This window comes from Myodes glareolus, chromosome 7, assembly GCF_982192425.1.
Source record: "Myodes glareolus chromosome 7, mMyoGla1.1, whole genome shotgun sequence".
NCBI lineage: Eukaryota > Metazoa > Chordata > Mammalia > Rodentia > Cricetidae > Myodes > Myodes glareolus.
This window is the reverse complement of record NC_142032.1, coordinates 87,861,316-87,925,794: the sequence shown is the minus strand read 5'-3', so window position 1 is coordinate 87,925,794 and position 64,479 is coordinate 87,861,316. Positions and strand designations below refer to the sequence as shown.

The 64,479-nt window shown below is 44.1% G+C and overlaps 1 protein-coding gene across 2 annotated transcripts; it reads left to right on the top strand.

Annotated features, from left to right (window-relative positions):
• Positions 1 to 7,661: 7,661 nt before the first annotated feature.
• Nucb2 (nucleobindin 2) lies at positions 7,662 to 43,100 on the top strand. 2 transcript variants are annotated; one of them, XM_087908538.1, is made up of 14 exons: positions 7,662 to 7,798; positions 13,137 to 13,308; positions 27,148 to 27,291; positions 27,937 to 28,044; positions 30,052 to 30,178; positions 30,404 to 30,507; positions 31,638 to 31,823; positions 32,009 to 32,099; positions 32,835 to 32,893; positions 32,986 to 33,078; positions 36,856 to 36,945; positions 40,837 to 41,007; positions 42,464 to 42,545; positions 42,965 to 43,100. In XM_087908538.1, exons 3-14 carry the CDS (start codon positions 27,148 to 27,150, stop codon positions 42,970 to 42,972), a joined length of 1,263 nt encoding a protein of 420 aa, XP_087764664.1. In that variant the 5' UTR covers positions 7,662 to 7,798; positions 13,137 to 13,308; the 3' UTR covers positions 42,973 to 43,100. The 2 variants fall into 2 exon arrangements, with proteins under 2 accessions (XP_087764664.1, XP_087764665.1); XM_087908539.1 differs by lacking the exon at positions 42,965 to 43,100 and having other exon boundaries at positions 42,464 to 42,553.
• Positions 43,101 to 64,479: the final 21,379 nt, after the last annotated feature.

The window sequence follows — 64,479 nt, the reverse complement described above, 5'->3', positions numbered from 1 at the left end:
AGGACCTTTGGAAGAACAGGCAATGCTCCTAACCGCTGAGCCATCTCTCCAGCCCACTTAGCTTGCTTTTTTATAGAACTAGGATCACCAGCCCAGGGGTGGGCCCCTATTGATCACTAATTAAGAAAATGCTACAGCCTAATCTTACGGAAACATTTCTCTCAATTAAGGTTCCCTCCTCTCAGACAACTCTGGCTCGTATCACACTGACACGAAACTAGCTAGCCCACGACCAGAGGAAGACTTCTAGGGGTTAATTTTGTCCTCCTGCTATGACTTCGGGAATGGAGTTCAGATTGGCAGGCTTGAGAGGCAAGTGTCCACAGAGCAGTCTCAATGGATTGTTATGGCTTTGAAGCTATCTTGGGCTATATAGCGAGTTACAGGCCAGCCTGAGATACCAAAGTGAAGCCCTGCCTCAAATAAATTTTACAGTTTTGAAAATAAGCAGAAAAACAAGTTGGAGGGGGGTTTGAGGTTACAGAAGGATGTTTCCTCTCCAGCATTACATTATAAAAGGTTTAAGCTTATAAAAATATTCAAAGAATTTTGCACGAAAGTCACTGAATTCTATACTTAATATGTTACCGCTTTTTTTTTTTTTTAAATAAATCACATTTCTTTACCTAGTAGCCCTAGTACCATAGTCACAGGCTTACAGGAAAGGAGAAGAATAGCGGAAGAAAGGAATGGCGCCCTTAGGCAGACGGACAAAGTCAGTTTGAGCAAAGGGACTGCCTTGTGGATTACACATGTGCAAAAAGAGAGAAGGATTAAAGAGTCAGGAAGCCCTGCAGCAGATTGATTCTGAGATATGGTGAGCACAGTGCTATTGCCTAACCAACTACTTGACTCTGTTCTTCCTTGTTCCAAATTTGTTCTTCCTTGAATCCAAATTTGGTGTGGGGGTGGCAATGTAGAAAGGGAGTAATCCTGGTTGGCCCAAGCTAGCATGACAATCGTCTTCCCCTCTGGGGGACACTGGCTATCCCAGGATACTCTGAGGTGAAGAGATTGGCAGGGCCACCCTGAAAGAGATTGAAAGCATTCTCAGAAAGGTCTCTTGGCTCCCTCTCCTGCCCAGTCCCTGACCTCTGTGCTTTCTACTTTCGAGGTCAAGATTTATGACGTCACTAGGAGTATATCAGCACTGGAGAACAGGAAGCAGGAGGATCAGGAGTTCACACTCATTCTTGGCTATATAGGGGTTAACCTGGGCTACACATGATCCTAATCTCTCCATTGTACCAAACAAAGAAAAGCAAAACAAACAAAAATAACGAGCGACTTAGGCTGGGTGACGAAGCTCAGTCTTAGAGCACTTGCCCGACGCATGAGCCTCAAGCTCCATCCTAGCACGACAACCCCTCACCCCCCAAAAAACAGTAGAGCGACCAAACTGACTGAGGGCAAAAGCGATTCAGGTTATCTGCTAAAATCTGCTAAATCTTCTCAACAAAGGCGATTCAGGTTATCTGCTAAAATCCAGTGGGGGAGAGGACAAGAGTCCCAAAGACGTGTGGGATGGTCATGGAGGGGGAGCGGGGAGGAGAATGAAGAGAGACGCTGGGAGATTACTGGGCAGGGCGACTATGACTTTAGAGACACAGATCTGGTGACTTTTCTCCCACAGCACAGGGAGGGAGCACTTCGGCTTCACCTAAGGCTGAGTTTTTATCTGACGGGAGCGCCAGAGGGAAGTAAAGGCAAGGGAGCAGATGCCTGCTGGGGAGATTTCATCGATCAGTTGCAGACATTAAACTAGGTTATGAGGGAAGAAATGACAGGAAGCCACTGGTGTTAAAGCCTGAAGGGAGCTGGGCGTGGTGGTACGTGCCTGTCACTCTAGCATTCGGTCCGGAAGGTGGAAGCAGGAGGAGCAGAATTGAGAAGCTGTTTTAGCTAACCTGGATGCAAGGACCCTGCCTCAAATAAATGAATAAATAATAATTAATAAAGAAGGAAACAACAACATAAAGGAATCAAGCCCCCCACCCCTAACCCCAGGAACTAGCTAGTCAGACACAGAATCTCCTGCTTCCTCACAGACTTAATCACAAGTTGTGTTTTATCAACACCTTCAGGACCAGTGATATGGCTCAGTGGGTAAAGGTGTTTGCTTCCCTGAGTTCAATCCCTGGAACTATTAAAATTGGAAGGAGAGAACGGTCTCCAAAAGTTGTCCTCTGACTGTCCATTCACGTCATGCATGCATAGTCACACACATACAATCACAATAATAATAATTTTAAATAATCAAGAGGTTTGTGTATATATAAGAAAGATTGAGAGGTAATGAATTAGAGGACTTGATGAAGGTGAAGCATCATCATCATTATCATCATTATTATTTTGCACTAAGGATACCGATATAGGATTCTGTATGAAATATCTAGACCTTGATTGACTCATTTGTTTTCTGTAAAGGGCCAAGAAGTAATAATTTTCTTGTTCTATGACCCTGGATGCTGAGCATGCTAGGAAAGCAGTCTCCCACTAAGATATATCTCCAGTCTTTCTACATTTTATCTTAAGATCATTTTGTTTAAGACCAGGCAGGTCTCAAACTTGCAATCCTCCTGTCTCAGCCTCCTGAATTGCTGGAATTAGAGGAAGGTACACGCCACTGCACTTTGCTCATGATTTCTATCTTGAGAACTAAAAGGTTTTTTTTTTTTTTAATATCTATTCACATCTGCCATTTCAAGGCAGCCAGAGACACTATGTAAAGATACTGTATATGCAATGTGGGTAGTTATTGAATATGGCTATCTGCCAAGAAAACTAGCCACAGAAGCAGGCAGTGGGGTAATTTGGTCTCAAAGCTAGACTTTAATACAGTTTGTAAGTCTTGGTTCCCATAGTTTGCTGTTGAGTTTTTTTCAGTTTCTGAGTATTTAATGTATAATAAGTAGTCTCTACCCTCTTGAGCAATCTTTTGGACACAAAGAACTTGCCTTTGTAACAAACTGTTACATGTTGAACCCTGGAAGAAGAATACAGAGGGGCATACTGTGGTATTAATAAGTCAGAATAGGCTGGGTGTGGTGGAGTATACCTTTAATCCCAGCACTTGGGTAAGCAAAGGCAGGTGGATCTCTGTGAGTTTGAGGTCAGTCTGGTATGTTAAGAGAGTTTCCAGGATAGCCAGTGGTGTTACACAGAGAAACCCTGTGTTGAAAAATCCAAAACCAAACCAAAACAAAAAAGTCAGAATAGGTGGGACATAGTGGCACATGCCTGTAATCTCGGCAGTCAGGAGACAGAGGCAGGGGGTTAGCCACTAGTTCAAGGACAGTTTGCTTTACACATGGAATTCAAGGGCATCCAGAGCCACAGAGAGCAAGCCTGTAACAAAACATTAGTATACATGTAGCACACACACACACACACACAAGTCAAAACAACCAACCACCTTACACCCCCTCTCTTGAGAGGCACCAAGCACTACACTATGGGGCAGGGCTCAGAGTGCCAGTCTGCTCAGATGTTTGCTTTCCTTCTCGCCTGCCTCTAGCAAATTCATTTTGAGTTTCTTAGTAGAGCCCGGTTTCCCTGGAAATCAAAGAATCAAATTGTCTAGATCAAGCTGAGTGATATCCCATGAAGGTAATAATCAGCCAGGGTTTCCTAGGTAACAAGCGGAGGGTGTGTGAGGAGAGAGGATAAAATCTACCCTGTGCCTTCTCCATATGACCCTCCCCTTTTAACACATCGCTGTGGGACAGTGTGCCAGGGACCCTCTGCTTTACCCTTCACTATCTCGGCAGCACGACTCACTCTGCCTAGAGGCTTGCTGGGTGGTATTAGCTAATAGGAATAGAGTTGGGTTTAGTTAATAATGCTAAGTAAGGGCACATTCCAAAGACAATGGGGTGGACTGCCTAAGGCAGGAAGCAACCTGGAGTTGTTCCCCCCCCATAATATTTTTATTGATTATTATTTGGGAATTTCACATCATGCATCCTTCACAATTCTGAGTCTTCCCAAGTCAGTTCCCCACCCTTGTGACCTGCCCCCCCAAAAGAAGAGAAACAGAAACAAAAAACAAAACAAAAACTAAAACAAACAAAATGTCCAGTTTGTGTTGCCCGTGCTCACTGGAGCATGGTCAAACTCCCAGTGGCCAGCTCTTAAAGAAAACTGAGTTCTTCCCGATTCTTTAATCCAGGTACATTGGCTTCCTGCTCATGTTACCTCTCCATTCAGTTACCTAATTGGTCACCTAATGAACTGATTGGTTACTCTGCCAGAACACACACCAGGCCAAGAGTCAGAAAACAAACTCAAGGCCAGGCACAAATGTCAAGCATCTGAGGCAGGGTTGGGGATGGATTCTGATTGTGCTGTGTGTACTGACTGCTCTTCCAGGGTTGGGGATGGATTCTGACTGTGCTGTGTGTACTGACTGCTCTTCCAGGGTTGGGGATGGATTCTGACTGTGCTGTGTGTACTGACTGCTCTTCCAGGGTTGGGGATGGATTCTGACTGTGCTGTGTGTACTGACTGTTCTTCCAGGGTTGGGGATGGATTCTGACTGTGCTGTGTGTACTGACTGTTCTTCCAGGGTTGGGGATGGATTCTGACTGGTGCTGTGTGTACTGACTGCTCTTCCAGGGTCGGGGATGGATTCTGACTGTGCTGTGTGTACTGACTGCTCTTCCAGGGTCGGGGATGGATTCTGACTTGTGCTGTGTACCTGACTGTTGTTCTTCCGTCCTTCTCCTGATCAGGAAAGTCTCCATCCTAGCTAAAGCCTAAGTTTCAGGTTTTACTTATTAAAACTACATTTAACGTGTGTATGTGTGTGTGTGGGGTCTGGGATTGGGGGTGGGGAGCAGCATAGGCCACAGTGAACATGCGGAGGTCATAGGACGACTCAATCCTCTCCTTCCACCATGTAGGTCCTGGAGATGGAATGAAGGTTATCCTCGGAGCCATCTTGATTTAAGAAATAATATTTCTTCTTAAATTCCTCAGATAAGAGGATGCATTCAAGATCCTCCCTCCGTCCATCCCTCTGTCCCTCCACTCCTTCTTCCTCCCTTTTTTTCTTTCATGTTGAAGACTGAACCAGGACGTTCTCTACTGCTGTTATTGTTATTTTTCTCAATCCATTTTAGAACTTGGTGTAGGAGGTCCTTCTGTATTTGTGTTGATTTCACTGGTTGAATAAAGAGGCTGCCTTGGCCTTTTGATAGGGCAGACCTTAGGTGGGCGGAGTAGACAGAACAGAATGCTGGGAAGAAGGGAAGTGTGGCAGACGCCATGATTCTCTGACCCAAGATGGACATAGGTTAGAATCTTGCTGGTAAGCCACAGTCATGTGGTGATTCACAGATTTAATAGAAATGGGTTAATTAAGATGTGAGAGGTAGCCAAGAAGAGGCTAGAGCTAATGGGCAAGGCAGTGTTTAATTAATACAATTTCTGTGTAATTATTTCGGGTATAAGCTAGCCAGGTGGCCAGGAGCGTGACAGCCCGCTCCTCCTTACTACATGAACTGCTCGTTTTTGCTTTTATTTAGTATTGTTTAGTATGAGAGGTTGAGACAGGGTCTCACACTGTTGCCCAGGCTGGCCTCAAACTTAACATTGATTCTTCCGCCTCAGTCTCTCAAGTGCTTGGATTAAAGACACGAACCACCACTCCAGGCTTTGATCCCCATGGCCACTGTTCATCCTGTTTTTCTTGTCTTCTTTCCATCAACCCAGAAAAGTGTCACCATCTCAGTCACCACACTCCATTATCGTCTTCCTTTCATTACATCATGGGGTGAATCTCATCTCGCTTGCCAGGTTTTGCTGCTGCCCATTTGGATTTCTATGAATCATCCAGACAGCACCACAGCTTCTAAAGTCTGTCCTCAGAAAAGCTACACCGGTGGAGTTTTTGTTCCTGGTTCAGATTTGTTCTTATGCTAGATAACAGTTACCAGTTCCCGCCTTCATTGTGTTTACAGTCTAGTATTTGTTTTTCTTTCACACGACAGGGTCTTACACAGCCCAGGCTAGCCTTGAATTCCTGATCCCCTTGCTTCCTTCTACCAAATGCTAGTGCTGAAGGTGTGGACCACCATGTCACTGTCAATTCTAGTACTTTCCACAGTGTTGGGATGTAAAACCAACTCAAGGTTACTAATGACACCTACGATGTTGGTAGTATTTCTCACGTTTTTTTCAAGTAGAAATTTAGTGTCCCTACACCATATCTTCCTCAAGTATCATTATGTTCAACCTGTTCATTTCCTTATATAGGTCTCTGCTATTAACCTTTCACTGGAAGCAGAGCCAACCCCCCCCCCCCCAATACCAGACATGTATCCCTCAAAACACAAAAGGAGCTTAACCTTGGGATATATTAGTCTAAGTGAATGCATGAGAAGTGCTTAAGAGTTAAAGTCTACAGCCGAGTGTAGTCTTAGTTCAATCACCAACCCAAGAATGGCAGTTACTGCTTTCAATGTGCCAGCCACGTCTCGATTGGTTGGCTATGCTGTAAGTGGGAGGTGTGTGTGTGTGTGTGTTTGTGTGTGTGTGTCTGTCCCCATTTTGCACAAAAGGAAATAGAAGCACAATGCTTTCATACCTTGCCCCAAATGATGGGTTAGAAGCAAGCTGAGTGTTGCAAGAGAGGAAGTCTGGTCCCATATGGTGCCTGCAGCCATTAACCTATGTTGCATTTGGCTAACAATTGCTAACTGCAGTTTGCCGTCCTCAGTATCTGTGGGTTCCATACTCATAGTTTCAATCCACTGTAGACTGGGGTCATCTACTGCATTAGAAAGAGACAGAGACAGCCAGCCAGCTAGAGACAGACAGCCAGACACACATACACACAGCACATTAAGCATCAGCATTCATCTGCCTGCTTCTTAATGGAATGCCTTGTGACCAGTTGTCTCTGTTGCCATACTGAAGCGCGCCTTTAAACTGTGGGCCAAAATAAACCCTACGTTCCTTAATTGCTTTTGTTAGCTTTTTACTGCAGTCAGGAGAACAGTAGGACACAACCTAGGGACATTTTTCTTTAAGGTGAAAAAAATGAAGGATCAGTAAGGTGTAAGTAACTGGCACCCAAGTTTCAAAGCCAGCCCAAGGTTCTCAAGGCTTTTCTAAGCCTGTAACCATGTACATCTAAGAGCCCATGGTTAAAATGAGATGAGGATGTCTCTGCTCTATGGGGCAGAGAGTAGAGAAAGCTGTATCTGAAGATGTGCGTAAGATAAAAAATGAGGTAGACGCATTTAAGCCACAGTGACTCAAGGCCCAGGATAATAAGGGTGGAGTAAGGTTAAATACCATTCTGAGTCCCTCCAAGAAAGAGCCTCTGAATCCGTAAGAGGCCTGGCACTTTTTTATTTACCACTCGGGGAGCTGCAGGCACAGGCCACAGACCAAGAGGCTGACTATCCCTCAGATTTTGTGGGAGATCCCCGGGCAGCACCTCACCGCCTAAGTCCCGCTCCACAAGCTAGTCCAGGACAGCAAGTGAGGGAAGAGGCGCGGCCTCCTCGCCGGCGTCGGAGAGCGCCACGTCCCTCTTGGCTAGGTCTTCCCGAAGCTCTTTCGCGTAGGCTCGTCCCTGGACCAATTCACCAATGGGCGTCCTTCGTGATCCAGGGCCGGACCAATTAGCGACTGTCGGGGGGCGGAGGCAGTCACCATGGCAACCAGGAGGCGGGCGCGCAAGAGGCCGTGGACTAGAGAGCGGCAGAGGGCCGTGGGCTGGGAAAGACCGGTGTGCGCGCGGCGGGTATCAGTCGCCTTAGCCTCGCGCGGAGACCCTGCAGAGAAGGTCAGTGGCGCGGAGCTGGGTGCAAATCCCGACCTCGGGGAGGCTGGGCGGCTCCCGGGAGAGAGGACGCAGGTCCTCGCTTGCCCTGCTCAGGCTGTGATCTTAGAGGGCCGAGTTGTGGGCGGACAGGGCTGGGGAGGGTCTCCTAGCTGTAGCCCCAAGCGCCGGGTTCTCTCCACTGCTCCTCTTGCTGCGGGATACATGGGCTTTCTTCGGGGTCGGTGGCACAAGCTGGCGGGATAGGTGTTGGACTCAGACTGGGGCGGGGTCGGTGGGCGAGGGGGATGCCCACTGAGTGAGGACTCTGGACCCATCAATTTCGTATAGATGCTCCGCACCACCAGCGCCGCGGAGCAAAGGTAGGCCCAGGACCATAGCTCTTCCCAGGGGGATGTGATGCCAGCATCTCTGCCACTAAGGAGAAAGTTCATGCCAGCTGTAGTATCGTTTGCCCCAAAGTGACAAATTAGGCGAAAGAGGAGCCCTTTCGATTTAGGGGAAGAGAAAGATGTTACTTTCTTGTTGCACCTGCTGAATGTTAACTCGGTGGGCTGATGTGGTTATTGTGGTTGATGCAGGCAGCGGTCTTACATGGCAATTATTTTGCAAGATCAGAAAGGGGTGGAGGGAGAGAGAACAAAAATGAACAGGAACCCTTGTTCTGTTGATTTATACCTTTCATACTGGTTAATGCACCTCGTACACAAATTGAATGCTGAATGCCATTATCTAAGTTTCTTACTTAAGGCTCTGCTAAATTTGTGGATGAATAATATAAATACCCCCCCCCCCCCAAAACACACCCTGATTTTAACAAAAGGCAGAAAGCTGTGACTCACACAATCCCAGCTCTTAGAGGAGCCTGAGGCAGGAGGATCTTTTGAGCACCGATCTTAGGAAATTGATACTAGCATGGGGAGCAGTTCACACACACACACACACACACACACACACGCACACGGTTTAAATGAAATTGTTATAGTCCCGTTATGCTTGATTGTGGGATTTTCCTGTAGGAAAGCTTCAAATGTTGAGATGATAGCCCGAAAGATGATTGTCTGAAACTCAGGAGGCACAGGATTGTATCAGGCATTTGTTCCAGATAGCCTTTGGCTATTTGAATTGCTTCTTAAGGTCTTCCCTGTCTGTTTTTGTTAAGTAACTGGACTCTAGTAATATGCAGATTATTTTATCTTTCCTTCTTAGCGATTGCATCAGGAGTTTTCCTCATTTAAACTGTGATATAGTTTTATAAAACTCAAGCAGATTCAGCAAATAATAAATGAATGTTCCAACACATGTTCCTTGGTTAACACAATCAATAGTGTAGAATATTAAAGTCATGGAACTTTAGAATTACAAATGAAATCTCAGTGTCACTTTAGTTCTTAGTTAAGCACAGAAACTCTCCAACATCTCATTTGTCTGGTGTGGGTCAAAGATTCCTTTCCGAGAGCCGTTTAGATGGCTCAGTGGATAAAGGCTTTTGAGGCAAGCCTGATGACCTTCTGTGGTTGACCCCTGTAGTCCATATGGTAGAAGGAGAGCACCAGCTCCTGCCAGTTGTCCTCTGACTTCCCCACAAACATCATAAATACATTTTAAAAACTCCTCTCTGTGTCCTTGTGGGTTTATAGATGCGGTTCTTAGGCTCTTCTGATTTTACCCACCACCCCGTGGTACTTCATACGGTGTGTGTGTGCGCGTGCGTGCGTGCGTGCGTGCGTGTGTGTGTGTGTGTGTGTGTGTGTGTAGGCCAGACGTCCATTTCAGTTCCTCTGTCCCTTTCCACCTTATATTTTGAGACTTGAGCTCACCTATGTGGCCAGACTAGTTGGCCAAGGAGCTCCAGGGATCCTCCTGTCTCGTCTTCCCTAGTGCTGGATTCTAGGCACGCAGCCTGCCTGGCTTCTTATGTGGGTGATTGAGAGCCAAACTCAGGTAGGTCCTGTGCTTACGTGGCAAACAGTTTACTAACAGTCATCTCCTTAACCAATGTTTCCCCAGCTGCGATCTCTCCAACCCTCACACAATTTGTATGGTCTTTCAGAATACTTTTTGTTTGTTTTAGACAGGATGGACTCAGACCCTACATGTAGCCCAGGTTGGCCTGGGCCTGGTGGCAATCCTTCAGTCTCAGCCTCCTGAGTGCTGGGATTGTAGATGTGTACCACCAAGCTCAGCTTTCAGCATGCTTTGTGCCAAGTTGGTTTGTCTTCCCTAAATAGAATTGGAAATGAAATTCCAAGAAAGCAGTTAGGGCACTTCAAATCAGTGGTTATTGATTATGGGTATTTGTTCTAGTGTCTTTGTTTTGGGGTATGTTTTGTATGTCTCTGCAGCCAAATGGTAGAATAATATATGTTAAAATTCTGTCCTACTTTCTAAGGACCCTTTTAGTGGCTGTTGTCTGCAAAAATGTTTCTTTGATTATTTGGGAGCGGGAAGGATCAAATGCCAGTTTTTTATTTTTATTTTTTAACATATATTGAAGGGGCTGGCAAGATGCATCTGAGGATAAAGATGCTTGCTGCCAAGCCCGATGATCTGAGTTCAATCATAACCATGGTAAGGTGGAAGAAGAGAACCAACTCCTCCAGGTTGTCCTCTGACTTCTATTTGAATGTCATGGAGCTTGTATCCATATACATGAAGTAAATACATAAATAAGTAAAAATAAAAAAAGAATTCTTAAAAATGATAATATGTGGGCTGGATAGCTGACTCAGCAGTTGAGAATGCTAACTTTTCCAGAGGATCTGTATTGGGTTCCCAGTACCCAAGCCCAGCAGTGCACAACCACCTGTAACTCCAGTGCAGGAGATCTGACATCCTCTTCTGGCCTCTCCAGGCACAGGTGCACAGGTGCACACACACACACACACACACACACACACACACACGAATAAAAGTTTAAAAGATTAAAATGGGTTGAAAATAATTTATATTTTATTAATAAAATTTAATAAATCTAGTCTTATTTAATTTTTTTAAAGGCATGTTTTATGCAGCCCAGGCTGTCCTGGAACTCAATATGTAGCCCAGGTTGACCTCACACTTAAGGCAGTCCTCCTGAATTCTGGGATTACAGGTTGTAGCCATCATGCCCAGCTTCATTCAGTTGTATGGTTAGGAAAGACAAGGCTCAGGAAATCAAGTCACAGACTAAGGATACAGCTCGGGATAGAGCTCCTGCTTTAGCATCCATTTTATTTCTGGGCAGGAGTGGGGAAAGTGCAAATAACTGGCAAATCAGTGAATGAGGCTAGGGTTCAATGAGCTGTTTGTTTTTTAATATGCTGTGCTGTGATATGGAATTTCCCTTTGTATGTTCATCAGTGTTGTATTGAAGTCATGTACAAAGATATAATCTGCATATTTGCCTAAAAAGGTATCTGTTACTAAAATCTGAAGAGGCTTGATTTGCTTCTTTTCTTTGCAAACTTCATAGGAAGACTTAGACATGTGTATCTTGTATATAGTGGGGTTTCAGAAAAGGCTTTGGGTCTTTGGAATGCACTGGTTTTGATCTCTGTGGCAGGGAGGGATGGCTCAGTGGTTAAGTGCATTTGCTGCTCTTGCAGGAACCCACACCAGGCTGCTCACAACTGCCTAACATCCATTTCAGAGGCTCTGACAACCCCTTCTGGCTTCCACAGGCACCTGCATGTATATGGTGCACATAAAGATAAGTAGGCACATGCACATAAAATATAGCAACAACAACAACAACAACACCAGATCTGTGACAAACTGGGTCAAGCTAATTAAAATATTTTAATGTTTATTTTGTATGTGTGTACCATGTCAGAGGACAACTTTCAGAAGTCGGTTTTCTTCTTCTGCCATGTGGGTTCTGAGTCTCAGGTGTGTCGAGCTTGGGGACAAGTGCCTTTACCCTCTAGCCATTGTACCATCCCCAAGTTAATTGTTTTAAGGTAGTGGTAAGTATAAAGAAATACTTAAAATTAGGAATTTGCTAATTCTTCCATGACAATCCCCCCTTTCTTCTTTTTTGTTTTGCTTTGGTTTGTTCTGTTTGTCTGGTTTGGGGCAGATTTGGGATGGGAGGAGATGGACAGAAACAGAATGCATTATGTGAAAACCTCAAAGAAATAGTAGAAGTTAAAAAAAGAAGAATATGTTACTTTTTAATTTTTTTTTTGAGACAGTCCCATTTTGCCCAGACTGGCCTCAGACTCACTATATAGCCAAAGATGGCCTTGATTCTCCTGTTTTCTCCCTCAAGCTGGATCAACAGGTGGGTAGCACCATACCTGACTTAACAGAACGAGTTGCTTTTGGGGCTGGAGAGATGGCTTGAGATTAAGAGTCCTCGTTGGTCTTTCAGGGGACCTGGGTTTTGTCATCATGGTAACTCACAGCTGCCTATAACTCCAATTCTGTCCTTCAGGACTACCAGGTGGCACACATGTATGTTACATGTAGAAACTCACACATATACATAGATCCAGAGTTTAGTCCATTGTCATCATGGTAGAGAGTGTGGTGGCCTGCAGGCAGACATGGTGCTGTGGAAGGAGCTGAGAGTTCTACATCTGGATCCACAGGCAGCAGCAAGGGAGCCGCTGGGCCTGGCTTAGGTTTTTGAAATCTCAGAGCTTACCCCCATTGACAGGCTTTCTCCAACAAGGCCACACCTCCTAATCCTTTCAAATAGTGCCCCTCCCTAAGCATTTAAATGCATGGTAGCCATTCTCTGTGTCATGAAGTCTATGTCATATAGTCTATGTCTATGGTGAGAAAAACTAACGCTCTTATCTTGAGTTCTGGCCAGTGTGGTGCTACTTAGGCATTGTAAACAGAATCTGTTTGTTCTGGCCTTTGACTGTTTATTTTACCACTAAACTGACAGGTCATAAAAATGTGGTACTTCTTTCTTTCTTTTCCCTCCTTCCCTCCCTTCCTCTCTCCTTCCCTCATTCCCTCCCTCCCTTCCTTCCTTCCTTGGTTCCCCCCTTCTCATTTATCTATCTATCTATCTATCTATCTATCTATCTATCTATCTATCTATCTATCTATCTATCTATCTATCTATCTATTTTTCATTTTCCAAGACAGGATCTCTCTTCATAGCCGTGGCTATCCTGGAACTCACTCTGTAGACCAGGCTGGCCCCAAATTCACAGAGATCCTCCTGCCTCTGCCTCCAGTGCTAGGATCAAAGGCACAGGCTACCTGCCCTGCTAATTTGATACTTTTCTTTCCTACTAATTGTATACTATGTATATAATAGCAGGCATTCTTATATACTGTTCCTACTGAATAAGGATACATTTATAATTCATTGTTATATTTAATCTCTCTCTCCATTTAGAATCCAAGAGTCAGTTTTCCAAGAGAAAAAAAATTGCACCAGGAGCTAAGACCTGCTCTCCACAGACTTAATATTGTGTAGATCATCTTACCACTTGAGATCTCAGTGGCCTCATCTGTGGAAAAAAAAGAAAAAAAAAAAGAAAAAGCTAAAACTCCCAGCCTATCTGAAGGTAAGTGTTTGGTTAAGAACTGTCTTTTGTGAGAAACAAAAACAACTACCACCCACTGCCAACGGGAATAAAGCACAGGGAAGACAACATGGAACAGACGTAGTGGAAGCCTGTAGTGGTGGTAGTGGTGGTGCACAACTTTAATCCCAACACTCGGGAGGCAGAGGCAGGTGGATCTCTCTGAGGTTGAGGCCAGCCTGGTCTACAAAGTGAGTTCCGGGCCAGCCAGGACTACACAGATAAACCCTGTCTCAAAAAAAAAACCCCAAAAATAAATAAAACAAAACAACCCCCCAAACAATAACCAAAACAACAAACAGCAATAAAACAAAATAACCCAGACATAACCCAGACACAGTGGTGGCTTAAACACACAAAATTTATTTTCTCATTTAAAAGAACTTTCTTTATGCGGGGTAGGGGGTGGGGTGGGGTGGTGGACGCGGAGAGGAAGTAAAGATAGAGTTTCACTGTGTAGTCCAGGCTGGCCTTGAGCTGGCAGCAATTCTCCTGCCGTAGCCTCCTGTGTGATGGGATTACAAGTGTTCAGCACCACATCTGGCTTAAAGTCATTTTTTTTAAAAGAAATTAATTTAGTGTCTGTGTGTGTGTGTGTGTGGGTACATGTACATGTGTGTACTCATATATGTGCTCCTATGAGTGCCCTCAGAAGCCAGAGGACTCTGATCCCCATTGTGAACCACCCAACATAGGCGTGAGAACGGAACTTAGGTCAAGAGTAGTGTGTACCCCTAAGCATCGAGTCATCTCTCTAGTCTATAAAATAATTGTTTTTAAATTTAAATTTTATTTTATGTGCATGTGTGTTTTGCCTGCATTCATGTCTGTGCACCATGTATGTGCCTGGTGCCCCAGAGACCAGAGTAGGGTTGTCATATCCCCAGAACTGGAGTTACAGGGGGTTCTGAACAACTGTATGGATACTGGGAACTGAACTTAAGTACTCTGGAAGAGAAGCCAGTGCTCTTAGGGCTGAACCATCTCTCTAGCCCCTAAAATATCTCTTGAAGTCATAGTTCAGAATAGGCAGAGTGACTTCATATAGTAGTCTGAGAGACCTAATCTCCTAGTTCTTGATCTGTTGCCCCTAAGTTTCGCATAGTTCTCAAAATCAAAGATGGCTGCCAGACCTCCACTGTCACAGTGGGGTTCCAGGCTGCAGGCAAAGACAAAGAAAAATACATTCTGTCTCTTTGGAGACTCTCTCAACTGAAAGCTCAGGCTTCAAAGAAGCATAGCTGGATATGTGACTACCCTCTATAAAGTGGGGTTTGTACCACTGAGAAGGAAGGAATGACTTGGATATCAGTGGGGACCAGAAGTTTCTGCCACAGGTAGAGGGGCTTCCTCCTCTCACCTCTGAGCTTGGGGCCTTGGCAGTGACTTCAATGATGGGTGCAGACCTCTGGCCTGACTACTGCCTAGAGAAAGAAATAGTCTGTTCGTTATATTACATTTCTGTTATTTACTTGGGTTAGGTTTGTTTATTCTAACTCTTCGTTTGTGGTTGGTTTTTTTTTTTTTTGTTTTTTTTTGTTTTTGTTTTTTTTTTTTTTTAACAGAATCTTCCTATAAAGCCCTGGCTGGTCTGGAACTTAAAATACATCCAGGGTGTTGAACGAACTTGCCTCTGGTGTTGTGATTCTGCCCTGGTGCTTGGCTATATTTTCCTTTCATTCCGTGATTCATGACAAAGGCACCTCTCTCTTGTTTGGAGGTTTGTTCTGGCTGTTTAAAAACAACCACCCGTACCCGTTCGGTGGATTTCTGTTGTGCAACTGATGGCTGTGTAGATGTGAGCTGACATTTATCCAACGGCAGGCAGTTACGTAAGCCAGACGCTAGGATGATAGAGACCTTTTCCCAAGGGTGTCACCTGACCCGGCATCAAATGCGACTGTGATGATAAGTGTGTCCCTTCTTGGTGTGTTTGCATTCAGGATGGTCACATCGGACACCCGCTTGCCCGCTTTGCTGGTTGCAAGGGGCTGATTGTTTAAAGTCACTTAGCTTTTAACCTGTCGAGGAAGCTTTTTTTCCATTACTGGCCCTTGCGTAATTTATGTGTACCATTTTGGGGGGCAGCATTAGAGCTGAAATCAGGGCCTCACAATGCTCCTCAAATCCTTACTACACATACCTAGCCTCCAGGCATGCCAATAATCTTTTTTTTTTTTAAGTTTCCTTGTAAACTCAGGACACTGTATTCTGTCATTGAGTTGGTTCAGATGGCCAGGTGTTGTGGGACACAGCTGTAGTCCTAGAACTTTGGAGGGAGGTAGAGGCTGGAGGATAGGAGTTGGAAGCTAGCCTGGGGTACAAGGTTCAGTTGTCATTGTTTTGGTGTAAAAAAAAAAGTGAATTGAAATGAACAACCTTGAGAAAATGAAGTAGCAATTCAGGGAATGCAGTTTTGAGTGAGGAAGGATCTAAAGAGCCGTTCAGGAGTTTAGTGTTTATAGGCAGGAGATAAAGAGAGATTAAGATTTTATGTCTATGAAGTGTGTTTACATTTTTACAAGCTCTTGTCCTTTTCCTCTTACTACTTGGGCATGGCCAGGTATGGTGTTAACAACTTCTGACGGCCTTGAACTCACTGTGGAACTGAAAATGACCTTAAACTTCTGACCCTTCAACTTCTTCCTCTCTATTGCTGGGATTGCATTGACTAGTTTTGTGCAGTCCTGGACCTCTTAAGCAAGTTCTCTCCCGCCTGCAGTGTTTTTGGAGTCTCTTCGTTGGATTTAAAAGACTTTTGATAGTTGAGTCATCAGACTGTGTCTGTCCCCGAATACCACTTTAATATCTCAGCTTTCGGTCTGCTTTGGTGGTTTGACACAGTCTTACTCTGTAGTCCAGGCTAGCCTCACACTTGCTACCATCTCTGTGTCTTAGCCTACTACATGCTGGGCTCAGCTTAGTTTTAAAAAATTCTTTTTTTCAGGGCTGGAGAGATGGCCTGGCAGTTAAGAGCACTGGCTGCTCTTCTAGCAGACCTGGGTTTGAGCCGCACCACCCACATGGTGTCTCACAACCGGCTGTAACTGTAGTCCCAGGGGATCTGACACCCTCTTCTGGCCTCCATGTGTACTACATATAGATGGTGCATAGACATATACGCAGGCAAAACACCCACATATACAAAAACTAAATGAATAAATAAATAAAATTTGCCATATTTTTCATTAACAGAAAATGGCTGTTTTGTGTATTGTTTTAAAAGTAACTTTCCCCTCTCTAAATTGCCTTTCTTACTATATTAAAGGCTTCTGCGGTGAAGAAGCATCTGTCCTCCTTATCTTTGCTTTCTGTTGTAATATCTGATGTGGGTACTTAACACATAAACATTTGTTTGAAGAAAGCACACTGCAACCTTAAAAAGAAGAGCAAAAGAGAGGATTAAGGGAGGGGAAAAAATTAAGAGAAAAAATAAAGGAAGGAAAAAGATTCATAAAGACAGGGGCAGGGCTAAGAAGATGACTCAGTGGATAAGAAGGCTTGGTGTGCAAGCATCAGGATCTGAGTTCAAATCCCCAGAACTCAGGTAAAGAGCTCGGCAGGATCCCTTATGTGCTTGTAGCCCCAGCCCTTTGCCCTGCATGTGAACACATGCCACCACACAGTATTCTCTCTCTCTATCACACAGTCTCTGTCTCTCTCTGTCTCTCTCTCTCTCACACACACACACACTCACACATACATTGCACAGTTTACACTAACTGGATGACTACTTGACCACTTGAATGATTTCACAGCTAAGAAATCTGGCTCTGTGTGTGACTCAGAGCCTTGACTTGTTTTTTTCTGGACTTGGAACTTGGGAGGTTTGTCTTGGGTTTACTGGATCCCTAAGGGGAAGGCTCTGATTTCTGGACGACTGCTTTTCATGTTGTCTTATCAAGGGACTGGGGATGTACTCATTTGTCAAGCGTTTGCCCGGCATGCACCAAGCCCCCAATTCAGCTGCCGGCACCTTATGAACTGACTGTGGAGATTCACGCCTGGAGTCCTAACCCTCAGGAGATGAGGGCAGGAAGATCAGGAGTTTAAGGTCATTCTTGGCTATATAGTAAGTTCAAGGCAATGTGAAAAAAAAATTCACATCATACTGCATCATGCTAGACTTGGTGGCTCCTGCCTGTGAGCTCAGCACTGGGAAGGATGAGGCAGGAGTGCTTTGAATCTGAGGCCAGCCTGGACTGTACAGTGAGTTGAATGGATTTCATGTTGTTCTGCCCTTAGAGTTTAGTGTCAGCCTGTAATGTTTGGCTCCATCTGCTGGTCAGCAGTTGGAGTCTCCTCCCAGGTCTGTTGAAAGCAGAGGAATGATAAAGAAAAGATGGCCATGCCTACTGACCTGGTCAGGGGAGGAGACTGTTTACCCCTCCCTTTACTCAGCTCTCCCGTGAGACATTCATACATTTCCCAGTTGACGGAAGTCTGTTAATGGAGCTGTCACTTTTGACGTTATGTTGGTGTTTAAGGAGATTTTTCTGTCGTTTCTTTTCCACCTAATGGATGTGGACACTTTCCATTTCTTCTGAAACAGTAACAGTTGACATTTATCGAGTCTTTATTTAGGACCTAAGCAATGTTTTAAGTTAATTGCTCTAGTTATATCTAGAATGAGCACGAAAAGATTAAAATCTAATGGGGGATATGTTTTAAGTAGCTTTCTTTCTTTCTTTCTTCCTTTTTTTTTGTTGTTGTCATTGTCGTTGGGTTTTATTTATTTATTTACCTTTTGAGATAGGATGTCCAGGAACTTGCTCTGTAAACCAAGCTGGCCTCAGAATCATAGACATCCTCCTGCCTCTGCCTCCTGAGTGCTGGGATTAAAGGCGTCCACCACCACTTCCTGGCGAGAATGGTTCATTGATCAGAAGGAAGTAGGCAGGACTGTTGCGATGGCTCAGCAGGTAAAGGCGCTGCTGCCAAGCCTGATGACATTGAGTTCCGTCCTTCGACCCAGGTGGAAGGAGGGAACCAGCTTCTGCGGGTGTTCTCTGATCTCCACGTGAAATAAGAAATGAGAGGCAGTGAATATTAAAAGACAAAGTAGATAGAAAATCCTAAAGGAGATGGTAGATTTCACATTTGGGAGTCCTGTGTTTCACTGATAGGATCACACGACGGTATGGCATGTAGAAAAATAATGCTGCCAATGAAAATAGGAGCAGCCAGACATGCCGTATCATGCACAGCTCCATTTTGCTTACTGAAAGCTTTTCAAGATTAATTTAGACATACAGCTTTTGTGTAGCATTTATAAAAAGCTGTGTTTATTTTCCTTTTATGTATGACTGTTTAGCCTGCATGTCAGTGTATGACATGCATGCAGTGTCCAAGGAGGCCAGAGAGGGTGTCAGATCCCTGGGGACTGGAATTAACGGCAGTTGTGATTCTCTGTGTGCTGGGCCTTGACCCTCTGGACGAGCCGCCAGTGCTCTTAACTGCTGCACCATCTCCCCAGTCCTGTGTTTTCTTGTCAGGCTCCATCACCTGGAAGTTTCTTCTAATCCTATAACTTCAATTTCACAAGCTTTGGTGCTGGAACTTTCTCGGTGTGACCATAAACTGGCAGACAGCTTTCAGCTGTGTGTTCTTCCCTAAAATCTGTAAGTGGTTTGCTAACTGAAAGCACTGACAGCTGTCAGCTGTGGAGGAACACCACCAGCCTGTGCTCTTTTCCAGGCGTCTTGTTCCTTAACTGCTCGTTCACATGACGTCAGAATGCTTCAGAAATTAAGTTAACATGCTCGGCAGGTTAGGTCAGGTTCTTCAGCGTTCAGCCACTCTTCCTTAGCTGTGTCGCTGCCTCTCCCACAAGAGCACACTGTAACAACTTTGGGAAACTGCCCTGTAGTTTTAGATGTAATATCAGCGCCTTTGGCCAGTTATTTTTCTGAGAGTCCTTCAGTGGAGTGCTCTAAAAACCTATTCATGGACTGGAGATGCCGTTTAGTGGGTAGAGTGCCTACTTGGATACAAGAAGCCCTGGGTTCATCCCAGCATGTGGACCCACTGGATTCAGTGTTCTCGAAAAGAAGCTTGTACTGTGGACATATTCATAGTCATCGCTGAAATATCTTGTAGGGGATGATAAAGTGAGCATTCCCTTAAACAAGTCTGCAGGAACCGGAGGAAATGGCCTGGGACGTGGCTCAGTCAGCAGTGTGCTTGCCTAGCGTCTTCAGAGCCGTGGGGTCAATCCCAACTACTGCATAAGCAGAACATGTTAGTGTACATCTATAATCTTAGCACTCCAGAAGGTAGAGGCAGGAGGACCAGAAGTTCAAAGTCATCCTTGGTTGTCTGTATCAGCTTACCTACAAACAAACAAACAATAAATAAACATTTAAAAATATTTTTTAAATTTATGTACACTGATACATACTTGTAATCTCAACATTTAGGAGGCTGAGGTAGGAGGGTCACCATGAGTTTGATGCCAGCCTGAGCTATATAGCAAGACCTTGTTTCAAAGAGCAAAAACTCATTCTCCTATGCCAGTCTCTTTCTCAGTTCAGCGTTACTATTTTGAGGCATGTGAGAGAGCTTCGGAAATCTGTCAATCTTTCTCATTGACTGATAGCAGCTTTGCCCCCTCATCCTGCAGTTTTGGGATCCAGCCCCTTGCCTGACATGTGCTAGATAGACACTCTACCACTGAGTTCTATTCTCAGCCGCCCTTTTCTTATGTTACACACGGGAAGCTATGAAACATCTGCTCCATGTTAGGAGGACACTGCTGACAGTTTGACATTTGCCTTAGTGATGGGCACATCTGTCACATCAGCCAGCACCTGGGAAAACACTTTGGGCCTGTAGTCAAGTCAGTTTCTGCTGCCCTCAACTGTGCTCAGGCTTCTCATAGGGAATTCTGTTGTGTCTCACAATGTAGAGTAACACGACTTTGTGTACTAGCTTCCTGTCCGATGTCTGGTAAAGCAGTTAGTTCCCACAAATGGGAAGGTCAGGTTGTTCCTCTCACAGCAGTGTTTGCCTCACCCAGCTGCTTCATTTCCTCTGCTTACAGAAGAAGACTTGAATGCCAGACTATAACCCTTTTTTTCCTTGTAGTCCTGGAGATTGAGTTTAGGGCTCTGTGCGTGCCAGGCAAGCACTCCACCATTGAACTGTGCCTGCAGCCTCTTGTTTGTGACCCAGGACGGCCTCAAACCCTCTCAAGTCCTTCTGCCTCAGCCTTCTGAGTGCTATGGTCACAGGCATGCAGCACTGAGCAGACCAGCAAGGCATAGCAATAATGTGAAAAGTCTGAGATCGTGCCAGTAAGAAAGCCTGTAACAAAGTGTGTGCCGTTCAGGCAGTAAAGCCCGTGTTTCAATTAACTGAAAGACAGTTCCTGATTTCTAAGTTATTAAGCTAAAGAATCATGTATTAAGTTCATTAAGTACAGAATCAGTAATCTGAGTCAATTTAAACAGAACATATTTGAATTAGAAGGCAAATGGGGCTGGAGAGATGGCTCAGTGGTTAAGAACACTTGTTGCTCTTGCAGAGGACCCAGGTTTGGTTCTCAGAACCCACATGGCAGCTCACAATTGTCTGTAACTCCAGTTCCAGGGGATCCAGCTCCCTCTTCTGAGCTCCTCAGGCACTACGTGGATGTGGTGCATAACTGTACGTGCAGGCAACAACACTCATAAAATAAATAAATCTGGAAGAAAATTGAAAAAAAAAAGGCAATGATTGTACTCGCATAATGGAGGTGAGAACAGCCTCCTAGCAGCTGTCCTGTGACCGTCACACGTTCATGGTGGCACATGCACACAAACAGACACAATAAATAACAACAAAAGGGGTAGAGGTTGTCAGCTGTACATAGCAGTGTGTACATACACGTACATGCTTATCTATTAGCACACAAATAGGATGAAACTGGTTTAGCAGTGCTGGTTTCAAGTAAAATTGGCCTAAGGTGAATCGAAGCACAAAGTCACTCAAATAGTAGAAGGCTAGAAAATCTTAAATTTATATAACCTCATGCTTAAATAAAAATTAAAAAGAATCATCAAGATAATTATGAGGAAAGCAGATCATGTTTTTTCTGTTATTGACAGAACAAAAGATGAAATTGCTAAGAATGTAAAATTTAGGCAATGCAAAATTATAAAGCATGGCTAGTATAGATGCCAAGCGTGGGTTACAAATTTTATCTTTTCTTCACATGAAAAGCATTTAGCTTGAATTTTTTGCAGTATCCCTTTTTGTAAAATTGAGAAATGATTTTATATCATGTAATTTACACACACACACACACATACACACACACACACACTCATGCACAGAGGCGCACACACACAGGCACACATGCACACAGACACCCACACACCATCTCACTGTGTAGCTCAGACTGATCTGGAGTTCACTGTGTAGTCCGGACTGACCTCAGGCTAACAGTTTTTCTGCTCTAGCCTCCATGTATCCCCATACTGAGCTATGATCTGTCTCGATTTCAAGTGTTCAGTTGACTGCTGGTTAGTGCGCTCTCACGTTGTACAGCTGTCCCCTCGATCTGCCTTAACAAATTTTCCTCCCCACTAAATAAATCCTTTCCCCAGTAGCCTTTACTTCTGCTTCCCTCTCCCTAAGCAGTGATAATTTTCTTCTCTCGGGATTTGCCTATTGGGGGCATTTTACATGGACTGACCCTTATAACCTATGTCCTTTTTGTTCTTGATTGTATTTATTATTGTATTTGATTTTTAAAACCACAGAATTCTCCTTAAAAATCTCAATCTTTGACTTTTCAAAATGACTAAAGAGCAAAATAGCCTCTGGTTTTGAATGGCATGTCATGACGAGTTGTCTTAGCTGTGTCAAACTAAAACGGAACCCAGAATGAATGAAAGCAGGCCCATCACCTTCTCAGCCTGCGCATTACTCTTGTCCGCCCAAAGCAAGCAGGCGTTAGGGCAGAGCCTCTGTCTCCAGAGTGTGGCATTTTCTTGGATTTACCTCTTTTCTAGTTGTCTCTAGATAGAAACTCCTATGCTGCTCTTGCCGTTGGCTTTTGTGTACAAGCGTTGGTACCCAAGCCTCTTGCTTTACCAGGATAGTGTTAGGCTTGCTCCATAAGCCCTGTTCAAGTAGAGGTTAATTTAAAGGTTTTTATAAACTGTTGAACCTAGCAGTTTTGTACAGTTGGTTTGAGTACAAGCAATTTTATTGGTATTTCTGACTAGGTGCCAGTAAAGACCTTTGCTTTATCCACTTAACAATAGCCTGAGAGTCCAGCTCTTCAAAGTCACCTCCCGAGTTTGAGGAAGAAGTCCGCAGCGAAGCAAAACTGAGCTTAAAAGTTCTTTATCTGAGGGACTGTGGAATAAATTCACACATGTTCTTTATTCTTCTGTCTATTTTTCTGTCCTCTGATTTTCTTCTGTGTTCTAATTCTTTCTAGTTCTCCTTTCCTTCAGTTCTCTGTTCCAGTTATCCCTGCTTCTCTGTTCACCTAGCTTGAATACATTTTTTTCCCCAGGAGGCTTAAGGTGAAAAGAAAACAAAAATTATACGAGTTACATCTCATTGGTCATAGCACACGCCTTGGGTAAATGATAAGGAGCCGAGCCACTTACCATGGCAACACAAGGTTTCAAGGTTCCAGGTGTAAGACTGTGACCAGAGGCTGGGTCACGGTGCCCCGGTGAGACAAGCGACAGAGAGATCTGCACAGAGACTCGGGTCTTACCAGTCAGACTTGGCAAGCGAAGAATTGGCCCTGCTCTTTCAGGTTGCTTTGTGTTAATAACCTTGGTAGACATCTGCCAATCTGACGCTGTGCATATCTGTATGGTTTTTAACTTAGGATCCATAGACAGAGACATTTAGTCTAGTTTGAACTTGCTCTGAGGTGAAAATGAGCTAGTTATATGTAGCTTGTCTTAGATTGGGGAGAAATTGTTGTTTCCTTGTGTTTGTCTAAGTAGAAGGAGCAAAGCAGGCTTTTAAGTGTCTTACAGTCCTTGTTGGACAATAGATCTAGTTATGAAACATATCCTAGTATATTTTCTATATATTAAAGTTATAGTGCTTAATGAGAAGTCATCGTCCTGACCACCCAGGGATATATGTGCCCAAAAGATTGAGATGCAATCTTATATACTACGGTGATTACATATACTACGGTGCAGGTACTGGGGAGACATCATAGCTGCTTTTGCCCATGTGAAGTTACAGACAGGAGCAATGGTTTCCTGAGTCAGTGGTCCCATAGGCCTTGCCCCGATGGGATTCTCCTCCATCAGAGAATCATCCCTCTGGTGGGTTGACATCTGGACACTAGCTATCACCTGCTGCAACTCCCACAGCCTCCGACACCCACTAATTTGATAGTGGGATTTATAAACTTAAAGAATACTGAGGTTGAACTGGATGTGGTGGTCCAGGCCTGTAAGAGGCAGGAGGACCAAGAATTCAAGGTTATCCTTGGTTACACAGAAAGTTTGAGACCAGCCTGGTCCACATGACCCTTATCTCAATAAGTACGAATCGTGAGGTCTAGAGAAATCCCCCCAAGTTAGAGAAGTTCCGTGGCTGGTTTGCGATGACACACCTTAGGTGTGTCACAGCTAGCAATGGAGTGTAAACCAAAGGGGCAGTGGGGAGATGGCTTAGTTGGCAGAGTGTTCATTGTACAGGAATGAGGATTTGAGTTTGACTCCCAGAACCTACATAAAAAGTCAGGCTTGCTGGCAAATGCTTGTAATTACAGAAAAGGGGCAGTGAAGACAAGTAGATCCCTAGCCAGCTAAGTCTACCTAGCAAGCTCCCGGCCCCAACGAGAAACCTTGTCTCAGAAAACAAGGTAGACAGCTTGTGAAGTCTCTGGCCACCACGTGCACATACCCCATCCAAAATGGAAATGAAGAAGAATATAGACCTAAATTTGATTATACCCTACTGTTAGGTATTAACTTAATTTCTCTTACGTTTGGATCAGTAGGCTGCACCTTCCCTAGTGCAGGGGATGAAACCCAGGGCCTTGTGCATATTTGGCAAGTGCTCTATTGCCCAGCCCCCCAACTACCTTGGAGATAAACATTCTAAGCAGTAGAGCAGATGAAGGCGATGTGATGAAAGGCAGTGGTTTCTGTTGCTTCAGAGTTAGCTATAGGGCTTGATAAAAGAGATTGTGGGGCCCTTCCCAGGTCTCTGGTTTACAAGGTCAGCATAGGCCTGGGAATTTGCATTTCTTCCAGGAGCTGCTCACAGGTCGCCTGCCAATTGGGCGTCAGGCACTTCAGGTCTCAGCCCTGCTCTGTGACTTTCTGTGTTCCGTTTCTGTCTCCTGTACGCCATTCCCCATGCTTTGCATGTTCTTAGCATTATTCTTGATCTGACCCCTAACACAAGCCTTCGTGTAGTGTCAGATAGTGATCATTTCTGATTCTTGTAGGAGACCTAGAGCTATGAATAGTTATGAAAATGAAATAAAACTTGAACTACAGTATTCAAAAATATTTGAAACCTTTTGCTCTTTTGTTTTAGCCTCTGACATCCTATTTGTGAGAGTTGAGCATACTAATCACTACACTACAGAAACCTCTTCAGCATCCTACCTGATAGACACACACTTTTTTGTTATTGTCTTTTTGAAACAGTCTCTTCTATATAGTCTGGTTGGCCTGGAACTTGGTATGTAGATTAGTCTAGCCACAAACTTACTGCAATCCTCCTGCCTCTACTTCTTGAGTTCTTTGATTACAGGGGTGTGCCACCACACCCGGCCTATTTGATATTTTATTGACCTGTTTATTTGAAAGCAGATATTGTCTGTTTATGGTTTTGTTTTGTTTTGAGACAAGGTTTCTCTGTGGTAACCCTGACTGTCCTGGAACTCTCTTAGACCAGGCTGGCCTCAAACTTACTACATTTGCCTCCTGAGTGCTGGTATTAAAGGCATGCACTATCATTGCCTGGCTGTTTTTTGTGTTTGTTTTTGTTTTATTTTTTAGATTCATTCATTCATTCTCTGAGTGTGCATATGCATCATGGGACATATGTGGCGGCCAGAGGACAGCTTTCAGTGCTTAGTTCTCTCCTGCTATCAGTATGGGTCCCAGGAACCAGACTCAGGCTGTCAACCTTGCTAATAAATGCCTTTACCCACTGGGCCATCTTGACAGCCTGGCTGGTTTTCCAATTTTTAAAAAAATGTTGTTTGTTTATTTTTAATACTTATGTATTTATATTTTATCTTTGTCTGTACATTTGCATGCTGTACTGACAGAGGCCAAAAGAGGGCACCAAAGCCTCTGGAACTGGAGCTGCAGGTGACTGTGAGCTGTCAGATGTCTCTGAACATCGCCAAGTGCTCTCAACTGCTGACCAGCTCTGCAGCCCTTTGCTTTATTTATTTTTAAAGATTTATTTGTTTTTGATTTTATGTGTGTGGATCTCCTTGTGTGTATTTGTACACCGCATGCATGCCTGCGGAAGTTTTGTACAGTTTTGTACAGCTGTGAGCAATCTGATGTGGGTGCTAGGGACTGAGTTGGGTCTCCTGGAAAAACATCAAGTTCTCTTAACTACTGAGCAACTTCTGTAGCCTCTTGTATTGAGCATTTGGTAATTAACTTTTTCCTGCCTCTTCTGCTTTTTTTCCTTTTCCTTTCCTTTTCTCCCTCCCTCCCTCCCTCCCTTCCCTTCCTCCCTCCCTCCTTCCCTCCCTCCCTTCTTCTTCCCTCCCTCCCTTCCTCCCTCCCTCCCTCCCTCCCTCCCTCCCTTCCTTCCTTCCTTCTTTCTTTTTTCCCCCTGAGACAGGATTTCTCTGTGTAACCCTGGCTGACCTGGAGCTCACTCTGTAGACCAGGCTGACCCCGAATTCAGAGATCTGCATACTTCTGAGTGCACCATCACCATTCAGCTTGCTTTCTTTTTTCCTTTCACGTTTTTAGTTAGTGTACAGAATAATGGGTTTAATTATGACATTTTCATAATGTGCATTGTATTTTGTTTCTGTGTGCTCCCCACTGCCCCTTCCCTTTTCCACAGATAGTCTCATTTTTGGTTTTATGTCACAGCTGTGTAAGCACAGGGTTTCAGTGTCGATTCCTCACATGACATTAGACAGGCAATGTTTTATATCCACCACCCTTCTACTTTTACCCTCTCATGTCTACGTCTTTTCTCCCCCCTTACCCACCCTCTCATGTCACCCTCATTCCTTATTCCCACCATAGTCTAAATGTTTACTTTCTTTTGTTTATGTTTTGATACAGCTTCTCTGTACCCAGAGTGGCCCGGAACTTAAAACTATGTAGACCAGGCTGGCCTTGAACTCATGACACTCCTCCTGCCTCAGCTTCCATCATGCTGGGATACAAGAGTGAGCTACCATGTCTAACTTTCAAATGTTTCCTTATATATGTAGTTTAGAAGTCAAAGTTTTGTTTCTTGTGTTTTTTATTTTGTCTGAAAAAAAATTTCTCCCTTACTTTCCTTTCTGCCTCTGATTATAACTATGCACCACCACACCAGGTTCTGTCTATTTTGAGACAGGGTCTTACCAAGTAATGCTGGCCTGGAACATACAGTCCTGCTTCAGCCACCAGAGTACTAGGTTGATAGACCCATGCCAACACACCAAGCTCTCCCCTGATTTTCTTTGGTGATTGATTGTAAGCATCAATTTTTAAAATTTATTTTCACCTCATTTCCTAGAGTTTTTTTTTTTCCCATTTGGCCTCTTGGGAATGAGTGTCTGAATGAGGTGGCTCTGGCACCGGGAATACATGTCACAGCCTTGTAGCATCCTTCCAGGACTTTGCAGTAATGATGTCTTCATTTCAGATGCGGTGGAAGATCATCCAGCTGCAGTACTGTTTCCTCCTGGTTCCGTGCGTGTTTACCGCTCTGGAAGCCGTGCCTATAGATATAGATAAGACCAAAGTACACAACACTGAGCCCGTGGAAAGCGCAAAGATAGAACCTCCCGTAAGTGCATGGGTGGATCAGAATAACTAGAAGAATTCTATGGTAATGGAGTATGAGGATTGCTGCTAACTGACTTGCAGGTGGAATTCTGTGAAGTATTGCTGATGTTGACTGTGCGTAGAATCCCATATTGAGCAACTGTTTCTGAAGGGTACCGGGCAGGAACCAGGTGATCTAACACTGGCCACTGCTATTAGTGTAGTTGGTATGTAGAAGAATTAATCATTTTTAATTTTTAATGTGGCAATAATCATCCAAAAAGAGAAATACTGTTATTTTCGAAAGAGGGAGGGATGATCATGGGGAGAAACTATTCCCCCCCCCCAGAAATTTATCCACACCACTGTGTTGTTGTTTTTCAGTAGTGGGAATGGAACCTGGAGCCTGTACCTTCTAGGCAAGCACTCTACCCCTTAGCTACATTCCCAGCCTTAAACCTTCACTTGCTAGACCGCAAGGGACATTTACACTTATTTTATTATAAGCTGTGATATTGGTCCTAATTTAGAACACTTCCTGACCACTGAAACTGTCAGAGGACGTTCTGTCATGGTGCCATTTTTCTAGAAGTTGCTTTTCAAGATGCCAGTCTTTCTGTTCAGATCAAGGCCAACCTTCTGAACCGTGACTGTTTCTGATCCGAAGGACACTGGGCTTTATTATGATGAATACCTCAAGCAAGTGATTGACGTCCTGGAGACAGATCAGCATTTCAGAGAGAAGCTCCAGAAAGCAGACATAGACGAAATAAGGGTGAGTGGAACTCAGCTGCGGGCGTGGCAGAAAACTCACACTGAGAGGTAGATCAGAGGGTGGATCTGGGCTCTTGTGTGTCAGAGGGGTAGAAGACAGACGGGTGGCCTGTATGAAGCAGTGGGAAAAGGCAGGAAGGCATCCTTCCCAGCAGAGATTATGTCGGAGCTAAACTGTAGAAGGAAGAGGGAGGGGCTGGGTGGTGTATGAGCCCAGCAGATATTATGTCAGAGCTAACCTGTAGAAGGAAGAGGGAGGGGCTGGGTGGTATATGAGCCCAGCAGATATTATGTCAGAGCTAACCTGTAGAAGGAAGAGGGAGGGGCTGGGTGGTATATGAGCCCAGCAGATATTATGTCAGAGCTAACCTGTAGAAGGAAGAGGGAGGGGCTGGAGGGTGTATGAGCCCAGCAGAGATTATGTCGGAGCTAACCTGTAGAAGGAAGAGGGAGGGGCTGGAGGGTGTATGAGCCTAGCAGAGATTATGTCAGAGCTAAACTGTAGAAGGAAGAGGGAGGGGCTGGGTGGTATATGAGCCCAGCAGATATTATGTCAGAGCTAACCTGTAGAAGGAAGAGGGAGGGGCTGGAGGGTGTATGAGCCCAACATGCAAAGGCTGTGATTCATGCCATGTATAGGAAACACTCTGGACTTAGAAATAGAGGCCATGAGTGGCCAGATAATGGTGTTGGATTCATGGGCCAAATGGCCAGGAGCAAGTGCAGTGGCTTGGATCATGTCCTGAACACAGCAGGGCGTTGTTCTAAGCTGAGGAGCAGGTCAGGGCCTGAGTCTTTTTCAGTTCCATATTAGCAGATAAGGTAATGAGCTGTATCTTATGTTACTATAGCCGGGGCAACCATTTGCCTCTTTCCTAAGATACCGTTATGTATGATGTCCTGGTCATAGTGAAAATGTACAGTTGCACAGGTTATATAGGACACTATTCTGTTATGTATAAAGGATTTATGAACCATGGATTTCAATGTGTGTGTGAGTTCTGGAAATAATCCCTTATCTAGGGGCTGAACTGAGGAAGGGCTGTTGTAGGTTTTAACTGTTCATCAGTTGGGAAGGCATTTGGGTGATTTCTGCTGATTTTGGTTAGTCTGAGTAATGCTGCTGGGAACAGTGATGCTTAAGTTTCTGTGTTAACATGTTTCAGCCTCTCAGTGAGTCCTGGGATGGAATTGTTGGGTCACATGCCCACTCTGCTTTTTGATTTTAAAAGAACTACTTAGAAGGAATAGTTTGTTTCTGTCTTTTAAGGCAGGGTTTCAGGTAATCCAGGCTGATCTCAAGCTCACTGTGTAGCTAAAGCCTTTGAACTCCTGATCCTCCTGCCCCCACGTTTCAAGTGCTGGGGTTCTAGGAAGGAGTCATCCCAGCTGAAATGAGACTTTTGAGAGGAATGCTTTTATAATGTCGAAAATATCCAAGTTAGCCAAACTACTACTAACCTAAGATTTTCGTTTTTATTTATTTATTTTTAAAAATTATCTAAAGATATTCATTTATTTATTGATTTAACCTGCATGCCTGCGCATGCACACACACCAGAAGAGGACACCAGATATCATTATAGATGATACCTATAGTATCATCTATACATACTATAATACATACCTATAATAATAACTCATTATAGATGAGTTACCATGTGGTTGCTGGGAATTGAACTCAGGACCTCTGTTAGAGCAGCCAGTGCTCCTAACCTCTGAGCCATCTCTCCAGCCCTGCTTTTGCTTTTAATGTGTGAGTGTTCTGCTTGTGTGTATCTGTGCGTCATGCTTACACAGCGTCTGCAGACATCAGATAAAGTGTTGGGTCCTCTGGATCTGGAGGTTCCGATGGTTGTGAGCTGCCATGTGGGTCTGTTGGAAGAGCTGCCTGTGCTCTTAACTGCTGAGCCGTGACTCCAGTTCCTGCAATGCTATTTTAACTCTGTTATGTCAGGTCTCAAATGGAATATACTAGATAAAACTAATTTATTTATTTTGTTGACAGAGCGGGAGGCTGAGCAAAGAGCTGGACCTAGTAAGTCACCATGTGAGGACAAAACTCGATGAACTGAAGAGGCAAGAAGTAGGAAGGCTGAGAATGCTTATCAAAGCTAAACTGGATTCCCTTCAAGGTAGGTTCTGGACAGATGGGGAGGGTGCTTCCAGTACTTGCTTGTTGAGGCTTGGTTTACATATAGTACCTATAGCATGTTCTTCTCTATCTGTGTGGTATGTATGTATTCATGTGTGTGCATGAGGAGTGTGTGCACACTCATGTGTGCTTATGCATAGAGGCCAGAGGTTAAGGTTCGATGCCCTCTGAGACTGATATTTGCTCTTTTCTCATGCTTTTGCAGACACTGGCATGAATCACCACATTCTGCTGAAGCAGTTTGAACACCTGAACCACCAGAATCCTGACACGTTTGAATCCAGAGATTTGGATATGCTAATCAAAGCGGTGAGGGTGTGCCCCCAAGTGGGATCTTGGTGTTCCCTTGAGGACCTGTCATTTGACAGGTAAACTCAGCGGGGCAGGACCACAGCTTCTGTGGGCTCTGGAGAACATGCATCTGTAAAGGACGGTGGCTTAAGCTTTCTCACTACAGATAATGTTACCATCATGGGTGTACTTCGCTCATCCATGTCCCCAAATCCAAAATGCTGCCAACTCTGAACAAGGCTTGAATTGGCCACTCACAATGGTATCTATAGTTTTTATTTGTACTTAGTAAGGAAGTCCTGCCTATGAAGGTTCTGTGGAATCAGTTTCCTTTGCCAGCTTTTTCCTGGTATTTCTTGGCATGGGGAAGTGTGACTCAAGTCTCTCCCTCCATCTCCATTTGGCCTTACTCCCTAGGTCCTAAAATTTGAAAAATCCCTTAAATAGTATATTACTAGTATATTTATTTTATATGATATATTTATATAATATTTATTATTCTTATATAATTATTGTATTACTATATATTATATTTGTGTGTGGTGCTAAGAGTGTAACTCAGGATTTCATACATGTTAGGGAATGCTGGGAATACTGGTATGGGCTGCCACATCTGTCTAGCCCTGGGGGCTTTCAATGAGAGTTTGGGGACCTATTGTATTAGTTATGAGAGGAACTAACAAACTTGACATTTAGTTGGTGGTTATGAAATTTAGTGAAATCGCTGTCAACCACTTGTCATTTCATGTCACGTCCATGTTTGGCCTACTTCTTTCTTTCTGAAGTCAGTTTATATTTTGCTTGTTTTGGATAGTTCAATACTTGTTTGCTCTGCTCTCCTATCCGACATCTGTTAGAGAGCACAATGTCTTAGAGCTGTCTCATTGTTCTAGAGAGGCAGCTCTGGGCTCAGCTGTGAGACCCTGCCTCACTGAACGAGGTGGACAACAGTGAAGGAAGCCTCCAGCATGCACCTCCACACACTCCTGCACACAAATGCCCCCCCCCCACGTGGGTGCACACACACACACACACACACACACACACACACACTCGCAGGCACCCTACACACGTGCCTGTGAGAGGAAGAGACAGGAACGACCATTTGCACTCCCCCAGCATGCTGATTTGAATGTGTTGTGACCTAGGCCACCGCAGACCTGGAGCAGTATGACCGCACGCGGCACGAGGAGTTTAAGAAGTATGAGATGATGAAGGAACATGAGCGCAGAGAGTACCTAAAAACTCTGGATGAGGAAAGGAGGAAAGAGGAGGAATCCAAGTTTGAGGAAATGAAGAGGAAGCATGAAGACCACCCCAAAGTCAATCATCCTGTAAGGACCGTGATTTGTGGAACTCGTATCTAGATGAAGTGAATGCTTTGTAGCCGAATTTTATCCTAAGTTTAGCACATAATTCTCGAGTCTTAATTCTGAAAAGTTCCTCAGACATATTTTTTTTGAATCTCTATACGTAGATTATAATTTGTTTTGAGCAATTTCTTAAAATTGGTTCACAGGGAAGCAAAGATCAACTAAAAGAGGTTTGGGAAGAGGCTGATGGATTGGACCCTAATGACTTTGACCCCAAGACATTTTTCAAATTACATGGTAACAGATTTGATACAAATATTGATATTTATATCTGCTGTTTGAAAAGTCTGTATTTGATTTCCTCGTTATTGATCGCTGTGATGGTTTGCTGTCAAGTTCTACCAATAGTCATGTTTGGACATTTTCCTTCAGATGAAATTGTTAATAGTCTTTTAGCTGATCTCAATAGACGATATTTTAGATCTTAGCCGTATCTTTTTGCTTGCCTTTGCTATTGAATTGTCGTGTGACTCACTCCAGAGCTCTCTGTAAGCTGGAGCTGCTTCTGTGGCCGGTTAGGTTTTCTCTAACAAGCTTTACATGGCAGAATTAAAACTTTGCTAACGTTATTTGGTAGTGACACCTGTAATCTCAGCATTTGGGAGGCTGAGGCAGGAGGATCGCTGCATATGTTAGGCTATCCTGGACTATATAGTAAATACCAGGCCAGTCAGGGCTACATAGCAAGACTATGCTATTTTGTTTTTTAAAAAACTACTCTTAGTCTTATAGAAACTGCTTTGTCTCTCTGGAAAGAAATAGATATGTACTTTTCTAAATATGATTATGAATTGTAAACGTAGAATTGTCCCTTGGTCTGATCGGAGGCCTAGTGGAAAAGGCGAAGCCCTGCCTGAAGCTGATGGTGGCTTCACATCAGCACTACTCTTGCAGACCGTTGTAGTTGTGGTTTAAGTGTCTATTTCTAAAGGATTCAAATCTGCTCTTGCATTTGTAACTATTGAACCTTAGATGTCAACAACGATGGATTCCTGGATGAACAAGAGTTAGAAGCGCTGTTCACCAGAGAGGTAATGGCGGTTACGCCCTCAGTCCCACCTGCCTCGTTCCCCTCCCTCATCTCCTCTTCCTTCATGCTGGTTTTCACATTTTCTGTTCTCAGCTGGAGAAAGTGTATGACCCCCGAAATGCAGAGGACGATATGATAGAAATGGAGGAGGAAAGGCTTAGGATGAGAGAACATGTCATGAATGAGGTATGCTTTAAGGCTAGGGTGTGTGTTGCTTCTGTCATTCACCAAGTTCTTGCATTAATTCCTATCATAAGATGGAAGAATCAATACCCAGTTGGTATTTTTTTATATTTACTTATCTTTATGTGCGAGTGCTTGTCTATATGTATATGTGTACATGCCTGGTGCCTGAGAAGGCCTGAAGAAGATGCCTAATCTGGAACTGGAGTTACAGACAATTATGAGAGACAATGTGGGTGCTGGGTATTGAACCTGGGTCCCCTGTAACAGCAGCAAATGCTTTTAACTGTTGAACCGTCTCTCCCACCCCCATCATAGGTGTTTAATTGGGTTTTGTATTTGTGACTAGAATACTAGACTGGATTTCTTTAACAAAATAACTAGTAACCACTTTAAAATATTTTCCAGGATTATGATACTACTGTATATCAGCAATAAACATTTTGGGGCAGGAAAAGCAAAGATGTTTTATAGTAACATTTTTAAAACCTACATAAACTTTTATGGGTTGAAAAGCCCTAGTCAGCAATCTAAAATGCTCCAAAATTTCACACTTTCTGATCACCGACAAAGATACAAGATGTAGGAAGGCCTGTACTATGAATTTTTATGTTTCATGCATCAAATTACTTATAAAATTGTATAAAGTTGCCTTTAGGCTGTATGTGTAAGTTGTATATATGAACCATAAATCAATTTTGTTTGGGGGTCCCAACCCCAAGAAATGTCATTATGTATGTGCAAATATCACTTTAGCACAAATCCAGAGACAGATATTTGGGTTCAACCTGAAGGTCAGAAAAGCAAAACAGCCAGCCACTGGTTCTTATCTCTACCTCAGTCCAAAATGGCGATCCTGCCTCCCGGAATCTCAGAATGAGACTGTGTCTGGGAACTGTCTCTTCTCATTTTCTATTCCTCTCTAGGGCTGGGATTAAGGGTGTGCACCACTACCACCTGGTTTCTATGGCAAACTAGTGCGGTTACTGGGATTAAAGGTGTGTGTCATTGCTGCCTGGTCTGTAAGGCTGGCCAGTGTGACTGTTTTACTTTTCTGATCCTCAGGCAAGCTTTATTTATTAAAATGCAAATGAAATGCCACAACATATCTCAAAATTTCCTTTTAGATATCCAAACTCTAAAACCACTTCTGGTCCCACACATTTTGGATAAGGGGTACTCAGCCCACACTAAGAAGATTCCCAAGTTCTGTTACCTCAATAATTAGCACAACAAATATTAACATCTTGTTTACCTTCCATAAATTTCAAGGTTAGGGGAAGGAAGTGCTAACTCAGCCAAGCTTGTGGCTAGCATGGCCTGACTTTTTGGTGTAGCCATTACCAGGCTGCGGGAACATTCTCTCACTGGATAAAATAAGGGACATAACCAACTCGAGACCCTTTCATGGAACGTGTAAGACTCATGCCCAGCCATCCCAAGCCTCATGTCTGCTCACACCCCACTGGCTGAAGCTGGTCAGTGAGGAGACGGTGGGTGCCTCTCACAGGCTGTTTCAGGAACACATGCTGAGCTGGAGGCAGAGATGTAGAACACGTAGGACAGAGCAGAAATGGCAAGCACAAGCCATCACAGAGACTGAAATTTCAATTTCTGTCTTTTAGAACAGCTGATTCTTTATCACCTTTGCTGGTCCAGTGAGTTGTCCTTTCTCCCTTGACGTGGGTCTCCAGGAACAGAGTGACCCATGCCGCTAAGTAACTGACAGATGTGAGTGGAAGGACAATGGCCTCAGCACAGTGTTTGATCTAGTGTGTGACCTGCTGCATTTCCCCCACCCCCCCAGCCCTGCAGCAGAGACACGTGCTGTGGCTGGAGACTCACTGGCTGGAGACTCGATCCCCGCTCTGAACCCAGGTCACTAGCGGGCTCTCTGCCTGGCAATTCTAATCCCTGGTCCACTAGTGTCTCCGTTCCAGCATCCAGCTCTCACATAGCCTGGGCTCTCCTTAAAGCCTCAAGATGCTCCTCTTCCTCTGCCCTTTCTTTCAGTATCCTACAAAGATAGGGGCAACCAAGAGAAATTTGATCTTTCGCTACCAAAACTTTTAGTCACTCTGACTGTACATTTTGCATTTGATCCGTGGGCAATCATGGCTACTGCGCCTGTTGAAGGCCCTCTCCTTCATGTGCTCGGAGTCCTGGTCTCTCTTTAAGGACATTCTTCATGCTGCTGACTCCCTTTGTTTCCCTGGGCCAGGTTTCATCTCTCTGCTGGATCACTCCCTCTAGAGGGCAGACGTGATCTCCTTTTTTCCACCCTGGGAACCAACCCAGCCCTTAGCCTCGCTGCCTTTCTCTTCTTCCACAGCCAGCCTGTTCCCAGAGTCTTGTCCTCCCTCCTCCCCCTTTTGTCTCCTTTCATTTTCTCCACAGCCTGTGCTAATTTTGCTGTGACCTCCTCCATCCCCATTAGTCCATCTTGTCAGGGCGCTGCTGTCCTAGTCCGTGCCGCATAGTTTTGACACTCTGATACAGTTCAGACTCTTCAAGTCTTTGGAATCCTCTACCCATCCCTCCTCCAGTCTGAATGTGACAGTGCCCGGGCCTGAACCGCTAAGTGGGTTCTGGGAATTGAACTCCGATCTTCTTCGGGAACAGCGAGTGCTCTTATTTTCTGAGCCATCCTTCTAGCCCTTGACTTCAGTGGTTCCGGCGGGAATGTCTGCTCTTTCCGTGCTGAACTGGGGCCCCTGTAGAGTGGAGGTTAGTATGGACTGCCAACGGAGGCCCGGTCTATAGACTCAGTGTCAAACAAATTTCATTGTCATTAAAGTTCACCCTTGTAACTGAGTTTACCAAGAACTGTACACTGAAGAAGAGGCCTTGGAGAGGCCGTTGACTTCGGCTTTGGTTTACCAGGTGTGGCGGCATGTGCCGTCTTAGTCATCATTCTGTTACTGAGACGAGACACCACAGCAAGAACAGTTCTTATAAAAGAAAGCGTTTAGCTGGGGGCTTACTTACTGTTTCAGAGGCTTAATCCAGTACCATCCTGGCAGGGAGCATGGTGACCCTTATGGCAGGCAGGGTGCAGGAGGAGGAGCTGAGAACTATAATCTGCAGGTAGAGACAGTGAGACACTGGGCCTGGCTTGGACTTTTGAAACCTCAAAGCCTCACAGCCCCTACCCATCCCCTCATACTTCCTCCAACAAGGCCACACCTCCTAATCTTCAAATAGCGCTATGACTGTGTAAGCCTGTGGGAGGCGTTTGTATTCAAACCACCACACATGCCTCTATTCTCAGCACTTGATAGGCCGAGACAGAAGAACCACTTCAGGCCAAATTGATCTTTATAGCTAGGTGTATATTCGCCGAGACCCCATTTTGGAAAGTGTACCCTTTCAGAAAGCGGTAAGTTGAGCCTCTTAGCCTTGCCTGCTTTATTCTTGGCCATAGGAACTCTGGAGTGGCGATTTTTCTTGTCTAAGCACTTGGGTCTAGCTGGATTTGTGTTTACTGTGGTGAAGGCTTTGGTCCTAACAGCATAACCAGCCAGATCGCTGACTTGCTGTGTTGGTCTTGAGCATATCAGGTGACTGATAGCTTGTATTTCCAAGTTTTAAGTATAAAGAAGAGGAAGATGTGTGTTTCTTGATTCCATAAAATGGAGTGCATTTCTTCATTGTCCCCTCTCATCTTTGTGTATGTTCACCTAGTCCTAACTGGTGAATATCTCCAAGGTGGCATCTTTTGGGATATTTGTACCTAAACAAAGATTTGCTTATATTGCTTTTGTATTTTCCTTTAATCAGATTGATAGCAACAAAGACCGATTGGTGACTCTAGAAGAATTCTTGAGAGCTACAGAGAAGAAAGAGTTCTTGGAGCCAGACAACTGGGAGGTAACAGGACCAGCTTTAGAGGGGCAGGTGGTTCTGGAGGCACTGCACCACTGTGTCCTGCCTTTAGCTGCCATTCCTCATGATTCGTATGTGTAACCTTACAGGGTTAATGTTCTACATAATGTCACTATAAAGTAATGGTTCCTTGTCTCATTGGAAAACTTTCTAGCAATTTATCTTTATGATCACAGTGCATAAAATTAGAAATATTTTTTTAAAGGTAGTTTATTTATTTCTGTTTTATGTGTATGTCTAAGTTCCTGCATGTATATATGTACACTGTGTGCACGCCTATGCTTGAAGAAGGGAAAGGGGGTGTCCAGTCACCAGGAACTGAAGTGATAGGCCATTGTGAGCTACCATGCGGGGTGCTAGAACCAAACCTGGGTCCTTTCTAAGAACAGCCAGTGCTCCTAACTGCTGAGTCAACTCTCCAGTCCTCAGATTAGAAATCGTTTTAAAAGTGTACATTTGCTACATATAAACTAACATCACTGAAAGTTTAAAACAGAGATATTTTAAAAATAAATTAAAGGACCCACTGAGCTGTGTCTGCAGATCCATTTTGGTTATTCTTGTTGGAGGCAATGTGTTGTGTAGCCAAGGACAGCCTTCAGCTGATCCTCCTGCCTCACCTCCCGTGTGTTGTCGGGAGGTGTTACAGGCAGGCACCGCTGGGTTTTTATCTTCTAACACTGTGCCTCAACCTTACATTTGAAGTAACCTTCCTGCCTCAGTCTCCTGAGTGCTGTGATGGCAGGTATCAGCCCCTAGACCTGTCTTCCAATATTTTATTTTTATTATGAAAGAAACTGGGGCCTGGGGAGATGGCTCAGAGGATAAGAATGCTTCCTATGCAAGTGTGAGAACTGTAGTTTAAGTCGCCATTATCTGTGTACAAAGTCAGGCATGATCACACCTGTAACTGCTGCTGCGGTGGGATGGGGGCAGAGCTAGGAGAATTGCTAGGACTTTCTGTCTGCTGGACTGTAGTCGGAGACTGCTCATCCGTTCCTGGCTTCCCAGACCCGAAATAATCACACAGAAGCTGTATTAATTAAATCACTGCTTGGCCAATCACTTAAGCATATTGCTAGCTAACTCTTACATCTTAAATTAACCCATTCCTATTATTTTATATTTTATTACAAGGCTCTTGGACCTATCGTCAAGGGTCTCACTGGCAGCTTGCATCTTTCTCCTCTGGCTGCTACATGGCTTCTCACTGACTCCAACTTCTTTTCCCCAGCATTCAATTTAGGTTTCCAGCCTGCCTGGCTTTACTCTATTAAGCCATTAGCCAAAGCAGCTTTATTCATTAACCAATAAAAGCAACACATATCTAGAAGGACTTCCCGTACCACCAGACTGACTTCAAGTTCAGTGAAAGGCTCTGTCTTCGAGGAATAAAAGTGGAAGAGATGGAACAGGACACCCATGACTTCTCTGGCCTATGCATTGCCTCCTCCCCACACTATGCATGCTGTCTCTCTACCTATCTATAGAAGCTCAACCAGTAATGCAAATCTGTTAGCCCAGGTACTCTCCAGAGACTGAGGCAGGAACATGGCTCTAAGTTCAAGACCAGTCTGAGCTACAGAGTGAGTTCAGGGCCAGCCCGGGCAAGTTAGTAAAACCTTGTCAAAATAGAAAGTGAAAAAAAGGGTAGTGGTGGTAAAAAAAAAAAAAAGGAAGCTGGGAGTATAACTCAGTGGTAGAACACCCCATGGTCATGTACAGGGTCCTGCCTCTGTTCAGTCCCCAGTAACACAAAAAATGTAATGAAGCACATAGCCCAGGTATGGTCGTCTATGCCTATCCTCTCAGCATGTACAAGGTGGAGGCAGGAGAATCAGTGTTCAAGGTGTCATCTTCAGACACATAGCAAGTTTGAAGCCTTTCTGGACTGTGTGAGTCTGTCTCCAGAAAACCAGAGAAGAAACAATTTTAAAAAGTATAAACAGGAGCTGGAGAGATGGCTCAGGGGTTAAGAACATTGGCTGCTCTTGCAGAGGACCTTGCCTGGGTTTCCAGCATGCACAAGGTGACTTCCAACTTCAGTTCCAGAGCATCCAACACCCTCTTCTGGCCTCTGTTGGTACCAGACATACACATGGTACACATGATTATACTCAGTCACACAGGCACATACATATAAAATAAATATTTAAAATGTAATGAAAAATTAGTTAAAAGGAAATCACTAGTATAACTAATATAACATTTCTTCTTCCCCCTCTCTTCTGTCATTCCTTTCTGCCTCACTCACCCACTCACTCACCCACTCACCCACCCACTCACTCACCCACTCACCTACCCACTTACTCACCCACCCACCCACCCACTTACTCACCCACCCACTCACCCACCCACCCACCCACTTACTCACTCACCCACCCACCCACTCACTCACCCACCCACCCACCTACCCACTCACCCACCCACCCACTCACTCAGTCACTCACCCACCCACTCACTTACCCACTCACCCATCCACTCATTAACTCACTCACTCACTCACCCATTCATCCACTCACTCATCCACCCAGTCACTTACCCACTCACCCACTCACCCACTCACTCACCCATCCACTCATTCACTCACCCACTCACTCACCCACTCACTAACCTACCCACTCACTCACCCACCCACTCACTCACCCATCCACTCACTCACCCACTCACCCATCCACTCACTCACTCACTTACTCACTCACCCACCCACCCACTCACTCACCTACCCACTCACTCACCCACCCACTCACTCACCTACCCACCCACTCACCCACCCACTCACTCATCCACTCATTCACTCACCCACCCTCTCACCCACCCATCTACTTACCCACCCACTCACTCACCCACCCACTCACCCATCTACTCACCCACCCACTCGCTCACCCACTCACCCATCCTCTCACTCACCCACCCACCCACCCACTCACCCATCCACTCACCCACCCACTCACTCACCCACCCACCCACTCATCCACCCACTCACTCATCCACTCACTCACTCACCCACCCTCTCACCCACCCACCCACCCACTCACTCACCCACCCACTCACTCACCCACCCACTCACCCATCTACTCACCCACCCACTCGCTCACCCACTCACCCATCCTCTCACTCACCCACCCACCCACCCACTCACTCATCCACTCACCCACCCATTCACTCACCCACTCACTCACTCACTCACCCACCCACTCACTCACTCACTCACTCACCCACTCACCCACCCACTCACCCACTCACCCATCCACTCACTCACTCACTCACCCACCCACACACTCACTCACTCACTCACCCACCCACACACTCACTCACTCACTCACTCACCCACTCACCCATCCACTCACTCACCCACCCACTCACTATATTAGTCCAGGAAGTTTTGGAAGTCTCATCACTAATCTGGGCAGGAATCCTTTTCATTTGTTTGTTTTTTATTTTGAGAGGATCTCATTTTGTGGACCAGGCTGAACTAGAATTCACTATTTAGTTTGAGCTGACTTTGAGCTGGAGCCCATTACAGGGATGAACCACCTTGCCTTGTTAATATATTTTTTTCTTATTTTGCCAAAAGTATATTATATATACTATTTTGTAAGATGATGGTTCTAGTATTTAAAATTTTTATGATTTATTTATTTTTATTTTTATGCACACTGGTGTCATTGTGTGAGGGTGTTGAATCCCTTGGGGCTGGAGTTACAGACAGTTGTGAACTACCGTGTGGGTGCTGGGAATTGAACCTGGGTCCTCTGGAAGAGCAGACCAGGCTTCCTAACTGCTGAACCATCTCTCCAACAATTCTAGAATTTTAAAGCTGAGCTGTGACGTTCCTTTGTTTCTGGCACTATTATTTACTTCCCTTTCTTTTAGACACTGGGTCAGCAACAGTTATTCACTGAGGAAGAGCTAAAAGAATATGAGAACATTATTGCTATGCAAGAAAACGAGCTAAAGAAGAAGGCGGATGAGCTGCAGAAGCAGAAGGAGGAGCTGCAACGCCAGCATGACCACCTTGAGGCTCAGAAGCAGGAGTACCATCAGGTAGACACGGAGGGGTGCGGTTTGCAGAGACGCTCATGGGCTGCATGAGGCTCAGAAACTTGAGTGTTAGCAGATGAGATGTGGCTTTCAGGGGATGTCAGGGACCCTTAGATGTGATGTACGTGGTCCAAGCTACTCAGACAGGAGGATTGCTTGAGTCCAACCACCAAGTTGTATCACAGAGTGAAACCTATTTCAAATAAAAACAAACAAGCTCAAGTTAGGGGCTGGAGGTATAGCCCGGAGGTGGAGAATGTTCTTAGCCTGTGTGTGACCCTGGGCTTGGTCCCCAGTGTGACAATAATAACAAGAACTAAAAACCAAATGTTAGATGCTTGGCTGAAAGTCTGTGGATTTTTTTGTTTGATTGATTGTTCATTTCATTTTTTGAGACAAAGTCTCTTGTAGCCAGGGCTGGCCTGGAACTCCTAATCCTCCTGCCTCAGCCTCCGTAGTACCGAAATTATAGGCGTACTACAGAACACCAAGCTAAGCTTGTGCTTTGGTAATATGTCATTAAGCTGTCATATTTTAAATTTTACCATGTTTTAAAACTGGCTTTGTTACAATTTCTGTTTTGGAGTTGTGGAATCCATGAGAAAATGTCACACCAACTGAGCAGTGAAGGTGACTTATCTTTGCCAAGAGCAGGAAAAACAAAACGAGGCAGACTCATAAACCAGCCTCCTCATCCTTGGCTGTTGGAAGAGTAGAGATAAGAGTGAAAGAGATGAGGAGGGTGTGGGCTAACAAAAGGATGTCTGTGTCCTTTCTGGGTATAGGTATTGATTTCCCAGAAATCCAGGCACTGCCTTCTTTTGTTCTGTTACCATTCCTTCCATGACTCTTGCCAACTGTCCTGGCACTGGGAGGTGTGTCCTTTAGCCTACATATTGCCCGGTAATGAAGTTAGAGACTGGCATAGTCCAGCAGCCACCTTGGATGGAACCAGTTTTGCCAGCCCACCTGAGGGAAACTTCTGATCTACCATGCCTTGTCTTCAGGATAAATAAGATTGTGGCAGGATAAAAATTCATCTGGGCCCCCTAAGCATCACTCAGGGGATAAACATTCTGTTTATTAGTTACTTCCTCTGTCTCAGTGATAAATTCCAGGCAGAACTGATGTACAGGAAGGGTTTGTTTTGGCTCACGGTTTGAGGTTGCAGTCTGTCATGGCTGGAAGGAATGGCGGGCAGCGATATGAGGCTGCCGGCGACATTGTATTCAAAGTCAGGAAGCAAAGACAAATGGATGTGGGGGACTTCTCTTGCTTTCTCCTTTTTATACAGTCCAAGACCCCAGTCCATAGAACGGTAATGCTCACACTGAGAGTGTTGTTTTCTCACATCACTTACCTCAATCCCGAAACTTCCTCAAAACACATGCCCAGAATTTTATCTTCTAGATAATTGTAAATCTTGTCAAGGTTTCAGTCAGTATTTCCCTCTCACCAGGCTGTACAGCAGTTGGAACAGAAGAAATTTCAACAAGGGATCGCTCCGTCAGGACCAGCAGGAGAACTGGAGTTTAGGCCACGTATGTAATTTTCCATTATTTGTTTAGGGAAATAAACCATTATAAATTGATAACCATTTCCATTTTAAATACAGTCTATCTTCAGATGATTAAAATTCATGTTGTATTCTATATATTTAAAGAAATAGAGAAATCTACATTAAAGAAAATATGAAAAGTTTTCCAAACTTTTCATGAGTGAATATTTTTCAAATGCCACATAATTAGATGTCCATAGTTATGGTGCAGTGATTTATTAAAAATTATTTGTAATTCTTTATGATTATTTATATTGATCTTACTAGAGAACATGTTTATAATTTGTAATCTGTGATGAGTTAACCATACTTTTAAAAAGTTAAATTATGTATCTTTGAGTAAAAGAACATTGGGAATAAAGGAAGACATGTTTAAAATGTAAGCATACTTCTTTTGAACAGACACATAAAGTCCTGCCGTCTGCCAGAACTTGGAAGAGAACTGTCCACTTCTGTTTCATCTTTCAACATCCTGTCTTTAATCTCCACTCAATAAATACTTTAAAGCACATTTGGAATAAAGAAAGAGACCTTGAAAGTGAGAACACAATTTTTTATTTTTTCACGCGGATATTTAAGGATCGAAATCTACCAGAACCAGGACAAAACCACTCAGCCACTCCTCCCATTGTTTTCCCATTTGTTAGTGGGTCAAGGGCCACATCCCATAGTTTGATGACCCTGTCCTTAGGTAGGTGAGAGAGCTCTGCTGTGGCTGGAGGACAGCCTGCTGTCACTCTGAGGGTGGTCTGCTTTCAGGGGTGCTTTTCCTCCTCCTCAGCAAACCCTTCTTTGATATTCATGGGTATTCCCAAAGCCGTCTTCCCCAGTGTTTCTGGTGACTTCAACCTATTTTTAGCACCCCACCCTCTAGAAGGCTACTGTTGAGTAGCGTCTGCCCCCACATCAGAGCTTCTTTATTCATGTGCTTGCCTTCTGACCTTCCGTGTAACAGAAAGCCAACAATGGTTTAGAGTAGACAGGAAGTCTGGCTCTTTCTCTAAGGAAATCTCGCAGTAGTGTGGAAGCCTCCACTTTCCTACTCTGCAGCCCTCAGTGATGATTTTATCCTCAAACCACTTCACTCTCTGTCTGTCGTGGCAGTGGGGAAGGGCAGGAAAAGAAACTTGAGGAATTTTTCAGAAGAACTCAGCAGTGTTTGGATTTACATCTTCCATATCTTCACTGTCTTCATGTGCTCAGGACCACACCTGGATGGATGTTAGGAAGGATGTCCTACTTGGCTGGCAGCCTTGGTCTGTGTCCTACGACTGCAGGTCACATGCAGGTCACATGGTGCTCCTCATTGCCCTGCAAGCTGAATAACCCACAAGGGAAGTGACCAGCCTCAATTTGGGATTCTCTTATAAAGAAAAAGGGAATGTTTAGAGGGCACCTTTTGGTCTTAAATCAACCCCAGTCAGCTTTGTTCATCATCCACATTTCTGTCTGCACTCTCCTGAGACAGAAAACACCCACCTCTCCAGCTCCAAAGAGCGACTCCCCAGTCGTCCCTACACCTCAGCCCCAACACTATGGTTTCACTCTGTTGTCCTCAGTCAGGTTAGGCCATGGCTCCTTGTCTTTTCTGCACCACACGCAGGATGCCTGGGCATGGGGGAATTGCAACAGGTTTAGAAGAGGGATGACGCATGGGCTGGGAGGTAGCTCAGGGACACCTTTGCCTGCCCTGAGCAAGGCCCTTGCCAACCCCCAGAACTGCAAGAAAATTAAAAAGCAGAAGAAAAGAAAGAGTCAGGAATGGGATAGCTGGTGTTTAGCATTTAAAAGGTACTGTTTGACAAGAACAGTGGCCTCTTCTCGGCAATGTGTGAATATCCTTTTGCTTGCCTGTTAGGCAATCTTGACTTATAGTTTTGAGAGTAGCTCCCTCTTCTCAGTGTCCTCAGAGGCCTTGGGTTCTGTCTAGTTTTTTTATGTTCACAAACATTAAGGGACTTTACAAAAACTCTCTTACTGGATTGGCAGCATTAGCCCATGCCCTACTACTACAGGCTTCAGGCTCAAGGCTTGCTTTAGGCAACAGCTGTGGCCATTGCCAGGTTGATCATGTTTTGCTTTGTTTCGTTTTTGCCAAATAGTTTCAAAAATCTTAGCAGGTATCTTGGGTTTCTTTTCTTTCTTTTTAATCACTTTGATGAGCAACTAGTAAGAGGTATAGCTATTATTATTATTATTATTATTATTATTATTATTATATTGTTTTGAGACAGACTCGCAGGCTGGCTAGGTACTCACTGTGGAGCCCAGTCTCATTTTAGACTTATGTCAGTCTTCCTGCCTCAGCTTTCCAAAGAACTGGGATTGCAGGTGTAAACCTGGACGTTTGGTTTGAGGTATGGTTCCAACAGTTTAAATCCAGGTTCGTTTTGTTTCTCCTGGATTTCTGATGGTGTTGACTGAATGCAGAGCTGTCAGCATGCTAGACAAGCACTCTGTCACTGAGCGACATCCTCTGCAGACATTTTTGAAGAAAGGATTGCATCACTTGTCTCCTGGCCTCTGTGCTTGCTCCTTCTCTGCTACCTCCTGGGGGCTCTTTGGACTATAGGTTTGGATGGGATTACAGCATCCTTCACTGGGTCTTTTCTCTGGTATGATTTATTACCCCTGGGAAGAAAACTACTTTTAAAAAAAGATTTAACTATTTTTATTTTATGGATATGGATGCTTTGCCTGAATGTTTGTCTGTGCATCATGTGTGTGCCTGGTGCCCAGGGAGGCCAGAAAAGACCATCCCCTGGAACTGGAGTTAAAGATGGTTGTGAGCCACCATGTTGCTGGTGAGAATTCATCCCTCTCAAAGATCACTAAGTGCTCTTAGCTGCTGAGCCCTTTCTCCAAGGCAGAAAATTCTTAAGGGAGAGTCCTTGGAAAGGCTGAGGAAGCTTCAGGTCCCAGAACCTTTGCTTACTCCCAGTTCAGTTCGGAGGACATCTGTAGTTGAGTGTTTGAGTTCTTCCAGGCTCTAGATTTGGGCATTTCTCAGTTTATACCATTGTTACCGTTTGTAACATAGCCGGAGTCATAATTACATTGTGGCTTTGCTGAATCCTTTCTCCTCAACCAAGACACCGCCTTCCTTCTTTTTGTGGTGGTGGTACTTAAATCTACACGTGGCCTTGTGCCCTCTGAACATGTGCCCTTGGTGGGTGTGCTGGTAAATTCTTGTCATCCTAGCATTAGGAAGGCTGAGGCAGGGTGGGGGTGTAGAGGTGTGTGTGTCCCATGAGTCTGAGCTACATGACAAGACCTTGTCTCAAAAAATAGGCGATGAGATCTTCTCTAAGAGGGTTCTCATTCTCTAGGGAGAAGAGGATTAAAAAGTATAGATAGCTCACGGAATCTTTGGGAGGTTTTCAGATTTTTCTTGAAGAAACCGATCTAGGGCCTAGGATGGAGTTCAGCTTGCAAGAAGCCCAAAACTGCATAAACTGGGAACAGTGACACGGACCTATAATCCCAGCTCTTTAGATGTGAAGACAGAATGATAAGAGGTTCAAGGTCAAAAAAAGTTCAAGGTTATCCTCAGGTATGTAGGGAGTTCAAGGTCAACAACATGAGGGACCCCCCACCCCCCGTCACAAAAGGAAAAGATAAAGAAACAGATTAAGGTGCCTCATCACAAGAGTAGGCTCCGATTAGCTGTTGCCTTGGGCCTAACCAACAGCCAGGAAGCTGCCTTCTGTGGCCAGAAACCTGGACCCTTGCCAGCTTCAGAACCTCACCAGCTCTGCCAGGTGCTGTGGACACAAAGGTGAAGAACTCACTTCCTGTTTCCATGACCACATAACTCCAGTCAAAGTCTGAAGTAAGTATGCCTGATTCACTAAAAGATTAATATCTGGAGGTTGGGAATGGCAGTGTTTGCTTTCTTACCTCTATGTTACAGGAATGGGGATGAAAGGACAGTGTTTAACCTTGTTGCCTGTTGTAGGAATTGTTATCGTTGAGCTGCCCATCCATTTTAGTGTTTCAGAAGTTTTACACCTGCGTTCCTACGACTGCTGTTTTTTTTTGTTTTGTTTGTTTTTGAGATGGGACCTCACTATGTAGCCCTGACAGGCCTGGAACTTGCTGTGTAGACCAGGTTGGTCTTGACCTTACAGAGGTCTGCCTGACTCTGCCTCTGAGACCAAGTTTCTCTTAGTTTGATGAATGAGTCCTAATCTGTTTATAAGCTAACACACTGTTCTCCTCATGAATGCTTATTGCTGTCACAGAAGAGAAAATAGTGGAGAAACGCTGTTTGTGGTAAGGAGTGTGCTGGGCCTCTTCTGAAAGCAGTTACCCTTCTCAAGCCAAGGCTGTGTGGGGATAGTCATCTAGGAAGCTGCTGGGGCAGTCTCCAGCGTGCTCACTAGCAAACATATGTTACTGCCCAGTCTAGTAGCATACATCTGCAATCCCAGCTCTGGCGAGGCTGAGGCAGAAGGAGAGGCTGTACAGAGTTCCGCTGTGCTCAGTTGGAGGTCATACTTGAAGAAAGAAAGACTATGGACACATGTTGGCCATGCTTAGCTCAAGGGAGCTTATAGGGGCAGACAGGGCAGTTCAGTGGATAAAGGTATTTGCCACCAAGCCTGATGACCTCAGTTTGATCCCTAGGACCCATATGGCTTTGGAAGGTGAGGACTGACTCCCGTAAGTCCTTGTGACCTTCACACACTCACTCCTGCCCAAACACCACAAAGAAATGTTTGTGTGTCTTTGTTTGAGACAGTGTCTCCCGTTAAATCCCTGGTTGGTAAGGAACCTGCTGTGTAACCCAGACTGGCCTTAGAGGTCTGTCTGCCTCTGTTTCCTGAGTGATGGAGTTAAAGGTGTGCACCACCATGTCCATCAATAAGTGTAATTACAAAACCAAACGACAGATATGTACACTAAGTGTACAGATATGTACACTAAGCATGCTCAATTGATGACATAGAAAGAACGGGCAGCAGGCTAGGGAGATGCCTCCATAGGTATGCGGGTTGGCTGTGCAAGCATGAGGACCTGAGTTCAAATTCCACTACTTATGTAAAAGGTGTGGCATGTCTGCATGCCTGCATGCCTGCAAGCTCAGCATTGGGGAACGAAGACAGGTGGATCTCAAGAGCTCACTAATCAGCCAGTCTAGCTTCTGGTTTGGTGGGAGAGCCTATCTTACAGGAATAAGGCAGACAGCAATAAAGGAAGACACCTAGTGTCTTGCTCTGGCCTCCATGTGCAGGTGCACCGACACACCTATATGCATACATCACACATACCACACACAACACACCAATAAAACAAAACAAAACAAAACAAAACCCCTAAAGGTGGAAGGGAAAAATTCTTCTATACATGTTCAATTTGTTTTCCCACCAAATGTTTAGTTGATACCAAAGAAAAGCAAACTTGAAGATGTGTTAACATGGACTCTTCGCTCTAAGGGCATGCACCTGACCAGGTTGCTAATACTTTCTCATCATTGCACCCTCTTGTACATGCTTGATTTCTTCCTGTTTTAAAATAACAGATGCTTGCATTACTCTGTGGTTTACATGACAGTTCCAACCAAACGCTTAGGTTTATCCTTCTGACTTTGTGTTCTTGTAGTGCGTGTGACACACAGAAGTCATCTCTCCCCGCAGCCCTGCGCCTTGAGTCTCATGTGGTTCATTAGAAACTTACATAGCTCAGCTCTCCAGTTTCAGCGCTTCAGCTCTCCTGTTTGATTACAGTCCTGGCTGTCTCTGCTGGGGCTCTGCTCTGGTCCTTCCCTTCATGAGGAGTCCTTAGGCCAAGCAGTCTCTACCTGATGCTACCCTTGCAGCCCCAGGTGGAGAGTTGTGAGGCTTGCAGTGTCTGCTTCTCATTCTTTTTGTTCATGTCCATCCTTTGCAGAATTTTTGTCTGGCTTAAACCCCTTTCCCCCCGCTGCTTGGTCACTCTGAGCCCTGTGATGCCTTTGAGCTTTGGGGGCCATTTTGGACCTGTTTTTAGGCCTTCATGATCCAAGTCTGAAGTTTCCTGGATGGACTGCATAAGATTTTTTTCTTCTTAAATCACAGATCTCAAAATTAAATATGGTAATTTAGAGGTGATCCCAGCACTTGAGACTTGGGAAGTGGAGGCAGGAGGATCAAGAGTTCAATATCAGTATGGACAAAAATTAAACAGGCAAAAGGAAACATTTATTGACTGGAGATGTTAGCTTATTGGTAGAACACTTATCTAGCCTGCCCAAAGCCCTGGATTTGATTATCACCACACACACACACACACACACACACACACACACACACACACACACACACGTAGTAGTAAAAAAAACCCTCGAAGACAGCTATACATACACACATACATACACAAAAATTTGTGTATATAGCATTATGCTTTGCAAATTGAATGTATTTGGAACACTGTAAGACTAAATTCATCCCTGTTTTCACATACAAAGCACTTGCAAATGATAGTGATTTTAAAATTAACTTAGTTGATTAAAGGGTGAATGAGAAATACCTATTTTCTTTATTGTGAGGTTTTGAGGATCCTACTTCTGGTGTGTGCATAAAATTTTAATCTGTCTTACAGCCGTCCTGAACAATCATGATACCGTCAAGGAGTCAGAGTGAGAGGTGAACTCCTTCATGTTCACGCAAGATTCTCATCCCCAAGGACCTGCAAAAAGAAGTCTACCCTCAAATGAACTGCCTCAATAGAATTACCCCTTACCCCTTTGCTGGAGCACTCAGTAGGTGTATACCTCCACATCAACCACAAGATCAGTATTTTTCAAACTTGTTAGTACTTGTTGAGACTGAAGTCTAAAGTGTATTGAAAAGGACAGTTTGTATTTCACTTCCGAGGGCGACATGATGGGACAACAACTTGGAAGTGTGGCATTTGAAGCCAATCAGGTCTGTCTGTCTTTCTTTCTTTCTTTTTTTTTTTTTTTTTGAGATGGGGGTCTCATGTTGCCTTGGAATTTACCATGTAGTACAGGCTGGCCTTGAGCTGTTGGTGACTCCCCTACTTCTGACTCTCTAGTACGGGGCTTATAGGAATCCTCCATGTTCATCTTTCCTGCTTACTTTAAAGCTTATTTTCTAATTAAGTAATTATCTATGAATTCATAACCACTTCTCAAAGAGTCATAGAACTGTGCCAGAACAAGCTGCAGCAATTGTTTATGATGCCAATCTGAGAAATGTGAGCTTAAGCCTTCGGCACTGTCAGCCCATTTATTGAGAGAGCAACAGAAAACCAATAAAAATTTAAATTAAAACATTTAGAGCCTTTCAAATATTGCTTATTGGACATTATAGAAAAACAATAACCCTTCACGATGACAGATGTTTACAGGTTTTAATGGCGGTGTTTGACTGCACTGTCTTTAGTGAAGGTCTTAACTGATAATAGTCCTGCACCTGCTGATGAGGCATGCCTTGGACCAGCTTGGGCATCAGCTCCATGACTGCACTTCTGCCTCCCTGCTTATTTTCCTGGTTACCCTTTCTGTAGTGTGGCTGGGAGATCAAGTTTTGTTTTGCTTGTAACTTGTTTTTCTCATCTAGGAATTAAGCTTAGGATATGACACAGACTATACAAGTTCTCTACTCTACCACCTAGCTATATCCCCAACTCCTCCTTTGGAGAGGTGGGGTGTTTCTCTGTGTAACCTTGACTGTCCTGGAACTCACTCTGTAGACCAGACCGGCCTCGAACTCACAGAGATCAGCCTGCCTCTGCCTCCCTAGTGCTAGGATTAAAGCATGTACCATCAACACCTGGCTCCCCAACACTTTTTGAAGCATGCTTTTTAGGACTGTAACACTTTGTGAGGATCTTCATGACAGTTTAACAATCTGGAGAAGCTTAGACCCTAGGATTCATAGAACTCACACTTCGATCCCAAAGCATTCATAAATATGGACAGTGTGACAGGCTTTCCTTGTAAAAAGATGATGCCTACTGGGCTGTGGTGGCACACACCTTTAATCCCAGCACTTGGGAGACAGGAGCAGGCAGATCTCTGTGAGTTTGAGGCCAGCCTGGTCTGCAAGAGCTACTAGTTCCAGGACAGGCTCCAAAGCTACAGAGATATCCGGTCTCAAAAGATGATGGCCACAGTCGTTAGTCTCACTCCCTAGAGGCAGGGACATTCTCCTGCAGCTCAGTGTGTCAGGGCTGTGAGAGTACTCCATCATCCAGAATTTATAGTTTAATTCCTACACTGAATAGGAAGTTCCATGGTCCAACTATAGAAACTGTCCCCAGCAACACTCTTGGCTGTTTTCTCAGGCATTCAAGTTGAGGTGACAATGTCCCACCAACCTTTAGAGTTCCATGTATTGTCCACTATCCTTCTCATCACCAAGTTAATTGAAAAGCTTCATTGATATAACATGGTACTGAGATGCAGCCTGTGAAATCTAACTTTAGGGGATCATACAGGATTGAATTTTCAGCAAGAAATCGCTAGAGTATATTTACAAATCCCAGTGCAGCAGTGAGTTTGAATACAAAGAAACTCAAAACTACCCTGCTCATTCTAGAACAGTGGTTCTCAACCTTCCTAATGTTGTGACCCTTTAATATAGTTTCTTATGTTGTGGTGACCCCCAACCATGAGATTATTTTATTGCTGCTTCATTATTGTAATTTTGCTACTGTTATGAATCATGGTGTAAATACCTGGTATGCAGGATATCTGACATGTGACCCCTGTGAAAGGATCATTTGACCCCCAGAGGGGTTGGAACCCACAGGTTGAGAACCACTGTTCTAGGAAGCACTCATTGGCCCGAGGTTGCAGGTTTTCTACCATGGGTGCTCATCTCACTCTGACACAGAACCATACAGTTTGCAGATATATCAGCGAGATCATATATTGACACAAAAAGCATGCGGAACCCTCCTAACGCTAGGAGCATCACTGGGGCTGCATACGTTTACCCAGGAACTCAAGGGAAACAGGAAGTCCCAGTCCTCGTTTGTATGAATTCCTCAAGCTAAATAAGGGGCTGGCTCGAGCTCTAGCCTTGGCTTATAATCTATCGCAAGCAATTGACTTGGCTTTTGCTGTGCAAATTTGGCTGTCTATTTTTAGCTTTATTAATAATGATATTTTCTAAACCTTTTCATATTCATTAATAGATACATATCAAGGCATTAAAAGTATTTATTTTGTAATTCTCATAATTTTGCTGTTCATAGAATTTTCATAATTACATATTTATCATTGATATAATTTTAAAGTTATGACTTTCAGATGATTTGAAAATAAGACAAACAAACTATTTAGTCCTCTTTGCTAGCTCTCATGAAGTATTGTGTTTAACATGTAATTTTTGTTTGATTTGGGTCCTTTAAAGATGTTAAGTTTTAGTAGTGTCAGTGCATATCATAAAGTTAAATCCATCTCTTACTTGAGATTCATCTGTGTGTGATGAGAAATGTGCATACAATCCTGGTCATCTGTTCCTGGTTTTATACCATGTTGCTCTATCTACTTTATTGTCCATTATGACCCACTATGGCCTTCAATTTATACTTGGGGTTGCTTTAATTTTTTTCCCTTTCTGCTTGGTGTTACTACTCCAAATATTTCTTTGTAGCAAACTGTCCATTCGGTTGTTTGTTTTGAGACAGGGTCTCCTGATCTGCAGGAATAGGGGTCCCAAAAGACAAGGTGTTGAGTGGGAGGACCAGTGATGAGAAATATAGAAGTTGAGGAATAAAGAAGACAAGTAATAGTGGAGATCAGCAGGTCTTGCATAAGCTGATGGCTTATGCCAAGCAAGCGTATTAAGAAGTGCAACATCTTATACACTCTCTACAGCAAGGAAATGGCCAAGGTCAGCAGAGAGCTAAGTCAGACAATGTTGGCAAAGACAACACAGGATACACAAACACAGCTGCCTTCAGGACTGAGAATCACAGCCTCAGAAACTGTAGCATTGGCTCCTGTGAGGCACTGGCTGAGCCTCAGACTGGCGTATACAAGGACACAGCACAAAAAGATACCTTTTTCCTTTTATCAGGGCCTCCAAGAAGGTCTTGGATAAGTCTGGCTCTCCACGGTCCCCGTTTTTATTTTTTTAAGGTTGTATCCGAATATCTGAGACCCTAATATCCCTTAAATCGACAAATGCCTCCTAGTATTATCAAAAGAATCGCCAACACAAACAGTCTGAGAGTAATACTGAATGAATGTCGAAGGATGCTAAAGAGGTTCATTCCTTGTAGCTTGTGTAATAATCTTTGGCCAGACCCAAAGGGGCACTGAATGTAAGATGAGTATGATCCAGGCTTGAGGTTACTAAATCTAAACTAGCATTCTCATGATGTTATATTCCCTGTAAGTGATTTTTGATTTTATCCCATTTTTTATTTTTATTTAGATTCATTATAGCTTAAAGGAGTAACGCAAACATACCGAAGCTAGCTAGACACTGTAAAGTCTTTAATATTGTATTGTTTGTACTGTATCTAAGTATAATACCACAGCCTCTAAAGCATTTAACTTAGCTTCTAGGTTTGTATTTCTATGTTCTTGTGTTGCCAAAGCTACAGAAGTATTACAAAGGAGCTGATTAACAAAATGGTTAGTTTGCATTTGTTGAGTAAGGGCCAGTATGGAAGCCGCTGCAGACGCTATAGCAGTGACTGCTGAAAAACTGTTAAAAGGTAACCACTGTTAGAGAGGGAACAATTGGTACAGGTAACTTTGAAGCACCCCCACTTTTGTGAATAGAGAACTGCCAGCAAGTACCATTTATCAAGGGTTAACATAGACAGTGAGTCCAAAACCGAAAGGAAGTCCATACCATAGTTGGTACTTTTCCAGAAGTCCCATAGATGGTCACATTGTCCAGGGCTGTGGATAACAGCTAAATGTCTGGCTGAACCTTTCCTCTGAAGACATTATAGCAGGATATGTGCAACAAGGAGATTGTGGGATATTACCTTTACTCAGACCAGGTGGATGCCTGCAAGACAAGTCATGCAGCGCTTCCGTTGTCTGCTCAGGGGCATGGAGTTCTTTAGAACCATAGATCACGTCATCCAAGGGGAAATTCCATTCTGAAAGCAGGGTACCAGATTCTGACAGCATACTGGAAAATGTCTATCCAACAGGGTAACCTGTGAGTGATTAGAAACCAGAGAACCCAAGTGAGAATGTATTGATGATGTCTAAAAAACCAACCCTTCCCAGACCCCAAATCCCTAAGCTGTATGGGCCATTCAGATGAGAGAGACACACACCAATGACAAGTAGGAATGCTGGGTGATATCCCAGTGTAGTTAAAGAGATGGATGAGAAACATTTAGATCAGTTACCTCGGTCTGATATTTATAACTGTTACGTAATAATTTAATAGCCAGATAGTTTTTGAGAGACTTTAAACATTTTATTTTTTAATTTTTCTAACAATACTTTTATTGATTATTTTGAAACTTCACACAGTACACCCCAATTATATTCACTCCCCAATCCTCCCATGTCTACTGTACCCACCTTGTGACTTTCCCAAAAATAAAAAGAAGAAGAAGAAAATATTAAGTCTAATTTGTATTTCCTATAAACTCACTGGAACATGGTCAAACTCCCAGTAGCCAGCCTCTTAAAGAAAACTGAATCCTTCCCCACCCCAACCCCCGTCAGAAGCCATCAGCTATGAAGAGCTATGATGCTTTAGCATTCCTACCATGATTTTTAAGAGTTCTCTTTAATGACTTCCTGTCTAGACTGTTTCTTTTGTTGAGGGGTGGGGTGGGGTAGTTATCACAGAAACATTTTGTGTCTTTCATTCTTAACTCTGAGTCTGCAGTCATTGATCCTGGTGCAAAAGAAACTTCTTTGCTCCTTGTAGTCAGCAGCAGCATGGATTATGGACTTCAACATAGTTTCTGGTAACAGACAGATCATGGACATCCCCATAGCCTTCAGTGGTAACATGGGCCATGGACACAAACATGACCCCTGGCAGCAGCATGGCTCATGGACATCAGCATGGCTTCAGGTGACATCACAGACCATGAGCCCTCAGTGATAACACCAGCCATGGACATCCACGTGGCCTCAGGTGGCAGCACCAGCCACATACATCAACATGACCTTCAGTGGTAACATGGGCCGCAGACATCAACATGGCTCCTAGTGGGAGCACAGGGCATGGGCATCACAAAGTCTTCAGTTACAGCACAGACCACAGAAATCAACATGGATTCAGGTGGCAGCACATACCATGAACATCCCCATGGCCTTTGGTAGAAACATGAGCCATGGACATCAACATAGCCCTTGGTCACAGTATGGACCATGGACACCATCGTGACCCTTGGCAACAGCCTGATCCATGGACATCAACATGGCTTTAGAAGGCAACTCAGACTATTGATGTCCAATTAACCTTTGGTGGTAACACTACTCCTGAACATCCATACTACTATGAATCCAGGTGTTTAGCTGTCAGCATAAAAACACAATAACAGCTAAGACAATATGTCTCCACTAGAGGCCAGCAACTCTGCTACAGTAGGCCCTGAGAAATGCAATATAGCTGAAGCACAAGACAAGAACTTCAAAATAGCAATTATGAATATGTTAGTGGTCTGTGGGCCATGCTGCCACTGGGGGCCTCATTGGTGTCCATAGCTTGTGTTGCCGATGGAGGCCATGTTTGTGTCCATAACTCGTGTTGCCTCTAGAGGCGATGTTGGTGTCCATAGCTCATGCCTCTGGAGTGAAGCATGATTAATTAAAACTCAGAGTCAGATTTTGGGGTTCAACCTGAAGACTAGAAAAGCACTGTCAATTCTAGAGTTTTAGAAGTTGCTTACAATGCACTTCCTGTTTACTTAGGTAATATTATATCCTTCTGGGGTCTTTGAAAAGTTGAAAACAAATAGTTATAGTTTTCCTTAGTTATGATAAAAGATAAATTGGATATAAAACTTAAGACTCACAAAGATAGGATAGATGATAGAGTATTTTCCTTAATTTGTCAAATGTAAATGGACTAAAAATTATAACTATAATTCTTGCTTGATGACTGTTTTGTATATGTAATTTTACTCTGTTAAAGTTAAAAACTTTCTTTTTTGTTTGTAAAGAAAAGGGGAAATAGTATGGGAAGTCCTTTTGTATATGTGATGCTTTTATTGATTAATGAATAAAGAAACCACTTGGGCCTATGGCAGGGTAGAATAGAGCAAGGTGGGAATTACAAGCAGAGATAGAATAGAAAAGAAGGCAGAGTTGGGGAGAAGTCATGTAACTGCCAAAGGAGACAGATGCTGGAGAACCTTACTGGTAAACCATGATCATCATAGTGATACATAAATTAATAGAAATGGGTTAATTCAAGATGTAAGAGTTAGCTAGAAATATGTATAAGTTATTGGCCAGTGTTGTAATTAATATAGTTTCTGTGTTATTATTTGGGTCTGGGCAGCTGGGAAATGAATGAGCAGTCTATCAACAAACAAATGTCCACTGGCTCTTTATTGACCTCAGTCCATAAATGGCGATCCTGCCTCCAGGAATCCTCAGAATGAGACTGAGAGTGAGAACTGTCTCCTCCCATTTTATAATCCTCTCTAGTTCTGGGATTAAAGGTGTGCACCATTACCATCTGGTTGATATGGCAAACTAGTGTGGCTACTGGGATTAAAGGTGTGTGCAAAGGAGCAAATCCAGAGACCAGATCCAGAGTCAGCCATCTCCACCGAACAGGTACAGGGGAGTAACTGCTGAGTGAGTAAGTCAGAGCCAGAGACCACTGAGGGTCTGGACATGAGTCTAGGACCTCCCAGGAACTAGGCCTAAGCCAGGACCTCTGCCAGTCTGGGCGTGAGTGAACCTGGGACCTCTGAGGGAATACACAGGAACCAGACATCTCGCGGAGCCAGACATGAGTCTGGGTCCTCAGAGGGAGTAGGCCTGAGCCAGGTCTGGGACATCAAAGGGAATAGGCAGGAACCTGGAACCTCTGCAGGTCTGAGCACGAGTCTGGGACCTCTGAGGGAGTAATCAGGTCCTCCGCGGGTCCAGGCACACTTGAGCCTGGGAACTCAGAGGCAGCAGACTGGAGCCAGAAACCTTTCCAGGTCCAACTCCAACCCAGACAATTCTGCAGGAGGGAATCCAGACCAGGATTTGCAGATATAGGTAAAAGCCTGTAACTGAGGCCACATTTACCCCTAGGCAAAGAACTCCACTTTGGGCCAAAATTCCACAGGGGTGGCTCTGAACAAGCTACCTATTACAGAAAGGGCCTGAGAAAATAAGCTCCACCAGGAGCAGAAGCCAACCCAGTCCCGGAACACTGGTGGTTCATGATTGAGCCAGTGTCCTGACTCAGAGTCAGCAATCTCCACCACCACTGGAGTGGGACAGAACCAGCTACTTAGGACAGAGAGCAAATAGCTCCACTGGGTGCAGAAGCCAGGAGCAAATCCAGCCCTGGGAGTCAACCCAGTCCCGGGACACTGGCAGATCAGGATTGAGCTAGTGACCAGATTCAGAGTCAGCGATCTCCACCAGAACAGGTTCAACTCCAAGCCAGGGACTTCTGCAGGAGGGGATCCAGACCAGGATTTACAAAAACAGGGCAAAGCCACAACCTAGGCCAAAGTAGGTCTGAGACAGCAAACTGCAAGTGAGCAGAGCAAGGCACAGGCACGCTGAGCTACCTCCAGGAACAGGAATAACCAATGGGGTAACTAGAACTGTGACCCTGACTACACCATGGGGAACAACATCTGACCTTTGGATTCACTGGCACCTAGAAGATTATCCAACAGAATCTCAGACAGCTCCAACCACACCTATTAGAGAAAAAGATGAATATAAAAGGTAAGATCACACGCTAAACCACAAAGAGCAACACAACACCAGTAAAACTAAAGACCCCACAACAGTAACACCTGAACAACCAAATATGGATGAACCAGAAGAAAGCGAACTAAAAATAACTTCAAGAGAATGTTAGAAATTCTTAAAGATGAAATGAGAAATTCTCTTAAAGAAATTGAGGAAAAGACAAACAAAAATTTGGAAGATTTCAGCAAATAACTTAAAGAAAACCAAGAAAAAGAAATCAAATATATGAAAGAAACTATTCAGTACTTGAAAACTGAAATAGAAACAATAAAAAAATAAGCCAAAGGAATTATAGAAACCGAAATCATGAGAAAAAGAGCAGGAACCACAAACACAAGCATGAACAGCAGAATACAAGAAATGGAAGAGAGACTCTCAAGCACTGAAGATACAAAAGAGGAAATAGACTCATCAGTTAAAGAAAACAATAAATCTAATAAAAGCTTAACCAAAAATATCCAGGATATATGGAACACCATTAGAAGGCCAAATCTTAGAATAATAGGTATAGAAGAAGGAGAAGTTCAACTTAAAGGCACAGAAAATTTATTTAACAAAATCATATAAGAAAACTTTCCTTACCTAAAGAAAGGTATGCCTATGAAGATACAAGAAGCTTACAGAACAACAGCAACAAAAAGTCCTCTTGCCATATAATAATCAAAACACTAAGTATACAGAGTAAAGAAAGAATATTAAGAGCTGCAAAGGAAAAAGACCAAGTAACATATAAAGGTAGACCTATCAGTGTTTCTACCAAATCCACGTCTCCCACTCACGGTATGGTTTGCGTGCCTCCCATACCTCCCACGAGTCTGGGCAAACGCCTGGGGATTGAATAGAGACACACACACAAAGAAATCTGGGTCATCCATCAAGAGCCGAATGCCAAATTTATTTAGCTTCCACCAGGTTAATATACTCTTTCCCAGTAAAGGAGATCCCCTCCCAGCTAGCCAGGCATGAGCAACCTGGCGCTTGTGTGAGAAATTCCTCCCATGCAGGGGGTGGTGGACGGAGGGCAGTGACAGACAGTTGAGAGGGGATTAAGCGCCATGGGACTCTCCCGGGCAGGTGGGAAATTACCATTCCAAAGGTTTAACAAAGGCTACAGCTAGATGACCAGGCTCAAAGCGGAGCTAGCACAGAAATAGCAGGAAGCTTGGCTGGCTAGCATAAACAGTCCTTGTAATTTGTGCCTCAAGGAGCAAGGGAGACCCAGGATCCTACAGGTCCCCCTTTTATATAAAATTATGTGACTAGGTCTGTCTTAGGTGGCAATGGATGTCAGGCAAAAACCCCTTACTCATCTTGGGAAAGTATCCAGGTCTAAACACATTTCCTATCTTAGGTTGGGGTTGCCTCCCATAAAATCTTACCCGTCTCTGGCTCACTAGTCACTCATCACCAAGTTTAGCCAGATTTATGCTGAGAGATACTCCGGGGCAAATGCTAAAAGGACTTGCCACGTGGCAACATTGACCTGAGCTAGCCTTTGAATTTGGCATCATGAAATCATGAAGATGATGCCCCAGCACACACAAGCATTCCTAAAGGAGACTGTGCCTGCACAAACCTTAAAAAGTCTGTTCAAAATGGAGCCTTTTAAGTAAGGTCTCAGCACTGGTGGAAGGTCCCTGGTATAGCTAATTAGAATAATAAATGATAGCCAATTAGTAAATCTTGTACTCCAGGGTCCATGAAAAACAGCAAAAAGCCTTTTCGGTGACCAGCAGAGGTCAAAAACCATAACCAATTGTAAAACTAACTGCAATATTCAATTGTAAATTTAGTACAATTTGAAAGGTCTCGGTATTTGCAACCTGCCCTGAGAGGGTATCCACAGCGTCTGCAGGGGCTGCTGTCTGAATAAGGGGAAATCCAGCAGTCGCTCTGGCAGCCACAGCGATGACTGACAGATCATGGGGAGAGAGCTGGGAAAGGGAGGGGCCCGTGGCTACGGGCCACTGCTGTCAGCTTCAGGAATCCAGCAGCTCTCTGCATTCTGCGGAAAAACACATACCGCTCCCCTGCCCCAAATTAATATATGGTCTGGACCATACCAGGTGCTGTCTGCCAGGTTCTTCCATTTAACAAGAGGCTTCCCGGAGGAAGTAGGCTGCCAATGTCGTTCAGCAGTGGTATGGGAGCGAGTATCAACAGTCAGAAAGTTTAGAATGTATAAAATGAAAGACAAATGCTCCCTGGGGGTGGAACTATAATCCCCTTTTTTGTTTTATGTAAATAAGCCTTGAGCATACGATGTGCCTGTTCTACTATAGCCTGTCCCTGGGGGTTATAGGGTATACCCGATTTATGAGAAATAGAAAACTCAGAGCAAAATCTAGCAAAGCCAATGCTTGTATATGTTGGCCCATTGTCAGTTTTTAGAGCTTTAGGAACTCCCATGTAGGCAAAAGCCTGCAGACAGTGACTTTTAACATCCCACAATTCTTTTCCTGTATGAGCTGAGGCAAAGGTAAGGTGGGAATATGTGTCCACGGTTACATGAACATATTGTAAGCGTCCAAAAGAAGGAATGTGGGTAGCATCCATTTGTCATAAATGATTGGGAGCCAGCCCATGTGGGTTAATTCCCAAATGGGGAACAGTTAAAAGTTTTGCACACAAAGGGCATTTTTAAACGATATCAGTGGCTTGCTCTCGAGATATTTTAAAATGAAATCTCAGAGACCCAGCATTGAGATGAAAGCGATTATGAGCTTTCTTTGTAGCTTTATAAGATTTTTGACTAACTGTATAAATTTGGCGAGTGAGCTGATCAGCCAAAGCATTACCTTCGCTCAAGGGTCCAGGCAGGTCCGTATGGGCCTGCAAATGTCCTACATAAGTGGGAACAGATCGGGCCCAAAGCAAGGTTTGAATAGCCAAAAGCTGCATCTGGACTCGAGATACAGAAGCAATATAAGCTGCTGTTTCCAAAGGTGCAAAAATTTTACTTATATACTGACTGTTAGTAAAGAGGTTAAATGGAATGTCAGCATATTTTTTTTAAGGCCATTTGTACAGCGATTAATTCAGTCACCTGAGCCGAGTTAGTATCAATGGTCTGAGTGTCAAAATCAGGTGGGGAGACCACCATAGCTCTCCTGGTAGAGGAGCCGTCAGTAAATACATTCCTTGCTCCTGTCAGAGGCTGTCAGGAAATAACTTTAGGGAAACACACCAGATGATTTTTGAAAAAGGTGACTAACTTATTGGAAGGATAATGATTATCAAACTTGTAGGGATTAGTGCATAAAAACAAGGTCCAATCCTCAGCAAAATTTTGCAGCCAAGTTATTTTTGCCTGGGTGTATGGTGTAATGACCTTATCAGGTAACACTCCAAATGTTTGTAAACCCAGTTTATACCCCTTTTGAATAATGCATAGCATAGCTGATGGGTATGATATAACAATTTTTTACAGGTGATACATGTTCATGTATCCATAGGATGGGTCCTTTCTGCCAAAAAACTCCAGTAGGACTATGCTGAGAGGGAAAGATTATCAAAAGCAGCGGCTGGCTATAGTCTATATAATGAACATGAGCAGAGGCAAGCTTTTTTTAAATTAAAGTAATACATTGCCTTGTCTGAGGTGTCAACTCATGAGAGGAAGTTGGGTCTGGATTCCCCTGCAAAATGTCAAAAAGCGGCTTTAGGACTCCGGTAGGAATTCCCAGACTAGGCCGGACCCAATTGAGGTCTCCAAGCAACTTTTGAAAATCATTTAAAGTTTGTAATTTATCTAAGCAAAGAGTAACTTTTTGAGGTTTTACTCCTGTCTGTAATAACTGATGTCCCAAATATTGATATGGAAATTGCTGTTGTATCTTATCAGAAGCAATCACCAGCCCAGCACGTGCTAGGCATTCTTGTAAGTCAGCAAAAGCCTCAAGAACTATTTTTGAGTCCTGTCCTGCTAACAGAATGTTGTCCATATAGTGTACTAAATACAGTTGAGGATATTTATGCCTTATTGGGGCAATAACCCGTGCCACAAACACCTGACAAATGATGGGACTGCAAGCCATACCCTGGGGCAAGGTTACCCACTGGTAACGCTTGTATGGTTCTATGAAATTTGTAGATGGTACACTGAAAACAAATTTATCAGAGTCTTTTGGATGCAAGGGAATGGTGAAAAAACAGTCCTTTAGGTCAGTAACTAAAAGATGGTATCCTGCAGGGATACCCACAGGTTGTGGCAACCCAGGTTGAGTTGTCCCCATAATCTCCATGTAATCATTTACTACTCTAAGATCTTGTAGCAACCTCCATTTACCTGACTTTTTCTTAACAGCGAAGATAGGAGTGTTCCAGGGAGAAGTGGATGGGATGATACGTCCCACCTCCAGCTGTTCCTGGACCAAAGTTTGAGCAGCCTGTAATTTTTTCTTATTCAGGGGTCATTGCTCTATCCAAACAGGTTTTTTAGTTTTTCATTTAATAGGAATGTATTTTGGCTGTTTTGCAATGGCCCCTATGAAAAATTTCCTAGCCCTGCACACTGTTCAGGTAACTGCTGAATCATTTTTTTGTTGGCTAAAATCTGCACATCTCCCTGTAGATTTTTGCCCAGACCCTGACTGGGGATGAAGCCCTGGTTAGAGAGCATGTGCTGCATAGGTTCGGTGGTCAGAACCACTCCCATAGCCTTCAAAACATCTCTTCCCCACAAGTTAAGAGGAAGGTGTTCCAGGACAAATGGTTTAAAAATGTCCTTATGGCCCTCCTTATCCTCCCAATCTAAGTATTGAGTGCTGCACTTTGGGGAACTGGCCACTCCTACCCTGTGTAACACGGTGGAGGCTGGCTGCAGAGGCCAGGTTGCTGGCCAGTGTTTTCTTGCAATCACAGAAGAGTCCGCTCCTGTGTCTGGGAGGCCTTGGAACCTTTTTCCATTGATAGTTAAAGTAAGTGTGGGGCGGTTCTCTAGGCTAGAGACCCAATATGCTCCAGGGTATCCCGTGGAGCCAAACCTTTTGTCTCCTCGTTCTTGTTTACTGAACAGATTAGTAGAGTGAAAACTGGGTAAGAGCACCAGCTGAGCTATTCTCTCCCCTTGAGGGATGACAGCAGTTTTTTTCATAACTTTGATTTTTCCTGTATAATCACAGTCTATAATTCCTGGTAAAACTCTAATCCCTTTAAGCACAGAGCTACTTCTACCCAAGACTATCCCCACCGAGCCCTCTGGAATAGGTCCAAATACTCCAGTCCCTAAGGCCTGCACACCCATTTGTGGGGTCAATACCACTCGAGCAGAGGCACAGAGAGCTAGTCCTGCACTTCCTGAGGTGCCTCGAGCAAGGTCGCAGACAGTGAGGCGTTTCTTTGAGGAATGTATCTGATCGGAGCATCTGGTGCGCTCATAGTCCCAACATTTGTGTTTTGGGGGCCCGAGGCTGGCCCCTCCTCCTGTTTCCTGACATGGGGATGGGAATTCCCTGACTGTTGGTCTTAGAGAGACAGTCATTGGTCCAATGCATTCCTTTATGACATTTTGGGCAAACACCTGGATCTTTCCTGGATAGATCAACTGCCCCTTTAGCGGCAGGGCAGTCCCTTTTAAAATGTCCCGGCTTGCCACAATGAAAACAACTTCTAGATCTAGCTCTGTCTGGAACTCTCCTAGGGGCAGAAGCAGTTACCTGACCCACCACGGGAGGGCTATCTATGTCTCTGCATAGACGGATAAAATCATTTAAATCTCCATTTCTGTGTGGGCACAAAACCTCTTGGCAGAATCTGTTAGCGTTTTTATAGACTAGTTGTTTTATGGCTGGCATGGCTGAGCTCACATCTCCAAAAATACTATTGCCCACCTGCAAGAGGCAGTCGATAAACTTAGAGTACGGCTCTGAAGCCCCCTGTAGGGTTTTAGAAAGCTGTTCACTTGCTCCTTTGTTAGACAAGGTTTTCCAAGCTTTGATGGCTGCAGCAGCTATTTGAGCATAAGTTGCGGGATCGTATGCACTCTGCGCTGCTAAGCCAGCATACTGTCCTTTACCAGTTAGCATGTCAAGATTATGCTGGGGAAGACCCGCGATGACATTATTCCATGCGGTCTTTTTGCAATTTTTTTGCATATCACCCCTCCAAAGCAGATAATCTCCTCCCGAGAGACAAGCCCTGCAAAGTTGCATCCAGTTACTGGGCGTAAGGTTGAGCTTTGCAAAAGACTCCAGTAACGCCATGGTGAAAGGGGCATGTGCCCCATATGCTACGACTGCTTCTTTTAACTGCTTAATATCCTTAAAGGCCAGAGAGTTAAGCTTCCTGGTCCTTTGTACTTGCTGGTCAATAGTTTCCTCAACAGGATAAATTGGCCTCTCCCTACTTAGATTATAGGGTCTGTCTTGCATCTTTCGAGTTTCCGCCTCTAGGTCTATAGGGGCGAAAGCAGTAGCACAAAGATTAGGGGTGGCAAAAAAAGTTTTTTTTTGTGGTGGAAGTCTGAGATCTCTGTTTGCTACCTCGCCTTTCTCTTTATCTAGCTGCTTATTTAAAAGTGCAATCTCCTCTTTTAGAATTTCTTCTTTCTCTTCTATATCCCCTATACTCCTAACTTTCTGCTCCTCAAAATTCCTAATAGAACTCACAGATTCTGCTTTCTGAATCTCCTCAAGGGTTTTGTTCAAAGCCTCTAACTGCTCTTTCACTATCACATCATCACTGAGGAGAGCATCTCTGACTAGGCGCCATAGTGAAAAACCTGCTAGGGAGAAAGCGCTAGGTCCTCGTTCTTTCTGTCCAATATGAAGGTCAGCCATCACCTGCTCCCAATCCATGATATTAAAACCTCCTGCAAGTAGGAACCAAGGACTAAACTCTGAAACCATCTTAATGATCTCTTGTGCTGTCTCAACCCTGATACCGGTGCCTAGTGTGTCCAAAAGACCTAACAATTGACCTGTTAATCGGCCTTTTAAAACTGGAGCAGAACTACCTGCACCCATTGAGCCAATTCACCCTGGTGCTCACTAAAATTGCTGGCCAGCCTTCTGAAGGTGACCCCCAACTCCTTACC

What these genes read in the sequence shown, in the direction of transcription:
- Nucb2 (XM_087908538.1), top strand. Translation starts at nt 27,148, where the DNA reads ATGCGGTGGAAGATCATCCAGCTGCAGTACTGTTTCCTCCTGGTTCCG. An exon ending in GCGCAAAGATAGAACCTCCC is followed by an intron (nt 27,292 to 27,936) that starts GTAAGTGCATGG and finishes TCTGATCCGAAG; the next exon opens with GACACTGGGCTTTATTATGA. An exon ending in TAAACTGGATTCCCTTCAAG is followed by an intron (nt 30,179 to 30,403) that starts GTAGGTTCTGGA and finishes ATGCTTTTGCAG; the next exon opens with ACACTGGCATGAATCACCAC.